Source organism: Hibiscus syriacus, unplaced genomic scaffold, assembly GCF_006381635.1.
Source record: "Hibiscus syriacus cultivar Baekdansim isolate YM2019G1 unplaced genomic scaffold, ASM638163v2 tig00110610_pilon, whole genome shotgun sequence".
Classification (NCBI taxonomy): domain Eukaryota; kingdom Viridiplantae; phylum Streptophyta; class Magnoliopsida; order Malvales; family Malvaceae; genus Hibiscus; species Hibiscus syriacus.
In genome coordinates this window covers 5,652,310-5,724,398 of record NW_024062800.1, presented here as the reverse complement: position 1 = coordinate 5,724,398, position 72,089 = coordinate 5,652,310, and the positions used below count along the sequence as shown (strand labels likewise).

Below are 72,089 nucleotides of genomic sequence, written 5' to 3'. Positions count from 1 at the left end.
ATTCAACCCCAAATGCTAACCAAATGATTATAAAAAATTGATGAACCATTTTTCCTCAATCATACACACATTAAGAACATTAGAAAACAAAAATGAAACATCAAAATCTCATCCAATAACATAGTTTTCTATTTCCACAACAGAGTGAAAAGACCAAAATTAATGGAAATATTATCGAAATGACTCTCTATGCCTCCAATCCAATCGACAATCCTTCTCCTCAATATGGAATGATCAAGAAAAACTAATATCAACAACAAAAATCATATAGAAATGTTATAATTGACATCAATTAACTCTAATTCCTTGATTTTTGAAAAACACATAAATCAAGCTTATTTTAAAGTATTTCTTATTCAAATCAAATGCAATTGAAAAACTATTTTATTGTGGTAATAATACCATCATAAACATCTTAATAAAAACTATTAAAACTTGAAAAGTGACAAAAAATAACATACTAAATATCCATAAATTAAGTTTAATTCATAAACATCTCTTTAAAGAATTGATTAATTACAATCATCAAATCATTAATCCTTAAAGCAAAAAAAAAAAAAAAGAACCAAGGAAAAGAGAAATACCTTGATGGAAAAAAAATTGAAAATATAAAGAGATCAACAATGACAACTCCAAGAAACAAAGGAGAAAATGGCAAGAAGAAAAGAAATTGAATCAACCTTGATTAAAGAGAGAAAATCAAAATGAAAGGAATAAGAATCAATCAACAAAGGAACACGAAGTGAAGAAAAAGAATTTTTGGCCATGAGATCTTTTTGCGAGAATTTAGGAGAGAATTAATAAAGTGTTTGGATGAGAGAATGAAGAAAATAGTTAATAAAAATTAGGAATGAAAATGAGAAATAACTAAGATAATGAATCTGGATAAAAAAATTGAGAAAAAGGAGATTGTTGAACTATGTTTTGATATAACAATTTAAGGCAAAATGGTTTTTGGACTTGAATTGAATTTACAAAATGTTTTTGGACTTAATTAAATTTATTCAAAGTTTTAAAAGGTTTCAAAAATAATTCAAAATCCATTAGAATTCGAATTTGAGCAAATATGCTATAGGGTACCGATACCCCCTGCAGGGGTAACCATACCCCATGAAGGCTCAAATTCCAGATTGCTCAGAGGGTATCTATACCCCCAGGGGTATCCATACCCCGGGTATCAATACCTCACCCAGGAGTATCTATACCCCCTGGATGCAACGACTAGTTTAATTTGAATTTTATGAAGTAGTACCGATACCCTATAAAGGGGTACCGATACCCCATATCGTAAGTAGCCTTTTTGAGCAGAAAAATCATCCCCAAACGGATCCAAAACATCCCCAACGACTATATACGACTTTAAACTCATTCCAAGCTATAAATACAAGCTAAGGACACTTGAAGAAGCAAGAGAACAACTATCCAAGCAATCAAACACAAGAGAAGAGTTTTTCATTCCTATTTCATCTTTCTCTTGTAAATATTTTGTTCTTATGAGCTCAATCTTGTAAACACCTACCTTAGAGAGGTTTTCTTGTTTACATCTTTTATCCTTTTGTAAAGGGGAAAGGTTCTAGCTTATCCCTTGTAAAAGCTAGGGAAAGGTTCTAGTTTAGCCCGGAAAAACTAGGGAGTTGTAAGGTTATCTCTTTGTCCTCAAAAGAAAGAACAAATTAGTGAATTTGTTGGAAAATCCTTGGTGAGGAGCTAAGGTAGTGGACGTAGACTTTGGTTGAGAAAGTCAAACCACTATAAATCACTGTGCAATTTTCTATCTTTCAATCTTCTTACTCTTTAAACACAAAAACCATTCCGACCCCTCTTTGCAAACCGTTTCGACCCCCCTTTGCAAACCGTTCCGATTGTCAATTCAAGCTTCCAAAATCCTAACAATTGGTATCAGAGCCTAACTCGTTAAGAAGGTTTAACCACCTTGAGACAATCCTCGAAGAAGCTCTACCAATTCTCGACACAACCGAGAAGATGGCTTCCACTTCCGGCTCGTTCCACATGGAAGACTCCCTACCAACCGACAAGCCTCCATACTTCAATGGAGTGAGCTATCGTCATTGGAAGAAATTAATGAAGTTATTTATCCAAGCCAATGATCTTGATGCATGGGAGATGATCGAAGAGTGGGTACTCTTCTTCAAAAAAGAAGGAGAAGAAGTGGAGTGACCTAGAACGGAAGAAATCTCAACAAAATGCCAAGGCCATGCACATATTATTTTTTACATTTGGTATAAATATCTATGAAGGAGTTTCTTCTCGTTCAAATGCCAAGGAGCTTTGAAATAAGCTCGAGGAAATCCATGGAAACAAGAAAGAAGAACCAACAAAGGTGGTGTCTTTAATGGCTCTTGAAGAGCCGAGGTATCTTTTAGCTCAAATGAATTAAATTCTTATTCTTTTGATGAGTTACAAGATGCTTATAAGAAGTTGTATTTGGGATTTGAGACCTTGAATTCCAAATATAAGAAAATGTTTTCAAAATTTAAAATCGAAAACGATTTTCTCTTGAAAACAAAAATAGATTTTGAAAGCCAAAATGAAATTTTGAAAAAGGATTTAGAGCTTTCAAAAATAAAAATTGAAAGTTTTGTAAAAGAAAATCTTGATTTAAAAGTTAAGCTTGAATGCTTAACAAAAGAAAAAGAAATCATTTTAAATAATTCATTTAGTTCAATAATGACAATATACTGACATTGTCATTATCATGGTCATAAGGAACATACTTGTCCTTTGAACAAAGGAAAATGTTTTAAAATTAGATAAGTATGAGTTCCAAAAGGAACAAGGGGCATTGAAACTAACGTCCAAGGATCCAAAGTAATTTGGATACCAAAATCTACTTAAATGTCTCTTGTAGGTGTGTGGGAGCAATGGTGATGAAAATGATGATATTCAAGATGAACTAGCCACATATGAAAAAGGAATGGGTAACCTCTAAGCTTAATACTTTTAATTTTGGTTATTTGGTTGCTCATTTGATTTTAAGCATGCATGAGTTTTGGTTTTAAATGATTATGCATCATTGTTTTAATCTCATGTATGTTGAAAAGATGATTATGATGAACATTTTAAAGATATATTAATTCTTTTTTAATTTTTAGTTCATCATAATAAAATTTTGGTCAAATTGGTTTTAAATGCAAATGATATCTCTCTAACAATTGATATCAACCTTTCAAATACTTTGATTTTACAAATTTTAAATTTTTGACCTAAATTTGAATGTTTATGCATGTGGATTAAATGAAAATGATATCTCTCTAACAATTGATATCAAAATTTTTCAAATGCATAACATTTTTAGAAAACTTTATGCATATACTCTTAATTTTAACAATCAACATCAAATTTCAGCAATTGGTATTGCATAAAGTATGGATACATTGAATTTCATGTACTACTAACATATGTGTTATTCTTTGTTGAAATTCAATTTTGTTTAAGTGTCATGTTCCTAAAAGCTTAATTTTGTTTAAAATGCATTTATTGAGGGGGAGCTTTGATTTTTTCGTTCTTTGTGTTATTCTTTCGTTCTTTGTCACTCTTCTTCTTCTCCTTCTTCTTTGGAGAAGAGTAGCCATTCTCGATTATCTCCCATGCATCAAGATCATTGGATTGGATGAATACCTTCATTAATTTCTTCCAATGAAGATAGTTGACTCCATTGAAGTATGGAGGCTTGTCCGTTGGTAGGGAGTCTTCCATGTGGAACGAGCCAGAGGTGGAAGCCATCTTCTCGGTTGTGTTGGGAATTGGTAGAGCTTCTTCTAGGACCGTCTCAAGGTGGTTAAACCTTCTTAACGAGTAAGGCTCTGATACCAATTGTTGGGATTTTCGGAAGCTCGAATCGACAATCGGAACAGTTTGTAAAGAGGGGTCGGAACGGTTTTGTGTTTAGGGAGTAAGGAGATTGAAAGATAGAGAATTGCACAGCGATTTATAGTGGTTCGACTTTCTCAACCAAAGTCTACGTCCACTACCTTAGCTCCTCACCAAGGATTTTCCAACAAATTCACTAATTTGTTCTTTCTTTTGAGGACAAAAAGATAACCTTACAACTCCCTAGTTTTTCCGGGCTAAACTAGAACCTTTCCCTAGCTTTTACACGGGCTAAGCTAGAACCTTTCCATTTACAAAAGGATAAAATAAGTAAACAAGAAAACCTCTCTAAGGTAGGTGTTTACAAGATTGAGCTCTCAAGAACAAAATATTTACAAGAGAAAGATGAAATAAGAATGAAAAACTCTTCTCTTGTGTTTGATTGCTTGGATAGTTGTTCTCTTACTTCTTCAAGTGTCCTCAACTTGTATTTATAGCTTGTAATGTGTTTGATGTTGTATATAGCCGTTGGGGATGTTTTGGAGTCGTTTGGGGATGATTTTTCTACTCAAAAAGGCTGACCATAACATGATGCATCGATGCATGATCAAGGTGCATCGATACCCCTTCATTAAATTCAAATAAACTAGCCGTTGCAGCCTTGATGCATGGATGCATGGCATGATGCATCGATGCATGGATGCATGGAAAGGATGCATCGATGCACTAATTGCATTCGATGTTTGGATGCATGGATGCATTGCCTGATGCATCGATGCATTAGTGCAGATGCATCGATGCACTGCAGGGATGCATGGATGCACTGCAAGGATGCATGGATGCACTTTGACACCCTTTAGCATTTTTGCTCAAATCCGAATTTAATAGACTTTGAATTATTTTTGAAACCTTTTGAAAACTTTGAATAAATTCAATTCAAATCCAAAAACATTTTGCAAATTCAATTCAAGTCCAAAAACATTTTTGCCTTAAATTGTTATATCAAAACATAGTTCAACAGTTACCTTTGCTTCCCCCATATCATTGAGCCACTGAAGTTTGCAAGGATGAGGATGCTTGGAAGTCTTTAGACCAGACTTTTCCACAATGTGAGTACTTGCTACGTTTGTACATCTTCCTCCATCAATGATCACCACACAAACTTTATCTCCCATGTGACATTTTGTATGGAAAATATTCTCTCTTTGTTCATCTTCTTGACTTTGAATGTTCAAAGTCCTTTTAACTATAAAGATGTTGGATGGAAGAGACATGTTAGAAAATAATAAAAAAAGGAAATGTGTATAGGTTCTTACCCATAATGCTCTCACAGAGCCTCATGAGTTCACTCCAAGGAAACTTGAATGTCACTCAATCCACTCGTGTTTGCACTCTAGGACTTCAAGACTTTTACTAGTCCTCTTCTGATCTCACACGCTCAAGCCTTTTTCCTCTCAATCTCTTTATCTCAAGTTCTAAGTAACTTTACTCAAAACTATACCGAATAAAGTTTACTTGTTGTGCGTCGGCTGCAAAAGGGTTAATAGGAATGGAAAACAAAATATAATGAAAGGGGCTTAGAAATACAAAGAAAAGAATAAAGGGGTTACTTACACAAAGTCACTTCACAACCCTTCTATCACCACAATCAATTTTAAAGGCTTACTTAAATGGCTTGGTGATGAGAATTGTTGTTGTGTGTTTTTCAGCTTTTCTTTTCTTTTTTTCTTTTTGTTTTCTTCTTTTGAGTGCTAGCAATTTTCTTTGCTGATTTTTTATTTCTTTCACTTGCACTTTTATTTTATTTTTGTTGTTGTTGTTGCACGTTGCTTCTTCCACCAAAGCTCTGAATACCACTTGATGTAAGGTACTCCTCCCTTTTAATTGATTATGGATCTAGGAAGGAAGCAAAACAACCTGCATAAGTAAATGGCTCAAATAGATGGTTTGGTGGTAGATGTAAAGTTGAAATGGTAGGCTATTTATGTTATGAGAAATGGTAGCGGAAGTATGTTGTTATGGCTATGGTATGGGTAATAAAACAATGGAAGGTTGGTGAGGATAGTATCTTAGAAATTAGCAAGGAAGAACGAGTACTATAGAGAGCAAAGACCGAACCTTACAAATTTTTTCTAAGGGGTGGTAACAAGGACTTGGACCCATTATCTATAGGGAGATAGGAACCAAAAGTATCAATGACAAAGGGGTTAACGCCACAAGTAATTAAATTACTTGATAAGTCGATAAACGTCACAAGGACTTGAGAAAAGAGAATAATCTCACTTATATTAAATGAAAGGTCCATGGACTAGCCTATTTATAGTTTTCAAAGGGTTTAGACCGAATAGATACATGATGGTTCGGCTAAGGTTGAAACCCATTTGAAAATACATGATTTTTTAATGAAAATACATGATTTTAATTAAAGTACATGCTTTTGGCCGAATGATAAGGTGTTGGTTCGGACCTAGATGTATTTTGAATGCATTTGGAAGTTACTTGGCACCAAAATGAAGATGAATGAGTCTTTGACCAAATAGAAAGAATCCCTTGGTGTTTTAGCGCCTATTTGATGTCACATGGAGTACACATGCTTGAATGATACACATGGCAGCCTACTTGAATGCATATGAGTCTTCTTGCAATGCTTTGGTGAGGTGCCACCATAGGATAATGTCTTGAAGTCTTTTGGCATCCTAGAGATGAACTAGCTTCAAGGTAAGTTAGGTGAGTGTCTTGGTAGCTAACTAGGTGAGTTATAGCTTGATGAAATCAAGCTAGTTAGCTTTGGTCTTCTTAGATCCTCAACTACTCCCCCAGCTAGTTCTAGCTACCTTTAGTCCACTTTTTAGTAATTTGGTCCAAAACTCTCCTCCAGCTAAGTTCAGCTACATGCTAGCTCCTCCAACTAAATTGAAGTTCCTTAAGTGATTAAATGAGCTTCCATAACATTCATGAGCTAGTGTGAGCTTTTATGCTTGTCCTATTAGCTAACCAAGCTACCATAATATGCTTTGCTTTGTGTTTCACCTATATGAATCAATAAACAAACAAATTAACCAATGTGTGAGCTCATTTAAGGTAAATTGTATGCTGTCATGAGGTGTTTGAGTGATACAAGCTATGAATGCATGTAATGAGCTAAGTACATAATGATATAACATATGTAAGCTAATGTATAATACCTAGGAGCTAAAATGAATGCATATGAGCTAACAAATGAATGAATAAGCATGTTGCCATTTCATGAATGTAATAAATCATGCTTAAATGGATGCAAGATTAATCTAACATACTTATAACATTGTGTATCAATCAGAAAGATGTGGGTATAAGTTGTATGCATGAATATCATATAACATGGTATTCATAATAAATGATAAATGGAAACATTTAATAATAATATCCTAAGAAATGATATGTAATCATAGCATATATTTGAATGATATGAAAGACATGATCAACTAAGCATATGATGGAAATAATAATATGATAATTTATACTAACATGTGAATGCATGCTTGTGATAGAATAAAATGTATAAATGATATAATATAATATAGGGTAATGAAGAACTCCCTTAGAAACAGTAGTGAAAAACGTCCATGGAATAATCAACTTATGGAGAATGTTGGGCATGATCATGCATGTATCACATACGAATAACTTTATGCTTTAGACTTGCTTGATCACACTAATGCCAAGCTCCTCACCTCCAAACTCGACTCTAATCTTTTGAAAAATGTTAACGAGTGTGATATTGTAAAGCATAGTAAATGACTAACATTCAAAGAAATTCACATAACCAAGATAAAGATCAATCTTATATGTTCATACTTGTTATTTACTCTACACATATAATTCAACATCTCATGCTTGAATGATCAGCTAATGTTTTCCGAATCACTTGATTACCAAATTAAACAATCAACGACCATATAAACAAACAAGCACAATTACCTTCCTTGGCAAATCAAACAATCACACAAATTTTTCCTTTTTAAGATCAATGACTTTTGTTCAAAAAACAACTCTGTCATTGGATAAACGGACTACATACAACTCCCGTTTTTCTTACAGAATCACATAGGTCCAAAACCATGAATTAAGGAGCAAACTCAACGCCAAACCTTACCCTGTATCTTCTCAGAGAAAAGCTCAACGTACCATCCGAACCTCGTATAATACCCAATCACACACTAATACAAAACACATATAATACTCTTTCCTAGGCATGCTTTCATATCCAAAGGTCTGATTAAGAACAATAGCCAATTAATCCAATTCACCAAGAGCAAATATCAATGATGCATATTTTTCACATATTGATTCAAAAAGATTTTGAAACACATTACGTATTATTGTAATGATCAACCTACATATTTGGACAGTGACAAAGTTCAGCTCATCCAATTCATATTCAGAATATATATAGATTTTAAACTATTTACAAAATCATATGCATATTTTGCAACACATCACATTCTCATTTCTGACACATGTGGCATCATATGTAAATCAACATAATTCATATTCCATCATCATAATTAATCAAATAAAACAATATATCAGAATTACAAATGCAACACTACATAAACCTCAACCTAGAATCATGTTCATTTCCTAAGAATGAGAGCCACTCAGTTTGTTGTTCGAAAATTGAAAACACTTCCAAACACTACCTCAACGTTCACCAAACTCAAAGCACCAAGTTTCCTCAACTAACAACACAATAAGAACATTGCAAAGCAAATTAACACATCAGAATGTAATATAAAACAAAGCAGAATCCTCTGTTTCTAAAATAGACCGCAAACGTTGAAGACATCAAAAACCTTACCAAAACGTCACTCTGGAAGCTCTAAACCGAAATGCACGAATCTCCACACTAAGAGCTGATAAACAACAACTATAATCAACATATAACTTAGCTAGAACCACACAAATTAACATCTACAAACCTAAATTCCAGATTCCCAAAATACCAAAAATTGACATTATTTTCAAGAAATCAATATCCAAATCATTTGCAATCAAAAATTGATTTAATATGATTATAATCACTACAAAAACAACTCAAGTTCATTAAGAAAACCTGAAAACCAATTCATTAAATCAACAATTCAATAGAAACATTAACTCTTAGTCACTTGCACTTGAAGCTTGAAAGAAAACCAAGGAAAAGACTATACCTTGATGGAAATATATTGAAATTGAGATCTTCAATGGAACTCCACTATGATCAAGCTTTAAAAACAATAAGAAAAGAGAAGAGAAACTTGAGAAGTAAAATCAAGATTGAGATGAGTGAATTTAGAAATCAAGAATAAAAAGAGAGAAAATTCATCAGCTTGTTTGAGAGAAAACGAGAGAAAATTGAGGAAGTTAAGAGAAGTTACTAAAATGTAAAATAAGAAGGAAATGAAAAGCTCATGAATAAAAAAAAGCAAATAAGGAAATGGAATTTTAGATTAAAATCAATCTAGATGGAAAAATGGTAAAAATAAAAAATTAAAACATTTTAATTTAGAAGGAAAAACTCTAAACATAAGCCTTGGTGTAATTACTTCATAGACTTTGGACATTGTGAAAATTTACAAAATGATCACCAAAATTATAATTTCCAATTCTTTCAATTCATTCACCAAATCATTTAATTAAACTTCCATAATTAAAATTAATCATATAAAAGCACTTAAAACCTTTCCAAAATATTTTTAAAACAAAAATATGAATTTTAGAAAATTTTCTTCCTTTTTATCAAAAATCCAGAAATTGACCCGAAACTGACCCAAACTACCAGACTCGACTTTAGGACGTTACAACTCTCTCCCCAAAAAGAATTTCATCCCCGAAATTACCTTAGCTAAACAACTGCAGAAATTGAGCTCTCATCAACTCTTCTGTCTCCCAAGTCGCCTCCTCAGTATTATGGTTACGCCATAACACTTTTACCAACGGAACGACCTTGTTCCGAAGAACTTTCACATCCCTAGCCAAAATCTTAACAGGTTCTTCCTCATTAGAAAGATCCTCATGAACCTCAACTTCATCAAACAAAATAACATGAGAAGGATTCGACCTATATTTATGCAACATCAACACATGAAACATGTCTTGAAAACGCTCAAGCTCAGGCGACAACCTCAAATAATACGCAACTGGCCCAATAGGCTCTAACACCTCAAACTATCCTATAAACCTTAGACTAAGATTTCCCTTACGTCCAAAACTTAACACCTTCTTCCAAGGTGAAACCTTAAGAAACACCAAGTCATCCACATCGTACTCAGCCTCTCGACGCTTCAAATCGACATATGATTTTTACCTATCAAAAGCATCCTTCAACCGATCCTTAATCAACTTAACTTTATCCTCAGTCTCTTGAATCAATTCTGGACCAACAACACATTTCTCACTCAACTCAGTCCACCACAAAGTAGTACGATACTTACGCCCATACAACGCCTCAAACAGAGCCATTTGAATACTAGCCTAAAAAATGTTATTATAAGAAAACTCTACCATTGGCAAATAACGCTCCCAAGAACCAACAAAAATCAATCACGCATGCCCAAAGTATATCCTCTAAAACCTTTATTACACGTTCAAACTGTCCATCTGTCTGCGGATAATAAGAAGTGCACAAACTAAGCTTTGAACCCAAAGCCTTATGCAAACTTCGCCAAAACCTCAACATAAACCACTGATCACGATTCGAAATAATCGAAAGAGAAACTCCATGCAACCGCACTATCTCAGCTATGAACATCTCAGTTAACCTCTGTAATGAACATCTAGTATGAACTGACAGAAAATACGTACACTTAGTAAACCGATCAACTATAACCCAAATTGAATCTCTTTTTGATGATGTTAATGAAAAAACCACCACAAAATCCATCGTAATACGTTTCCACTTCCACTTAGGAATACTAATCTGTTGTAACAAACTCGAAGGACACTAATGTTCAACTTTAACACGTTAACAAACCAAACATCGTCTGAAAAATTCAACATCAGTACACTTCAACCCAGGCCACCAAAACAACTCACACAAGTCCCAAAACATCTCTGTACTACCAGGTTGCATCGCAAACTATCCACTATGTGCCTTTACGAGAATCTCACACCTCAGACCCTCATCCCTCTGCACACACGTAACCTACCTCAAAAGCACAAAATACCCTCAGAGTTAAACGAGAAGTTACCCAAACACCATCACACACTAGCTGAAACTTTTCTTACGTAGACTTAACTTGTAAATCAGCTACTAACGCTCCACCCTCAGCCAAACTCAAAAGAGAAAACAAAGCACATAACTCATCCATCGACTTATGACTCAAGGCGTCTGCAACCATGTTAGCCTTACTTGGATGGTTGCCAATCACGCAGTCGTAGTATTTCAACAACTAAACCCAACGCTTTTACCTTAAATTGAACTACTTCTGAATGAGGAGGTATTTGAGACTCTTGTGATTAGTGTAAAGAATACACTTCTCACCAAACAATTAGTGTCACTAAATCTTCAATGCAATCACTACTGCGACCAACTCCAAATCATGCGTATGATAGTTACGCTCATGCGACTTCAACTGCTTCGACGCATAAGCAACTACATTTCCATCTTGCATCAGTATACACCTAAGACCCATAATTGACGCATCACTGTAAACTTTAAAATCCCTTCCTGACACCGATTGAACCAATACTGGAGCCTCTATCGAAGCTGACTTTAACAACTCAAAACTACTCTACCTTTCAATCATCCACTCAAACTAAACATCATTTTCAAACAACTTAGTTAACAGAGAATCTACCAACGAAATACCTTCAACAAACTGTCTATAGTACCCCGCTAACCCAAGAAAATTGTGAACCTTATCAACACTCCTAGGCGACTTCCACTCAAGTATTGCCTTAACCTTACTCGGATGAACCTGAATACCCACGAAAAAACAATATAACCAAGAAACGCCACTTCTTCTAACCAAAACTAGGACTTAGGAAACTTAGCATGCAACTTCTTTTCCCTCAATACTTGCAAAACAACTCGGAGATACGAATCATGATCCTCCTCAGAAGTTGAGTACACCAAGATATCATCAATGAATACCACTACAAAATGATCGAGACAAGGATGAAACAAATGGTTCATCAAATCCATAAAAGTAGCCGAAGCATTAGTTAAACCAAACTGCATCACCAAGAACTCGTAATGACCATAACGCGTCTGAAAAGTTGTCTTTACATCCTGTTCACTAACCATTAACTGATAGTACCCAGAATGCAAGTCGATATTCGAAAACACCTTGGCACCCCTAAACTAGTAAACCAAGTCATCAATCCTTGACAAAGGATATCGGTTCTCGATCACCAGCTTATTCAACTGACGATAATCAATGCACATTTGCATTGTATTATCCTTCTTCTTTACAAACAAAAATGGATAACCCTACGAAGAAACAGTCAGACAGATTAAACCTCGATCCAACAACTCTTGCAACTGCATTTTCAACTCCTTAGCTTCTATGCGATAAAGTGCAATAGACACACGGTTGAATCGATATAAGTCTCTAAACGAAACTCAACCTCACGTCCCGGTGGCAAACCCAAAAGCTCTTCTGGAAACATATTTGAAAAGTCCCGAACCATAAGAATATTCTATACACATAACTCCCGACCACCCAAATTAAGTACGTAAACCAAGTACACCTCATAGCCACAACCCAACATCCTACTTGTATCCAAAGCCGACACAACATTAGAAAGAAACTCCGGCCACTCACTCACAACCACTAACTCAATATCGCACGCCATCTTTAGAATTACCTAGGAAAACTCAAAATCTAAGTGTACACGATGCTCGCGTAACAAATATGTACCCATAATGATGTTAAAACCATGGAATGATAACTCCATCAAATCGGTTGGAAAAACCTCACCCTGAACAACCAAAGGACACCTACGATACACACGATCCACAAGTGCCCTCTCACCCAAAACTCCAGTTACAACCAAACCTACACTCTTAATACAAACAGGAACACTCAACTAACTAGCCAAAATACCAAGGATATAAGAGAGTGTAGAACCATAATTATCAAGGCAAGCAAAGGAAAACACTCTAGTAGAAAAGTATATGTGATCACTTCCGTCGGAACATGATTCTGAGGCTCACAAATTACATACACTCTAGCAGGTCCACTACTCTTAGCTGCCCCAATACGACCACGACCTCTACCACGAGCTTGACCTATCAAACCACCCGTACCAACTCGACCACCTCTTATGGAATGAACATTTCACCATCTCTAGAATCAGCTCTCCTCGGGCAATCTTGTAAGCGATGACCCTTATCGCCACAATGAAAACAAACTCTAGTAGGACGACAACACTCGTCCGAATGACTCTCACCACAAGACGAACAAAGTGCAAACTGTTACCAACCTCCAAATAATCCAACAACTCTACCAGACTGACCCTTATGAGAATCACGCTGATTTGATCCTCACCCCCTCTTAGTCGAACGACTTTGAAAATTAACGTCACTGAACCTCTTTTCAAAGAACTCCCCTAACTGGTCCACCCAAAGTACTAACGATATCCCTCGCCTGGTCTACCAGAATGTCAAACACCTCTGAAGACCCGATAACTAAGGAGGCACAAATCTCTTTCTTCAAACCATCTTTATCGCAAGCTCAGTTGACACAATCTCTCTGAAATACTCACTAATTCGAATAAACTCAGCCTCATACTCATATACCGATGAACGACCCTGAACCAAAACAAAAAACTCTTTCTTTCTCACGTCCATATACTGTGTTCCCAAAAACTTATACCTAAACACCTCTAGAAAGTACGACCACATCAGTCTATCCTCACTAGCAATCCTCCGAGTCATGACCCACCAACAATGAGCGTCACCCTGAAGTAAGGACATAATAAAACCCAGCCTCTTAGCGTCGGTACAACCCATATGATCCAAAACCCAAATAACACTTTTCAACCACTCCTATGCCACTGTTGGCTCAGTACGACGAACACCACTAAATGTTATGGCTCTAAAGCCCTCAGGCACTCTAGCGACAATCCTCTAGCAGTTGGTACCAGCATAGGAGTAGGTACTTCAATTGGAATAGCTCGACATTAGCTTCTAGAAGCGCCTCAGTCAACACATCCATGAGATAATTTAGTTGTGGAACTACTGTGGGTGTCTATTAGCAGCACGCTTGACCTCGGTCGCATTTGCCCTAGTAGTAGGAGAACTTGAACCTGAAGCCCCCAACATAGCATGACATTACGGTGTCGTTGCTCTAATGAGACATATACAAACTAACATCAGAGTGAGAAGTGCACCAGTGATCAAGGCAAGACCTGCAAAAACATTTCAAAACTATGTGGCAATTTGGTTCTCGTTTCCTACCCTATCCTACAATAGAATACACATCATTAATCAACACAATATTTGCATAACTTGGCTCTGATACTAAGAAATGTAACACCCCATACCTGATCAAGGAGTTCGATCAAGATATCTGAGTGTATATTAGGTTCCATCATGTTGGACAGATCAGGATCCACATTACCCATATTTCGCAGAAGCAAACAAATTAATTTTTTTAATATTCATCACACACATCATTCAATGTAGCTAACATGCAATTGAATCTCAATTAAACATGCAAACATGACATTTAAACGTTTAGGGGTATTTTGGTTATTTCACATCACATAATAAATCAAGAAGTCAAATCACTAAATTAAGGTTACCACATATTAAACATTGCCATAAGAAAGCATCAAGTAAAATTTTATACCAATCGGACATCAGATAATCACTTAATCGATCATACAAGATTAGGGACCTAATCATAAATATGCAAAACTGGTAGTCATATTTAGAAAGTTTAGGAATTTAGGGACCAAACCCATAATTTGCCCATTTTTAGTGAAAATTTTAAACACCATTCCCAATCAGTCTAGTTTGCCCCCAAAATTAACCCAAAATCCATCTCCCTGTTTGACCACCGTTCATCGTTCCGACGCCACCTATAGACTCATCGTCGAACAATGATCAAAACACGACCCCTAGCATGTTCTGAATCGGTGTCGTTCGCTATATATCACACCGGGAAATTTTATCGAAAACCCCCCGATTACCGCTCTTTTTCGACGTTTTCAACCGCCAATGGAGTTATCTCATCTCACCGCCTGTACCATTGGGTTCACCGTCACTGTACGCTCCAAACCCAGCCCGTGGGTCACCGTATCATCACCATTTCTTTGGTGATTGTCGTTGGGTAAGTCTGGTTTTATTTCGATCATTTGGTTGGGTTGATTTCCATTTTAAGTGAAATTGATGGTTGCAATTAATGTTGGATAAGCTAGGGAGTAATTGGCCGCCAACCAGCCATCTTATTACCGGCTCATGCGCCCTCACGTTCCGCCGGGTGCATGTGGGTCTTGTTCACGCTACAAGGAAGTATCTAGAACTGGTCAACCCGGTTCAACCGAACTGAGTCAACCTGCCTACCCGATCCGTCTTCTTGATCCAAACCGTTGACTTTGACCGGTATGACCGTTAACTTTGACCAAAAAAGTCATATTTTCTGAAAAGTCTTATTTTATGTTTTTCGACATCCTGAGTCCGAATATGCAGTCTGTTTTGCCAAATTCGTACCTTTCAAGTTGGTTTCTAAATTAAGTTCATATTCTAATGTAAACTTAGTTGCTTTGGAATCGAGGGATTATTGAACGTTGAATTCAAGTTCAATAGTGATCGAATGGAGTTTGAAAGGTCGATCAATATGGCATGGAAATTGATGTAATACTCTACTATTCGTTTTATGCTTTTCAGAACCCATTGGTAATTGGTACATGCATGAATAGAAATGATTGGCCCATTAGATGTAATTAATTATCATTTGACTCAAAAATAAATTGGATTAAGGATAAACCAATGTAAAAGCCTCAGACGACTCGAAAAAGAAATACATAGAATCATTGAGAATAAACCTCAATTCAATGATTTAATCACTAAATCAATAAACCTCAAAAAGCATAAATTCTAATTAATCTCGTTAAAGGTTAATGTTAAAAATATTTGGATATGAAATCATCGAAAAGAATACCATGGATAAATTACGAAAATACTTTTGTACTGAAAAAGGACCAAGACTTTCCCTAGTGGTGAAATTAACCTCTAGTGAGCAAATGAGCAAAGTAATCTGAGCTTTAATAGAATTGGAATACTTTCAAGCCTAATTTACCTGAAGTAATGCCACTGACGGAATTGAATAAAATTACGATAATACCCTTAAAGAGTATAACAAAATATGGATAACAATGATAATGGAGATGATATGAGAACTCAAACCTTGATTCACTAGAACCTTGGAATCATCAAATTAAATTTTGGATCTATATATGGATAAATGAACTAAGTAACCTCAATGACTGAGGATTATGTAAGTGATTTTGATAAGTATTGAAACTCTGATGAACTTACATGATATACCATCTCTATGGGTTATGAACTAAAAAATCAAGTACGTCAGCATTTCCTGATATCGTTGAAATGAGGAAATGAAATAAAGACCATTGGATTATATGTTCGTCTCCTTTAGATATATTCAGATATGATTCTGAAAGTGATAAATGGACAAGAATTTTTTGTATTAAAGAGTGAATACACTGGAAGGTAAACAAATTTACCGGTCAACATGAAATAGTTCTGGGAGTTGTTCAGCTTGAGTCAACTTGATAATCCGATAGATTGACACAAATCGTAAGTGCCCTGAATCTTCGCTTCTCCCTTATCAGCTCAAATCACTTAAATCCTCCAAGAATCTAATACCCAAAATGCTTCTGATTTTCCTGGATAATGGAAACACTCTGGTCATATTTGAAAACCCAACTAACTCAGATGCAAAGGATTCTGAATACCTTTTTGATTATTTAGTGCCTCCGAAAAATGTCCCAAAGCTATATGAGCCTGATAAATCACATTCTGAATAACTGATAATCCCGTCAATTAATGAACTCTTTTAATAGTGATTTTAATTTCCACCAATATATCGTTATACTGAATAACCGTATTTCACTACCCGATAAGATTATCAAATATATCGGAATAATTTTTGGAACCTCTAGTTTGTTCCCTGATCACATGGTTATTTTCTCTGATTTCTATTTTGATCCCTGGTCTGACTTTTGATATCTCTGTTTACTAAATGAAAATGTTTTATTTGGGGGTACTCTTGGATCTGGTATGAAGACTATGGCAGGTTTAGTCGTTGCAGTAATTCCTTGTATAGGTTCTACACCGACTGGTAATTCCTATCTCTGGCAGGTTCAGTCGCTATTGCTAACTCCTTTCATAGGTTCAGTACTGACTGGTAATTCCTTATGGACCTAAGGCGACCCTTGGGTAGGATCTAAGGCCCCGAGAATCATTCTTGGGTAGGCTCTCAGGCCCCATGGTCCTCCCTTAGGTTATGCAATTATGGGGAGTTGCATATGTCATTCGGTTGGAGGGACTACTATGCTTTTGAAAACATGTTTTAAATGGTTATTATTTTAAAAAATATGTATTTTTTCATTGGTTTTGTGGGAACAAACTATACACTCTATTCTGATATCCTGAAACAAAACATCCAAAATATTTTCCTCTGAAATAAAAGCTTAATGTCTTTTACTACCTGAGATATCACTGGGACCTCATCTCAGCATAAAAATATGTATATGTCAGAATCAATATGGAAACATATGCTTAAATGTTATATGCATGTTATGTAGCATCAATTGGTAGAACTGTATTACTGAGCTTTCCAAAGCTTACCCTGTTACTCAATATTTCAGGTTAAAAAGATTCAACCAGTGTAACTATCGACATAAGTAAGGGAGTTCCACCGGCGTTGCTTGCGAAGTACGGTGTATGTGTTTAGGGAGCATGTAGGTTGTATTTTGTTTTTTATATATGAGTCTGTAAATCTATTTTATTTCTTAATATTGGTAAATTTTTCTTTTGTATTTATAAATGATTTTATGACTTTACGTGTTTTAACAGAAATTTTAATTTTTCTATGATTTTTACGGTGGGTTGCTCCGCTGGCATTAATGTGATACCCTAGATCGGATCGGGTCACTGTATCGGTCTTAGGGGGTTACATTTAGTGGTATCAGAGTCTAAGTTGAGTCAAATATTTCTAAATATACCGGAGGGTCGAATGTCAAAAGATGTCTGGTCAGTACAAGCCCCAGACTATAACTGTACTTTTATAAGCTGGAACTCCAAGGCCGAGTATATATCTGAAACGAGCTAACCTAAATTTTCTATCCGTTAGGGCTCGTCCTATGCATAAAGGGATACAGTAACATTTTTCCAAATTATGTAAAGTGCCTCTCGAGTAATGTGAGAATTACTCATCCGAGAAATTTTGACCCCGACTTTAGAAATGAAAATGAATATGTTACCGCTTAGCCAAGGTCGAATTGATTCCACATGGATAATTTTGTTTAACTTCTTTTATTGGAATGGTGGTAAAATTTGATGAGAATGTATACTCAGCTGGTTAAGGGTTAGTAGAGGACTTGTATTTTGTACAAGCTACTGGAAGATATAGAAGAACTGATAAAAGCCTTATTTCTGCATTCCTGTGACTTGAATGAATTTTAAGGATGATATTCTTTTAAGGAGGGGAGAATTGTAACACCCCAATTTAGGGGTTAAATTATATGTTTCTGAAACTGATAGTCAGTTTTAGAAAGTGCAAGAATTTGGGGACCAAACCCATAATTTGCCTATTTTTCAATCAAAATTTTAAACCCTTTCCCCGATCAGTCTGATTTCCCCCAAAATAAACCACAAATCTATCTCCCCACCGACCCTCATTTGCCACCACATTTCATCACCGTTCGACCACCGTTTGTTTCTTTGACGCCACCTATAGACTCACCTGTCAAATGGTGATTAAAACCCAACCTCTAGCCCGTTCTGAATCGACGTCGTTCGTTGAATACCATGCCGGTGTTATCTCATATTATTGCCTACACCATTGGGTTCACTGTCGTTGTGCGCTCTAAACCCAGCTAGTGGGTCACTGTATCATTGTCGTTTCTTCAATCGATCGTCGTTAGGTAAGTTCGATTCTATTTTCGGTTATTTGGTTTGGTTGATTTTGGTTTTAAGTGAAATTGATGGTTACAATCGATGTTTGATAAGCTAGAGAGTAATCGGCCGCCGACCAGCCATCTTATTACCGGTTCACGCTTCCTCACGCGCCGTTGGGTGCGCGAGGGCTTGTCTACGCTCCAAGGAAGTCTCCAGAACCGGTCCAGCTGGTTTGGACCGACCCAAACCGATCAACTCGGTTTGAACCAAACTGATTCAACCCGCCTTCTCGACCCATCTGCTCGACCCGAACCGTTAATTTTGACCGGTCTGATCGTTGACTTTGACCAAAAGAGTCAAAATTTTTAAAAACCCATATTTTAGGTTTTTCGACATCCTGAGTCCGAATCCTAAGTCCGAATCTGTAGTCTGTTTTTCCAAATTCGCACCTGCTAAGCCGTTTTTCAATGTTTTATCTTCGGATTCAAGTTGGTTTCTAAATTAAGTTCAGTTTCTAACGTAAATTTGGTTGCTTTGGATTCGAGGGATTATTGAACATTGAATTCAAGTTCGAGAGTGATCGAATAGAGTTTAAAAGGTCGATCGATATGGCATGTAAATCGGGGTAATACTCTACTACCCTTTGTATGCTTTTCATAACCCCTTGGTAATTGGTACGTGCATGAATAGAAATGATTGGTCCATTAGATGTAATTAATTATCATTGGACTCTGATGTAAATCTGATTAGGGACAGAACAATGCAAAAACCTCAGACGACTCGAAAAAGAAATAGGTAGAATGATTAAGAATAAACCTCAATTTAATGATTTAATTAGTAAATCAATAAACCTCGGAACTGGTAAATTCTAATTAATCTCATTAAAGGTTAAATGTTGGAAATATTTGGATATGAAATTACCGAAAAAGAAAACCATGGATAAATTACAAAAATGCATTTGTACTGAAAAAAGACCTAGACTTCCCCTAGTGGTGAAATTAATCTCCAGTGAGCAAATGAGCAAAGTACTTTGAGCTTTAATAGAATTGGAATACTTTCAAGCCTAATTTACCCAAAGTAATGTCACTAACGGAATTGAATAAAATTATGATAATACCCTTAAAGAGTAAAACAAAATAAGGATGACTATGATAATGGAGATTACCTAAGAACTCATACCTTGATTCACTAAAACCTTGAAATCATTAAATTAAATTCTGGATCTATAATGGAATTATAGAATTACCCATAAAGTGTAAAATGACCAAAATGCCACTAAAGTGTAAAATAACCTAAAGTACCTCTAAACCCTGGAATAACTAATACTATCATCTCTGAAATGAACAAATCAACCTCAAATACCAATATGACCTTATTTTTATGACCAAATTGAATTGAAAGGAAGTACTATATGTACCCAAATTTTAAAAACGTCTGAATTGCTATGGAAAACTCCGAAGTGACCGGGATAGACTTTACTAATAAATGAACTAAGTAACCTCAATGACTGAGGTTTAAGTGAATGATTTGGATAAGTCTAGAAACTCTGATGAACTTACATGATGTACCATCTCTATGGGTTATGAACCACAAATCAAGTACGTCGACATTTCTTGATATCGTTGAAACGTGAAAATAAAGTAAAGACCATTGGATTATCTATTCGTCTCCTTAAGATATATTCAACTATGATTCGGAAAGCGATCAATGGATAAGAATTTTTGGTATTAAAGAGTGAATACCCTGGAAGGGTAACAAATTGATCGATCAACATGTATTAGTTATGGGAGTTGTTCAGCTTGAGTTAACTCGATATTCCGATAGATCGACATAAATTGTAAGTTCTCTGAATCTTCGTTTCTCCCTTATCAACTCAAATCACTTGAATCCTCCAAGAATCTAATACCCAAAATGCTTCTGATTTTCTTGAGTAATGTAATCACTCTGGTCATATATGAAAACACAAGTAACTTAGATGCAAAGGATTCTGAATACCTTTTTGATTATTTAGTGCCTCTGAGAAATGTCCTAAAACTATATGAGCCTAATAAATCACATTCTGAATAACTGATGATCCCGTCAGATAATGAACTCTTTCAATAGTGATTTTAATTTCCACCATTCTATCTGTATACTGAATATCTATGTTTCTCTGCCCGATAAGATTATCAAGTATTTACGAATGATATCTGGAACGTCTAGTGTGTTCCCTGGTCACATGGTTGTTTTCTCTGATTTCTGTTCTGATCTTCGCTTTGATTTTTGATATCTCTGTTTACTAACTAAAAATGTTTTATTTGAGTGTACTCTGGGAACTGGTATGAAGACTCTGGCAGGTTTAGTCGATGCGGTAATTCCTTGTATAGGTTCTACACCGACTGGTAATTCCTATCTCTGGCAGGATCAGTCGTTGTTGCTAATTCATTTTATAGGTTCATCACTGACTGGTAATTTCTTATGGACCTAAGGCGATCCTTGGGTAGGCTCTGAGGCCCCGAGAATCATTCTTGGGTAGGCTCTCAGGTCCCATGGTGCTCCCTTAGGTTATACAGTTATGGGGAACTGCATATGGCATTCGGTTGGAAGGACTACTATGGTTTTGAAAACTTGTATTAAATGGTTATTTTTTAAAAAAAGATCTATATATTTTCACTAGTTTTGTGGGAGCACACTAAAAACCCTATTCTGATCTCCTGAAACGAAACATCTGAAATGTTTCCCTCTGAACTGAAAACTTAATGTCTTTTACTAACTGAGATATCATTGGGACCTCATCTCAGCATAAAAATATGTATATATCATAATCAATAAGGAAACATATGCTTATCTCTTATATCCATTTTTTATAGCATCAATAGTATTTTATCACTGAGCTTTCCAAAGCTCACCCTCTTACTCACCAATTCAGGTTAAAAGGATTGAACCAATGCAACTATTGACACAGGTAAGGGAGTTTGGTGTATGTGTTTAGGGGGCATGTATGTTCTATTTTGTTTTCTTATATCTAATTATCTAAATCTATTTTATTACTGAATGTTAGAAAATTTTACTTTTGTATTTATAAATGAATTTTATGACTTTACGTGTTTTAACAGAAATTTTAATTTTTCTGTGATTTTTACGGTGGGTCACTTTAGTGGCCCTAATGTGACACCTGAATCGGATCGCGTCACCCGCATTGGTCTGAGGGGGTTATAAGTTACATATAATTGATGTTTCCATTATGCAATTAAGTGTGTTTAAGATGTGATTACTGAAATGTCATCAAATTTCCAATTTAATAGTTTAAGTAATTAAACAAATCAATTTCTATGTTAAATGGAACTCACAAAATCATTCAGGGGTCAAATTAGAATTTAAGAATACTTCAGATCTTTAATCAATGCAATTTCACCTTTTTCCATTTAGCAAAACAACGAAGGGATCTATCCTTTTTCATGGGGGATCGATCCTTTTGAAAAGGGATTGATTCTTTGCAAAACAGAAACTTTGGGATTAATCCTTTTTCTAAAAAACTACAGATTTATTAAGATCATGCATATCTGGTAAATAATCACCCACATAAAAGTAATCATGGACTAGGAACATGCTTGGACACTATTCAACCACTTCATACATGTCAAAACAAAGTTATAACATGTTTTATAACACAAGTAAACCCATTAATCAAGGATTTGACACCAAAAGTCAACAATTGCATAAAAGTTCCTTTCAAGCACAAGTCACCTACTCATTTTTAGCATTTAAGGTCGTTTCATGCAACCTAAGAGTCTAACACGTTTAGTTTACCAAGTTACACTTAGCTAAACACTCCTAACACTTCTTTAAGGACTAAACCAATATTTGAGTAATCTCATGATTCAAGCAACAAGTTCATACTTATAAATCCAAATTCAACAAATCAAACCAACATCAAATCCCAAACATAAATCCACTTATTACAAACCAAAATCCAGAATTATAAGTCCAACAAAGTGAATAATAGGTCAAAGTCCCAAACGCCCCCAAATTGCTACACAAAGTTTTCAAAAACCATATATGTATAGCTTTATGCCTTAGCTTTGCTTGATTGCACTAATACCAATCTCCTCACCTCCAAACTCGACTATAATCCTTTTAAAAATGTTAACAACGAGTGTGTTCTTGTAAAGCCTAATGAACGACTAATATTCAAAGAAATGCACATAACCAGAATAAAGATCAATCATATTTGATCATACGTAACTTTCTCTTTACTCTACACATATAATTAACATCTCATTCTTGAATGATCAACTAATGTTTTCCAAATCACTTGATTTCCAGATTAAACAAACATCAAGGACCATATAGTTCAAAAGCAATCACAAGCACAATTACCTTTCTTGGGAAATCACACAATAACACATATTTTTTCATTTTAAGATCAACAACTTTTGTTTGAAATAGAACTCACTCATTGGATAAATGGACTCCATACAACTCTCATTTTGCTTACGGACTCACAGAGGTCCAAAATAATGAATTATAGAGCAAACTCAACACCCAACCTTACCCCGTATATTCTCAAAGAAAAGCTTCACGTACCATTCGAACCTCGTATAATCTCCAATCACACACTAATTGATGAGTGTTCAGAATCGTTAATCTTTGTTCGTTATTTCTTCGATTTTATGGAGTTATTACTGCTGATTTGGTTGTGTTATGCCTATTTTCGTGCAAGTCCTTACTTTCCAGAATTAGTGATAAAACGGGCAAATTCTGCATTTTTTTTATTATTTGGTCACGGCTGGAGACGTGGGCACGACTCTGGCCATGACACGGTCTGACGTGGCAGTTTCTAGAAGGTCCAGTCAGCGGCGGTTTCTAGAAGACTTCATCCGCACGCCTTCTAGAAGATTGACGAGTAGAGTTGCATTAGGAGACTAGTTTAAGTTTGAATTTAAATTTAAAATCAATTATCTTTTGTATTATTTAATTATTTTCTTTGCTTATCCTTTAGGATTTGAGAGCTATAAATACCCACTTGGGTAAGCCTAAACTCATCATTCGGAATACATTCTTCTTTTTCTCTAATTTATAAAAGTTTTTTCTTTTTCCTTTTCAAGTTCTTTTTTTTTTTCTTTATTTTCAAACTTGTTTTAATATTCTAAGTATGACTTTTGTCATGCTTAGCTAAACTTTCATAAGCCGAGAGCTGTCGCGATGACTCAATTCTAACGGAAATTGAAACAGGTCCCTAATATTCAAAACTCTCTCAATCTCTGTGCTTGTTCTTTTTCAAAATCAAAACAGTTTTCAAAATCAAAGATTGACTTTGGTCAAGAGTTTGTTGCGATTAAATGTGTGGGAGGAAGATTCAGTTTTTAGAAAGCAATTCGACTTCCTGGGAACACACTTGACGAGATAGCTTCGCCAAGAGGGATATGAGATCGAAATTGACGGTTATAAAAGCAACAATCCGAGTCGGTCTCCACAAACTTAAACGGTAATTGGTCTACGACAATAGATGTTGATAGAATCAATTCCCGAAGCCGGAATCAAAGATTGCATTGGGTATTCGGTATACAAGATAGAGTCACGGGGATAGCCCTCATAGACAAAGTAACCGACGTGAATCCCGAAGAGAAAATCTTATTCAATGATCTAAAGGAAATTGAGTCAAAGCAAGGCTTGAGGCTATTTTTACCGTATTTATTCACAACCTTTATTCTCTTATTTTTTTACTTTAATCGCTTTTATTTGTTTAATCATTTTTATTACTACTTAAATCTCATTCTACCAATACCCTCCATTTTACTATCTTTCACGCCTGACATAGACCAATCAAACATAAATTAAGAATTTTCCAAGTCCCTGTGGAATCGACCCTACTTCTCTACGCTACGAATTTTCCTTTATTTATTATCCGATAAGAAGGAAATTATTTTGACATCGAAACGACAGTTGTCAAATTGGCGCCGTTGCCGGGGACTTCGCCAAAGTTACTAATTTTTGTTTGCTTTTGATTTATGACCAGGTCTAATCCGGGAGCATTAGTGGAGTACGACTCAGAGATTGAAGCTAAAGCTAGGAGACTACACTCACAGACACTTCGGGAAAGAAAGAGACAACAAACAAATCCAGAAGAATAATCAAATTCAGGTAATACAATTCCGATGGCCGAACCTACTATTTGGGAGTTAGCCGCGGCACCCACTGAACAAGGACCTAGGTGCATTTATTTTCCCCAAGGCGAAACTCCGTACCAATTGAAAACCAACCTTATTCATCTCCTCCCTACATTTCATGGATTGCCAAATGAGGATCTGCACAAACATCTCAAGGAATTTCACATGGTCTGCTCCAGCATGACACCACAGGGAGTAACCGAGGACCAATCGGCTAGGTAGTGGTTATTTTATCTTTCTCCTAATTCTATTACTACGTGGGCTCACATGACTCGTCTTTTTCTTGACAGGTTTTCCTTGTGGAAAAAGTAAGTGAACTACGAAGAAGAATACTCGGAATCAAACAATTTTATGGAGAGTCACTTTATGACTACTGGGAGCGGTTTAAGAAGTTATGTTCTAGTTTCCCACAACATGGGTTAAGCGAACAAACACTGCTTCAATATTTTTATGAAGGATTATCTCCCCTGGAAATGAAGATGATCGATGCTGCCAGCGGTGGAGCCTCGGTGAATATGACTCATACTGAGGCTAGAGACTTAATATCGACGATGGCTGCAAATTCCCAGTAATTTTGCACAAATGATGAACCTTCTCGAAGGGTTCATGAGATAAGTTCATCTTCCTTGGAAAATAAAATAGATAAATTAACTGAAATCTTAAACTCTCTTGTTGCAGGAAAGATAGGGCAAAATCGAGTATGTGGAATATGTGCGTCGCCTGATCATCTAACAGACGGTTGTCCACTGATTCAAGACGATGCATCAGTTCAAGTTAACACAGTCGGAAACTTTCTGGGACCTCCCCAAAGAGCTTATAATCCTTACGGTAATACATACAACCCAGGATGGAGGGATCATCCGAACTTCAGTTACGCTCAGAACCCAAGACCGAATCAAGGCTATCAAGCGAAACCTCAACTACCGCAACAACCGCAGAAGTCATCATTAGAATCGATTGTCGAGAGGTTAGCACTTTCCTAGGAAAAATTCCAGACTAGAACTGAAGCACACTTCCAAGAGATGGACAAACAGATAAGCCAACTGGCGCAAACCTTAGGCCGTTTAGAATAACAACGTAAGCTTCCGTCTCAAACTGAAGTAAACCTGAGGGAAAACGTCAGCGCCATCACTCTTCGGAGTGGTACAGTAGTGGCTTCGCTTGTTCCATCAGACCAGACAGTCTAAAAAGAGAAGGAGATCAATGACGCAGGACCCTAGGAGGAGAATAACGAAGAACAAATAGACGACCCAACGCCATCTCCCTATGACGTGCCACCGCCTTTTCCGTCGAGGCTAGTCAAAAGAGATAAAAAAAACCGAGGAAAAGGAAATATTAGACGTACTTCGGAAGGTGGAAGTTAATATAGCTCTCCTTGAGGTTATCCGGAAGGTTCCAAGGTATGCCCGATTTTTAAAGGATCTCTGTACAACAAAAAGAAAGCTTACCAGAGTCGAGAAAGTAAGCCTAGGAGGAAACGTCTCAGCCGTTTTCCAACAAAAGTTACCACCTAAACTGAAGGACCAAGGTATGTTTGCAATCCCTTGTAAAATTGGTAAGGTTGAGATTAAACGAGCTATGTGTGATCTTGGTGCATCAATTAATGTAATGCCTCTATCTGTCTATAAAATGGTCACTAACGATCCTTTGAAGGACACAAAGATTTCGATACAGCTTACCGACAGGTCAGTAATCTATCCTGAAGGACTCTTAGAGAATGTATTGGTGGAGGTAAATGACTTGATATTTACCGCCGATTTTTATATAATCGACATGGAGAATGATCGCACGAGAGCACATCGTCTGATGTTCTTTTGGGGCGCCCTTTTCTGAGCATTGCACACACAAAAATTGACGTGAGGAGCGGAATTTTAACTATGGAGTTCGACGGTGAGATCGTTAAATTTGACGTATATAAGGCAATGAGATATCCTGATAAAGTGGAAAGTTTAAATTCTGTCGATTTAATCTATCCTTTGGCTGATGAATTTTTAAAGACTAATTTTTCCTTTGATATATGCAGGGAGTTGGAGGGTCATGATGAAAACATGAATTATGATCATACAGAATTGAATTTGATTTCTTCTAAGCCTAAAGTCTTACCTTCTGTTCTACAAGCACCCGAAGTTGAACTTAAACAGTTGCTTGATCACTTGAAATACACCTTCCTCGGACCAAACAACACTCTGCCAGTAATCATATCAAAAGGGTTATCCGAGGAGGAGGAAAAAGACTTGATCACGGTTTTGCGCCAATACAAGGAGGCTATAGGATGGACCATCACTGACATAAAAGGTTTGAGTCCATCTACTTGTATGCATAAAATTAAAACCGAAGAAGGCGCAAAACCAACACGTGAGGGTCAACGCCGATTGAATCCACCAATGATGGAAGTGGTAAAAAAGGATATACAAAAACTCCTAGATGCAGATATTATATATCCAATTTTGGATAGCAAATGGGTAAGTCCGGTACATGTAGTTCCTAAAAAAATAGGAGTTACTGCAGTTGAAAATTCTGAAGGAGAACTTGTACCAACATGAGTTCAGAATGGATGGAGAGTCTGCATCGATTACAGGAAGTTGAATTCTTTAACTCGGAAAGACCATTTTCCTCTTCCATTTATAGATCAAATGATAGAACGATTAGCCGGTAAATCTCATTATTGTTGTCTTGATGGATTTTTAGGTTTCTTCCAGATTCTAGTAGCACCTGAAGATCAAGAAAAGACGACATTCACATGCCCCTTCGGTACCTTCGCTTACCGACATATGCCTTTCGGACTTTGCAATGCACCTGCCACATTCCAAAGGTGTATGATTAATATTTTTTCTGATTTTATTGAGAAAGGTATTGAAGTCTTCATGGACGACTTCACTGTTTACGGTAACTCATTCAAGGAATGTCTATTAAATTTGAAAAATGTGTTGCGTCGGTGCCTAGAATTTAACCTTGTTTTGAATTATGAAAAGTGTCACTTTATGGTTGATAAAGGTTTGATTCTAGGATATATTGTTTCATCTAAAGGAATTGCGGTAGATAAGGCAAAAAATGATATAATACATTCACTTCCTTACTCCACTTCGGTGAGGGAAATTCGTTCTTTCCTTGGTCATGCAGGCTTTTACCGTAGATTCTTTAAGGATTTATCTAAAGTGGCGCAACCATTGTGCGAGCTATTATAGAAAGATAAATCTTCGATTTCGACAAAAAATGCCAACAATCATTCGACGTATTGAAGGAAAAGTTAGTTTCAGCATCTATAGTCCAACCGCCAAATTGAGACTTTCCCTTCGAAGTTATGTGTGATGCTTCGGATGGAAGTGTTGGGGCTGTGCTCAGACAAAAGATCGGGAAAAAACCTCACGTTATCGCTTATGCATCTCGTACCTTGGATTCCGCACAACGAAATTATTCAACAACCGAAAAAGAATTATTCGCTATTATTTTTGCATTAGATAAATTTAGATCATATATTCTTGGAACTAAAGTTATTGTTTTCTCTGATCATGCAGCCTTGAAGTACTTGCTCAGTAAAAAAGAGGCGAAACCACGACTAATCCGTTGGATCTTACTCCTCCAAGAGTTTGATTTGGAAATCAAGGACAAGAAAGGATGTGAGAACTTAGTGGCCGATCACTTAAGCCGGCTTCCAATCACTACAGTTGATCCTCCCATTCGTGAAGAATTCCCGGAGGAAAGCTTAATGATGGCACAGAAGTCAACACCTTGGTTCGCAGATATAGTTAATTACTTAGCTACAGGTAAATTACCATTTGATTTAATGAGAGCCGAAGTAAACTACATCAAGAGAGAATCTCGTTTCTTCATTTGGGATGATCCATATCTCTGGAAGCATTATTCAGACCAGGTAATTCGATGGTGTGTTCCTGAAAGCGAGGTAAGCTCAATTTTAAATTTTTGTCATTCCTATTCGTGTGGCAGACACTTTGGACCGAAATAAACTGCTCATAAAATTTTGGAATGCGGATTTTTTTGGCCTCATATTTTTCGTGATGCTTACTTTGGTTTGCAAGTCGTGTGAAAATTGTCAACGTACAGGTAATTTGAGTCGAAGAAACGAAAAGTCCCTTAATCCTATACATATATGCGAAATATTTGATGTTTGGGGACTTGATTATATGGGTCCATTTGTTTCTTCTTTTGGCAACTGTTATATAATCCTTGCGGTTGATTATGTTTCAAAGTGGGTAGAAGCTAAAGCCACTCGAAACAACGATGCTAAAACTACTGTTCAATTTCTAAAGAATTGTATTTTTTCCAGGTTTGGCACACTGAGAGCGATAATAAGCGACCGCGGCACACACTTCATCAACCGGGTGATTGATGTGCTTATGAAAAAGCATGGAGTGAATCATAGAATTGCCAAGGCCTATCATCTGCAAATGAACGGACAAACGAAAGTTTCAAACTGAGAAATAAAGATGATTCTTGAGAAAATAGTTAAGCCAAATCGCAAGGATTGGAGCTTGAAATTAATTGACGCTTTGTGGGCTTATTGGACTGCATATAAAGGACCTATCGGCATGTCGTCATATCACCTTGTGTTCGGTAAGCCGTGCTATTTACCTGTCGAGCTAGAACACAAGGCATATTGGGCCGTAAAATAGTGCAATATGGAGTTAGAAGCTGTTGGCGAAACATGAAAGCTACATATACAAGAGCTTAAAGAAATCCGGAGAGATGCTTACGGCAACGCCAAGATATATAAGGAAAAAACTAAAGAATTTCATGATCGGAAGATTGTTTCTAAATCTTATTCTATCGGACAAAAAATTCTTCTTTTTAACTCAAAATTGAAACTTTTTGCAGGTAAACTTCGATCAAAATGGAACGGACCTTATACGGTAAATGGAATATTTCCTCATAGCACAGTCGAAATTGAAGACAATTTGGGCACTCGGTTTAAAGTAAATGGACATAGGATTAAACTGTATTATGCGAATAGCGAAGTTTGCTTGGTTGAAGATCTCAACTTAGAAGAACCTGTAGTCTGAACCAGGTCGTCGAGCTAAAGACGTTAAACAAAAGTGTTTCATGGGAGGTAACCCATTGTTTTTAATTCTATTACATTTTATTTTCTTTTCGATCTAGCATGTTTTATTTTATTTTATTTTTATTTTGCAGGAATCGAATTTTTTTTATTCAAACTTGAATGATGAAGATTTACGAAATTATGATTCGAACAGTGTTAATTTTGGAGACTACTGAGCAGTGAACAGTCGAACAAAGCAGAAAAAAATAATGCCCCAGCCGTGCGCACCGTTTAATTAAACGACGCACGTTAGCAAAACCAACATGAAATCCGGGGAGTTCTTTATTCCTTCTCTTGCACTTTAGTTTTCGTTTTGAGGAAAAATGCTTTAAGTGAGGGGGAGTAGAGTGTAGGATTGAATTTCCCTTTGATTATCTTTATGTTTCGATGCTAGTATGTGTTGGTTGGATTTGTCGAAAATTTCATTGATTGTCTTTGTCTTGTTGAAAATTTTTGGAACGCTATGCTTGTTTGGGAACACATGATATTTAAGTTAGGATGTTAGCGAATAGCATGAATTATGATAAGTTGGTGTTTTAGTGATATTCCATGACTTCGTTGGTTGAAATGTGATTAGCTCAATGCATGCAACAATTTGGTGAGATTTGAGCCTTTACGAGCATATCATTTTCGCTCTCATTTTGTTTGATTGAGTGTGTCGAATTTGACATTGGTATTCTAGAACCTTCATGTTAAATACTGTCAAGATTACACATGAACATGATGCTTAAAGATGATTTGGGCACCTTAGGATTAACCATTCCGTTTCCCGACTAAAAAGCCTACCTATGCATTTTCCCCTTAGCTAACCACTTTTGAGCCTATTCTCGTTTCTTTGTTTTCACCATATTTATAAACCGAGCCTTTTTATTTAACCCTATTTTCTACCTTTTTTAGGGCAAGTGAATAATTGTACCGTTGTATTCTATATCGAAAAAAAATGTTGAATGAAATAAAGAAGAAAAAAAAGTGCAGTTCGAAAAAAAAACTGTTCGAAAGAAAAAGAGAGAAAAAAGACATGAAAGAAGAAAATGGAAAAAAAAATGTATTTCGACAAGAAAGTTGTTTGATATGTTTTCTTTTTATCTTGTTGTGCTTAATGTTTTGATGGAGTTGAAATTATTATTTGTTAGTTCCTTGCATTGAATTTTTAGCCATATTTTTAGCCTTTTCCCCACCTTTACCTAAACCCCGTTACAACCAATAAAAGACCCTTTGATTTATGCATTTTGTTCTTATTAGTAGTGGAGATTTGATTTACTTGTAGGCTTATGGTAATACCGTGTAAATTCTGACATTGACCGTTACTTTACCCCAAACACATTGAGTGATTTGAGTGAATCCCGGTAAGGTGTTGAGTTATGAGCATTTAGATTAATGAATGAATGGATATTACAATTGCACTTGACTTGTTCCAATTGGTGATGTTCAATTGATTGATTTCTTGACTTGAATAGTTATTGTGGTCTCTACCTTGCTTCCTTGAATGTGAAACTTTACAAAGAACGTTTAATGAAGTGTTTGACTGATTTGGTTAATCATACTTGAGGAAAAGCATGAGATAAGTAAGGGGGAATTTTATGAGTGTTCAGAATCGTTAATCTTTGTTCGTTATTTCTTCGATTTTGTGGAGTTATTGCTGCTGATTTGGCTGTGTTATGCCTATTTTCGTGCAGGTCCTTACTTTCCAGAATTAGTGATAAAACGGGCGAATTCTGCATTTTTTTTATTATTTGGTCATGGCTGGAGACATGGGCACGACTCTAGGCACGACGTGGTCTGATGTGGTAGTTTCTAGAAGGTCCAATCAGCGGTGGTTTCTAGAAGACTTCATCCACACGCCTTCTGGAAGATTGACGAGTAGAGTTGCATTAGGAGACTAGTTTAAGTTTGAATTTAAATTTAAAAACAATTATCTTTTGTATTATTTAATTATTTTCTTTTCTTATCCTTTAGGCTTTGAGAGGCTATAAATACCCACTTGGGGTAAGCCTAAACTCATCATTCGGAATACATTCTTCTTTTCTCTCTAGTTTTTATAAAAGTTTTCTCCTTTTCCTTTTCAAGTTCTTTTATTTTTCTTTATTTTCAAACTTGTTTTTAATATGCTAAGTATGACTTTTGTCATGCTTAGCTAAACTTTTCATAAGCCGAGAGCTGTCGCGATGACTCAATTCTAACGGGAGAATTGAAACAGGTCCCAAATATCTTCGAAAATCTCTCTCAATCTCTGTGCTTATTCATTTTCAAAATCAAAATAGTTTTCAAAATCAAAGATTGACTTTGGTCAAGAGTTTGTTGCGATTAAATGTGTGGGAGGAAGATTCAGCTTATAGAAAGCAATTCAAATTCCTAGGAACACACTTGGCAAGATAGCTTCGCCAAGAGGGATATGAGATCGTAATTGATGGTTATAGAAGCAACAATCCGAGTCGGTCTCCACGAACTTAAATGGTAATTGGTCTACGATAATAGATGTTGATAGAATCAATTCCCAAAGCCGGAATCAAAGATTGCCTTGGGTATTCGGTATACAAGATAGAGTCACGGGGATAGCCCACGTAGACAAAGTAACCGACGTGAATCCCGAAGAGAAAATCTTATTCAATGATCTAAAGGAAATTGAGTCAAAATAAGGCTTGAGGCTATTTTTACCGTATTTATTCACAACCTTTATTCTCTTATTTTTTTACTTTAACCATTTTTATTTATTTAATCGTTTTTATTACTACTTAAATCTCATTCTACCAAAACCCCCCCATTTTACTATCTTTCACGCCTGACATAGACCAATCAAACATAAATTAAGAATTTTCCAAGTCCCTGTGGAATCGACCCTACTTCTCTACGCTACGAATTTTCCTTTATTTATTATCCGAGAAGAAGGAAATTATTTTGACATCGAAACGACAGTTGTCACTAATACAAAAAACATAGAGTACTCTTTCCTAGGAATGCCTTTCATATACAAAGGTCCTATTAAGAACAATAGCAAATTAATCAAATTCACTAAGAGCGGTTGTCAATGATGTGTATTTTTCACATATTGATTCAAATACATTTCGAAACATATTACAATGATCAACCCACATATTTGAACAGTGAGAAAGTTCAGCTCATTCAATTCACATTTGAGAATATATATAGATTTTCACAAACTATTTACAAAATCCTATGCATCATTTGCAACGCATCACATTCATAATTCACATTCTCATTTCTGAAACAATTGACATCTTATGTAAATCAACATAATTCATATTCCATCATCATAATTAACCAAATAACACAATATATCAGAATTATAAATGCAAAACTACACAAACCTAAACTTATATATATGCATTATATGATAATATAAACATGTTTTTGCATATTAAACTATACTTGAATTATCACATTTTATCATTCATTTGCATGAATTTATTTTTCATGAATTTCCATGAGTATTAATAGTTTGTAAATCATAAATTTGCATGAATAAATAAGCATGCTACGTCATTCAAAGCATGTAATTCATTTAGCATTTATTTCATTAAAAACCGTAGTTCATTTTAAACAAGATAAATAATTTAAGTATGTTGGATCATTTGAGAAAGCTAGTTCATTAATTAAGCTAATTTATTCCTTTAAAATGGTTCATTAATTATACTATATAGTTTAAAATTTGCATGCCATTTTTATTTCTTAATTTTACTCAAGCATGAACATTTACCACTATTGTGTCAAGGTGCATTAAGGGAGATGAATAGTCACATCAAATACATGAATATCAGCTAGTTTGTCTTCCATTTTTAGATACAATATAGACGTGTTTGGGGAAATTAGTTGGATATTATTCCTCTATCTATTAGTTTTCCAACACCTATTGAATCACATCAATATGATATCGGGAGCTTGAGATATGATCATTTTTACCGAAGACAGTGCAAACTGGAATTTAATTACGGGAAAGGCATGCAATGAAGGATTAAACATTCAAAGGATTCTCCAAATTCATTCTCACAAGGTATAGATGTCCAACATACATTCATAAGCTTCATTAAGAGCAATTAAGTCATTTTTATCATCATTTTGAGAACCTATTCAAATTCTACGAGGGAGACAAGCATTCAAGTCATTCTTTATCACATTCTTTATCATCCTTTGTGAGAGACCCTTCAAATTCTTCAAGGAGACATACATTGAAGGCTTACATTATTCTTATCATGAAGGAATTCAAGAAGGATAATTACATGAAGATAGGCATGGAATTTCAAGAGACACTTCCTTTGTGGACAAATGAATGTCTACATTTATTCAAGGGTTTCCACATTCATCCTACACTTTCTCATAGATAATCAAGCTTTGGAAGATCAAGGGTTTCCTTCATGCGAAAAAATGAGTGTCTACATTCTACCTATAATTTTTCATATTCATCCTAAATTTTTATCAAGTCTATTCAACAACTAAGGAAAAAGAAAGGACACAACCTATTATGGAGTCTTCATTACCATAAAGATAGATACTTAATTATTTGTTGGGACTTCTAAACTCTAACTTATTAACATATAAATAGGGATCATATCTCAATTGTAAAAACATAACTTTGATATATAAAATTCCTCTTTGAGAGTTGATTTCATTCTAGTTCTTAAGAAGAACTTTATCGACTTTAAGTTTGTTCTTGTGGTCTTAATCTATTTCATTTGTTTATAATGTTGTTTCCTATCTCTTTTATAGCTAGAGGGTCACGTTCTATCCCCTACCATTTCAATCTATCATTTTATATTGTTGGTTCCTAGCTCTATATAACTATTGGGTCACAATCCACATTTCTTTCATTTCTACAAAATCCACGCCGATATCACCATTATATACTTCACTTTTCCATTTTCCATAAATTACAAATCCATCATTTACCATACTTAAACTTTCACTTTTATATTATTAATCCTTATAATTTCCAGTAATCTAACATATTCATATCAAGCATCAATTTTCACTATTATATCTACTTGTCATTTTTTTCAAGTGTCATTTTCAGAAATTCAAGTTATAAGTTCAGTCGCTTACTAGAATCACGATTGTGTAACGTTACATATGATTCAAAACATCATATGAGGATCATATCATTTGGTATAAGAGCTACAACGATTTAGTAAGTTTAAGTTTTCTCTTTCACAAGTCAGTACAAAAAAGGAGAAAAAATTTGAAAAAAAATAAAAATACAAAAACAATCTTAAAGACGGAGGGAATTATTCTTTTCATCTTTAAAAAATTCAAGAAGTTCAACCATTTCCTATTTCTTTACTCATTCTCACATTTTCTTTGTTTTTTATAGCCACCCTTTCCATACACATATCTTTCTATTTCTTAACCATTTGTTTTAGCCCAAATTCCACAAGTCATCTTATCAAGCATTGAGGAAGTTCCATTAGAACCTGAAAAGCTAGAAAGATTCGTAAAAGGCAAGAGAGCAAATCAAGGGTAAAATCCATAACTCGAGTGAAAAACGAGTAGGAGTTAATTTTTCTTTAGAGTGAATTGGTGAGGCTTTGTGTTGGTAAGGTTACTATTCACTTTTATTATTAATCATGTCTCGTACTTTTAGAGGAAATTCTTATATTTCATGAGAAGGTGACACCCAAAGTGATGGTGGTTCACCGAACTTGCAAATGTAAGCCATGACACGAGAGATTAGGAATTTGCTAAAAAAATATCTCGACCAAATCTCATAGAAATTAGAGCGAATGATAGAAAGACATTTTTTGTTCACAAACGTCTCCACCTAAGGTTATAATGCAAGTAAAGAGGAGTGATGACACTCGAACTTTTTCTAATTCTACATCCAATTGGAGTGGACGATTTTACTAGTAGGATTCAAATTTCTAAATAAGAAGCAATGTCAGAAGTTCATGCAGAGTGAGCCAAGCATTTTTGCATCTTTCAACCCATAAAGTCTAGTTCATCTTCAATAGTGTTTTGACATTCTTCTCAAAGAAACACAATTACTAGGACAAATTTAAGAATAAAATACTTGCAAAAAAAGAAAAATAAATGAAAGTTTAGAAAGACATTGAAGTAATGAAGGAAAAAGAGAAATCTAAATAAGGTCATGTTAAAGAAGAACAAACAAATGGAGTTAAGATTGAATAGATTGAAGTGAGGTTTTGGAAGAAAAAACAAGTTAGAGTTGAAAAGATCAAGAATGTGAGTGGAAGAAAAATAAATTGGAGTTAAAAAGTTAGAGAGTGTGGTTGAAAAACTTGAAAGTGAAAAGAATAACTATGGAGAAGAAAAACATGATTTATTTTTCACTAACAATTCTATTCTTCCTAGTCTTGATCTAACTTTGTTGCACAATGAAGAAATACGCATTCCAAGTGCATTTCAAATCATCAATAATTTTCCATGTTTTGATGATCCTTTAGATAGAGAAATTTCAAATAATGAAACAATGCAATTAGCCATGAAGATCATCAAGTGTCAACTTCAATTTATAAGCATTGATAGGTTTGTTTCCTCTATCTCTTTAACTCGGATTTGTTTCTACTAATCTAGTTTCCATTGTACAAATCAAAAGGAGACATGATTTTGAGAAGGAACTACACCAGAAGATGCAAGAAAACAAGGAGGATTTTTGAACACTTGAATTCTTGAAGTTGGCTAAGTCATACAATAATGCATTGACTCCAGATCATTATTAAAGATGATTTGGAAAGAAGATGAATAAAAGATCATACCTAACTCAGCTATGGTTATTCAAATCAAGGAAATAGAACGAGGAATTTTCATTCATTTAAAGGCCATCTTTCGAGAAGATAAGAAGGAAATGAGGTAAAGCACTCCTGAAGAGGTTGTGAATATTTTTAAACATTTTGAACACACCATCCCTAAATTTGTAAGAGAATGAATTTCAAAACAAGAGATCAATATGGGAGAAAAGTTCATAAACAATATCTTGATTTCGGAGAATGATTCTGGTGCAAGACGAAAATGAAGGAGTTCCTTGCCTAAAAGAAATCAAAGTTGTTCCCTTTTTGTAGCAAATATCGATTTAGGGATAAATAACTTTAAAAAAAGAGAGGGATGATGTGATCCTAATCAGTTCAAACCTTTTCCATGACGTGACACACCATGGATGAAATAAGCATTATATGATGATATAAGCATGCGTTTGCATATTAAATTATACTTGAATTATCATATGTTATCATTAATTTACATGATTTTATTTTTCATGAATTTTTATGAGCATTAATAGTTTATATATCATAAATTTTCATGAATAAATAAGCATTCTACATCATTCAAAGCATGTACTTCATGTAGCATTTAGTTCATTAAAGTACATAGTTAATTTTAAGGAAGATAATTCATTTAAGTATGTTGTATCATTCAATAAAGCTAGTTCATTAATTAAGCTAGTTCATTCATTTAAATTGGTTCATTAATTAAAATATCTACTTTAAATTTTGCATGAAATTTTTATTTCTTAATTTTATTCAAACATGACCATTTGCTATTAATGTGTCTAGGTGCATGAAGGGAGATGAATAGTCACATCAAATGCAATAATATCAGTTAATTGTTCTTCCATTTTTGGATGAGATACACACGTTTTTGGTTCTTAAAATCAATTGGATATTATTCTTATATCTCTTAGCTTTCCAACACCTTTTTAATCACATAAACTTGATATCGGGAGCTTAAGATATGATCATTTTTACTGAAGACATTGTAGACTGGAATTTCGTTATGAGAAATACATGCAAGGAAGGGTTAAACATGCAAAGGAATCTCCGAATTCATTCTTACAAGTGCATGGATGTCCAACATACATTCATGGGCTGCATTAAAAGAAATTAAGTCCTTATTTATCATCATATTTGAGAGCCTATTAAAAATCTACAATGGAAACAAGCATTCAAGCCATTCTTTATCACCTTCTTTATTATCCTTTGTGAGAGACCCTTCATAATTCTTCAAGGAGACATACATTGAAGGCCTACTTTATTCTTATCATCATGACATTCATGAAGGATAATTACATGGAGTTGAGCATTGGATTTCAAGAGACACTTCCCTTATTGACAGATGGATGTCTACATTCATTCAAGGGTGTCCACATTCATCATACACTTCTTCATAAATAATCAAGCTTTGGAACATCAAGGGTTTCTTTCATGTGGACAAATGGGTGTCTAAATTCAACCTAGAATTGTCCACATTCATCCTAAAGTTTCATAGAGTCTATTCAATAACCAAGGAAGAAGAAAGGACACAAGTTATTATGGATTCTTCATTACCATAAAGATTAATACTTAATTATTTGTTGTGAAATTTAAACTCTAGCATATGAACAATATAAATAGGCATCATATCTCCATTATAAAAACTCAACTTTGATATATAAAATTCCTCTTTGGGAGTTTCTTTCTTTCTAGTTCTTTTAAAGAACTTTATTGGCTTCAAATTTGCTCTTAAGGTATTCATCAATTTCATTTATTAAGAACATTGGTTCCTAGATCTTTTATAGCTAGAGGCCCACGTTCCATCCCCTACCATTTCAACCCATCATTTTATATTGTTGGTTCCTAGCTCCATATAGCTAGTGGGTCACAATGCACCTTCTTTCCATTCCTACAAAATCTACCACAATATCATCATTATCTACTTCACTTTTCCATTTTCCATAAACTACAAACCCATCATTTACCATAGTACAACCTTCACCACCTTTACTTTCATAACATCCATCCTTATCATTTTCATTACTTTAACTTATTCATATTAAGCATCAACTTTCACTCTTATATCTACTTATATTTTCTTTGAAGTGTCATTTTCAGAAATTAAAGTTATAAGTTTAATTACTTACTAGAATCATGATCGGGTAACATCACATATGATTCAGAACATCACAATCGAGATCATTTCTGGTTTATGGTAGTGATATTATCCAGAGTATTGATATTAAATTTGGCTTTGATGTTTTGGAAAATAACGCAATACCGATACTCCTACAGGGAGTATCGATACTCAAGCCTTAATATCAATAGTCCTATGAGTACCGATACCAAAATTGCCTACTAGATTCTATTAAGTGTGTTTGATATCGATACCAACATGTGGTTATCAAAACTCGTCCCATATTAGCGATACTCTTTGGATAAGTATCGATACTTCCTTATTAAAACTTCCTTATTCTAGGTTAGTTGATGAAGAGTATCGATATTGTTCTTTAATACCGAAAATCAAACCCATAATGCCCTATTTTGGGTCCAAAAATACCTCACTAACTCTCCTAAGAGTCCTACTAAAGTTCTCAAACATTATTTTTTATGTATGATTTTAGGGGTTATAATAGGTCCATAAACATGTTCAAAAACACAAAATGCTAATATCTACTATGAACATGCTTCATGACTCAAGTAAGCTAACAAACACACCTAGTGACCTAAATATGGTAGAGTTGAGTTAGGAGTGTGTTACCTTGATTTCCTAAGTTGTTGGAACTCCTTCAACTCAACTAAGGGTCAACTTCTCCTTTCTTTTTGCCTTGGAGCTTTCTCCAACTTCTCTCACTAGACAAGGAATCAAACACAAGAGTTACTAATGTTGTTGGGAAGCTAAAGAAAGAGTTTAGGACATCTCTTGAGGCTCAAATCCCTCAAAAAATGAGCTAGTTACACTTAGGTTAACCCCTGCTAAACCCATTTTTGGTTACCATAGCCAAAACTTGTAAAGGATCGCTTGAAATGAAGCTTAGAAGAAGGAGATTAAGGTTCTTACCTTGATATATTTGGGCAAGGTTTGCAATGGAATAAAGGTTTCACTTTTTCTCAAGATAAAATGGTGAATGAGAAAATTTGAAAAAGAGAAAAAGACAAGGTAATGAAAAAGTGATATGAGAGGAGAATCATACGTTATATAATCAAACCTTAATGGTTTTCAGCCTTTAAACTAAAAATGATGAAATTTTCCCTTGGTCTTTTTAGTTTTGATTACAACTTAGAAACACCCCTTTTATCAACTATTGGGCTCAAACCAAAGCTCACTTGGTTCATAACTTCCTAAGATGATAATGGATTTATCTGAAACCACTCGGGTTAACCCAAAACTACTATCTTGAGATTCAAGGTTTACAAGTGAGATAAAATTTTGTTTCGAGGGAAACTGTCTTGAGTGGGACAAAATTTATTTCAAAATAAATTATCTCAAGTGATATAAAATTTGTTTTAAATAAAACTATTTGTAGTGAGATTAAATTTTGTTTTGAGGAAAACTTTCTCGAGTGACATGAATTTTTTTTTAAGAGAAACTATCTTAAGTGAGATAAAATGTTGTTTGAGAAAACTATCTCGAGTTAGATGAATTTTTTTTTCAAGTGAAATTAAAATTTGTTCTTTTGAGGATGTCAAATCCGAGGACGAAATTGTTCCTTTGAATAATTTGCTCCTTCATTTGTAGATGTCAAATTTCTCTTTTCTGAATATCATGTTGTTTCTTCAGGCTATGTCTCACGTGTTGATTAGGCTCCTCCATCTTTGAAGTTTTGCCACTATAACACAATACTTCGAGAGAAGTTCTAAGGGTACCATCATGATAGGGGAATCAAAGATATTTCAATATCATGTGATGATGAGTGTTTGATGCAAAGATGTAAATTTATATAACATATGCGTCAATGATGTTGATCTATATTTTCTTAATCAAGGATGATGAAAATATGCACATGAAGTCTTCATTCTCCCTTTAATTTGATTGTATTCATTCTTTTTCACTAAAGTTTCTTTCTGTAATTTCTTTTTGGTTCACAATAATCTAGTCTTATTGCCTTAGCAAATTTTGCCTCTAAGGTCTTCTTTCTTTACCCCTTTTAGGCTCACAATTGAAGAAAATTGTAAAACATGAGTTTATTGAATATGAAAACAATCAAATGTCATTTTAATTTTTCAAAGTTATAGTTTCTTGACAAGTATCAAGACTAATAGTAAGGATTAATTTGGGAAGTGTTTATATTGGTTTCTTTTGTCGAGGGTTTGATGACCATGTACATCGATTCAGAGTATTCACACATACCTTTATGATGCCCATAATCTTCAATTGGCCAATACCGACTACTAATGATCATTAAAATTCCCATGTGATCGTATTTCGTATTGTAGTGCTAGACCTTTAGACGCCATTCATATTTCAATTCTTTGAAATATTCCATTTGTTATGGTTTCGTATACTCCTTAGCAAAGGTAGTGCATAAAATATTACCTTAAAGGTGAAATTCCAAAGTGTTCGCTTGCGGTTAACTAAAACAAGTGTTTCTCAACTCCCTTAGTATGTATTCCACCAAAGCTCATTCTCAATTTAAACCTTAGGCTTCACTGCAGTTCTTAAATTATACATTTACTTTGGCGATCTCACATTTACTTTAGTTTTATTGGGAGATTCATCTCGTTACAGGATCTTTAACTCGATAATTATTGGGTGAATCATTTTTGTCATGATTTGAATGTAATTCCTATTTACAAAGTTACAGAACTCGAAATTACCTCTTTGACCTATTAATATAGCAGAATAGCTCTAACAAGAGAATGCAAGTGTTAGAAAGTCTTCGATTTGATAGCTTGAATGGAACTTACTTTGTAAAGCTTGGACTCACTAAAAAAAGCATCAAAATTTCCAAATAAAAATACTCTAATCTCAAATAAATAATGAAAGTAGTATAAAGAAATAGAGATCGATCCACAGGGACTAAAGAAGTCTGAATAATTTTCTTGTTTCAATCCTTGGGTTTTAATTGCAAAAGTAAAAACGAGGGCCTTAAAAATATGAAATAATAAAATAATAAAAATAAATAATGATCGGAAAATGGTGAGAAAATAAATAAAGTAGATAAGGTAGAAGAATTCAATAGAGATGATATAGCCTTAAGCTTTGCTTAGCCTCAAGTTCAGTTGATCATCGAAATCGAATTTTTCCTTCGTGGTCTACTCCAGTTACAGTTAACAGATCCCAAACCCTATAGCTAACTGTTCTTTCCAACTAATCAAAATTTCTAAGTCTATCTCCAAAATTTGGTCCTTGTTGGTCTAACCATTCTATCGTTGTTAGATCCAAAATAACGTTTATGTTTTTGAAAAGCTTGACTCGAGTTATAGCGTCTCACTAGAATCAAACTTGATTTTGATTCTACTTAGTAGACCACCACTAAGTTTGTTCACGGGAAGTTGAATTACGACTAACCAATTTGACTTCCAAACTTCAAGCAAAAACAGACTTGAATTCAACGTGCACTTTTTGAGTTAAAGATGTAGTGACTTTTAAGGGAATGAACGATTGTCATTCCTAGTTTCCAAAGAATCAAAGAATATAATATGAAGGTGAAGACCCAATTCTCACGATTAGAATTGAGATTCCCAATAAGCCTTTGGCTAAGTGAAAGTTTAGCTAATCATGAATTGGATCATGCTTAGCATTGTGGAAAGAAAATAATGATAGAAAATTGAAGATGAAAGAAAAACATAACTTCATTAATTAACTAAGGAAAAATAAATTTCAATCTGTCTTCCAACTATTAAACCTAAGGGGTATTTATAACCCGAGTTTTCTAAGTAAACAAAATAAATAATTCCTATATAAAATATTATAATAAAGATAAAAATAATCAAATTAAAAATCCTATCGAGACTATTAAATAAAATAACTAATTCCTAAATAAAATATAATAATAAAATAATCAAATTAAAAATCCTAAATTATAAAGGTTTATCACAAAAGATGAAAATAAATATTTGAGTTTTGTAGTTCTAGTTGAATTTGCTTCATTTTCTAGATAAACTTATCCCAGGTAAATTCCAAATTAAATATTCAAGAGGATTTCGCTTGTCTTCTAGAAGATGCTGACTGGACTGTAAAAATCAGTTGAATTTTTAGACTAATTAATATCCAAAAATTTCCAAGCGATAAATGAGGAGTAAATAATAGTAAAAATATGCAATTTTAAAAATTTATCAAAATTCCCTTACTTATTCATTGCTTGTCCTCAATCATACTTCAATTCAACACACTAAGTTTTTCATTTACCTTCCATCATCTCATTTCACATCTCAAAATACCAAAAAAGTCAAGTACACATCAAATATTCGAACCAAAATAACAATCAAGTAGAAAAGCATGAATATGATAAACTTATAGAAAAATCAAAACATCCCATTAATCCATTAATTTCAAATGCAACAAGAATTAACACCCTCGCATGGATTCACTCAATGCTCTCAAAATGTTTAGGGTGTAATCAACTGTCAAACTTAGAATATAACAAAATATTATCATAGGCCTAAGGCTATGGTAAAGATTAGTAAAGAGGATCGAAAAAAATTAAGGCTTAAACTTACAATTTTATCTTAAAAAGACAACCGATACTCGATTATGGCTTGACTCTCTAAGTTCTAGTGGTGTCCGCCAAGCTGTCGCAACGGGACTTCGGGTGGACCGGGATCGAATCTCGACTTAAAATGAATGATTTAACTTTTTGGAGTTGTCATCAACCTTTTTGGGTAGGTAAGTTCAAATACATTAAATTACATTTCTTACTAGATATACGTCTTATCAGAGATTTATGTGGAAGGATTCAGAAGTCGATTACGTGTGCGGAAGGATGAGAACCCCAATATCGTCCTTTCGGTATCACCACCGTTACAAGTTGTCTTAATAGTAAAAAACTAAAAAAAAAATTAGACCAAAATTTAAAGAAATTATCCATATTACTTACCTTTTAAGAGTTTATTACTGAAAAAATAAATAAATTAGAGATTTAAAAATAAGATTAGGTCTAATCTATAAACATAAGGTAAAAAAAAGTCACAGTTACCGATATAAAAGAAGCATACATAAAAATAGAACTAATACTAAAAATATGAATATACAAACCTTAAAAGTCACATACAATAAATATGAAAAAATAAATATAAATAAGATAATTTAAAAATAAATTAAAAATAAACTTTTATTATATTAAAATAAAATGAAAATAAAATAAAATATAAAATATATTAAATGTAATAAAGAAAAATCAAAAGTTGAAACAATTCGGGAAAAAAAGGAACATGACCGAAACAAATTAAAAATATAAATCAAAATAAAATGGAAACAAATCCAAATCAATTAAGAAAACAACTGCATCAAATCAAAATAGAAATCAATGAAAAGAGAAAATATAATAAATTAAAGAGGCAAACGAAGTTTTGAGCAAATTAAAAAAAATTAATTTGTAATTAAAATTGAGGTTATTAATAAAAGTAAAAAAACCTTAAAATAAAATTAAAAAAAGTAAATCTATATTGAAATAAATACCGATCTACGATTTTTATTGAAAAACCTTCAAGAAAACTAGATATAAAAAATACTATTTGATAGTCCTTTCTTGTTCACCAATTTTCTCTCATCCAATAAATTTTTAATTAAGATAGGGTCAAAGTCAACCGAAATAACACAAATTTAGGCAAAATAAAAAAATACCATCCGGCAAAATTTATTTTTTATGACTCCTCTATTTTATGTTCTTTTTTTTCCCGCTCTCTCACCAAAAATTAAGATAGGATGGCGTACGTTAAGTCTTCTCTCTCGGTGCATGTTAGCAAGACTAACAGCGATTGAAGACGAGTCATCCTTTCCTTCTGATTTCTCGACTAGATTGAATTTCTTTTGATTCTGCTTGCGATTTGGGGGTTTTGTTGGCGATGCCTACGGGATCTGCAACTGATTGGAGAAAATTGTTTGCGGCGGGCAATGAGCAAGAATTAGATTTCTTCCCTCCAACGGAGATTGAGGGTTCGCTTATTGTGAAACCTCCGAAGCACATATTCGAGGAGGGGATCTTAGAATGGAGGTATGCTCTTGTTGGGCAATTTATAGGCTCAACTCCCAATTTTGGGTTGTTGCAGAAGACGATTGACCTGATGTGGAACAAGGCTGCTCCGGTGAAGGTGAGCATTGCGGGATCCAATCTTTTTGTTTTTTCTTTTACTGGTTCGTATGCCAGGGACTGGGTTTTAGAGAATGGTCCCTGGCATATTCAACACAAGCCTCTTTTCCTTAAGAAGTAGGAGCCGAATTTGAAGGAGTTGCACTTCTATTTGGATCGCATGCTAATTTGGTTTCAGCTCTTCAATGTCCCCTTGGATTTATTTTCAAAGAGCGGTTTAAGCTACATTGCAAGTGCAATTGGTAAGCCTCTTCACATGGACTCTATTACAGCTTCTAGGGAGAGATAGGAGTTTGCTAGGGTTTGTATAGAAATTTTTGTAAATTCTAAGATTCCAGATTACATAGATGTGTTACTTTGCGATGATTCTATTTCCCGAATTAAGGTTGTTGTTCCTTGGAGGCCTTCATCTTGTGTGGAGTGTAAGAGATTTGGGCATTCTGTTAAATTCTGCCCTCTGGGGAAGAAGAAATAATGGAGGGTAAAGCAAATAGTACATGAAGCTAAACTAGATGATACTGTAAATACTAGTATAGTTGAGGCTGAGAAGCAAAATCCTATAGTAGATCCTGGAGGTAGCATTTAGACTGAGCAGATTGATCCATGTAATTCTAAAGGTGTTGTTGATACTTGTTTAGACAAGGCTCAAGCTGCTTCAGGGGATGGAGCTAAAGATGGCACTAAACAGATCACTCAGGAGGGTCCTCCTGGTAGCAACCCCCCATTGAAGCGTGGAAGAGGTAGGCCAGGTAAAACTACTATGGGGGGCTCCAAGAATAAATTTGAGATTCTGGCCTCCATTGATCCTGAACATTTGCAGCCGGTTGAGGACTCGGGTAAGAAGCAACGAGCAGCTTCGCTTGGGGTGGCTAAACTGGTCCAGGATTTGAAATTAAAGAAGAAGGAGCAGGTTGACAAAGTTATGAAGCTGGAGGATAGAGGTTGTGCCTCTTCTTCCCTAAATCCCTTATGTTAATTTACTACTGGAATGTTCGAGGATTTAATAATCCTCGCAAGCAAGGTAAAGTGATGAGGTGGGCTGCGAATTGCCAAATTGATGTTCTCTTCTTATTGGAAACTCGAAATAAGTTTGATAGCTCTTTGGCTATTCTAAGTCAAAATTTTAGTGATTGGGAAGCTTGCTGTAATTATAATCATGCTGCCAACGGTCGAATTTGGGTTCTCTGGCGCAGATGTATGGATTGCTCAGTTGTTTCTGTTTTTGACCAATGTATTTCTGTTAGATGTGCTATTGGGGGTAACACTTTTATTCTTATTGCTGTTTATGGTTTGAATGAGGGAAATGGTAGGAGGCAGTTATGGAGTCAACTCAACTCTCTGGAATGTACTGTGGGAGATCTTCCATGGCTTATAGGTGGTGACTTCAACATCATCTTGAATGTCGAGGAAAGCTCGGTTTATGTTAGTTCCTCGACTTTGGTTGACAGTTCTGAATTCCAGAATTGTGTGGATAATTTGGGGATTTTTGATCACCCCTACAATGGTCCTTGCTTCACTTGGTCAAATAAACAGCAGGATACTTATTTAGCTCGTAAGCTTGATCGTGTCATGATAAACCCAAGGTGGATCGATGTTTTCCCAGATTCTGCAGTGGAGTTTCAGGCCCCTGGGGACTCGGATCACTGCCCTGCCTTTGTGTGGCTCCACAAGGCAGCCCCTAGTGCAAGGCCAAAGCCGTTCAAATTTTTCAACTTTTGGGCCTTGCACCCGGGGTTTTTAAACATTGTGAGAGATTCTTGGCAGCAACCAATGGCTGGAAATCCAGCTCAGGTTTTGTTCCAAAAATTGAAGAGGTTGAAGTGCTCTCTCAAGGCTTTAAATAAAGCTCATTTCAATGACATTTCAAATAATGTGAAACAGAAGCGAGAGGAACTCCTTAGTATTCAGCTTGCTAATCTTTAATGGGGTTCTGCTGGCAGCAGCATTGAGAATGAACTTCAAGTAGAAAGGGAGCTAAAAAATCTTGAAGAGGCTGAGTTACTATTTTACAAACAAAAAGCTAAAGCCAATTGGATCAAGGAGGGTGACCAAGGGACGAAATTCTTCCACTCAGTAGTGGCTAGCAGAAGAAAGAGTAATACAATCAGAGTTCTCTATGACCAAGCGGGGAATAGATTGGACTCTTTTGATGGTATTTCGGCTGAGGTGATTAAATTTTTCCAGAATCAGCTGGGTTTGGTAGATGATAATGTCCTGGGCAGCACTGTTTCTACTATTAGGGGTCTTCTTAATTTCTCACTCCCTACAGGCGCTGACGGTGAACTGTGAAGAGATGTTTCTGATGCTGAAATTAAAGAAGCCATTTGGGGGCAAGGCAATGATAAATCTCTTGGGCCCGATGACTTTAATCCCTTCTTCTTCAAGAAAGCTTGGTCCATAGTGGGTGTGGATTTTGTTGCTGCTATCAGGTATTGCTTTGACATATCTTTTATTCTCCCTGCCTTTAATGCCACTGCTGTAGTCTTGGTTCCTAAAGTGCCAAATCCTAGCCTTGTCAAGGACTTCAGGCCTATATCATACTGCACAGTGATATATAAGACCATTACAAGGATTTTAGTGAGACGATTGTCTACTGTGTTCCCTAGCATGGTTTTAAAGAATCAAACTGCTTTTGTTAAAGGTAGGAGTATAGTGGATAATACCCTCCTTGCCCAAGAGGTTGTTAGGGGCTATAGTAGAAAGAACATTTCCCCTAGATGTGCCTTGAAGTTGGATCTATAAAAAGCGTTTGATTCTCTCAATTGGGATTTCTTAGTTGTTGTTCTCACTGCTCTTGGCCTTCCTGCTAGATTTATTAGCTGGATTTCTGCTTGTTTTACCAAGCCTAGCTATTCGATTGTAATAAATGGCAGTTTAGTTGGTTATTTTAGGGGGGATCGTGGTGTTAGGCAAGGTGACCCCCTTTCACCTTATCTCTTTGTGCTTTCCATGAATGTATTATCAAATCTATTGAACCTGGCTGCTCTTAAGGGGATTTTCAATTATCATCCCAAGTGTAAAAGGATTGGTTTAACCCATCTTTGCTTTGCGGATGATCTCCTCATCTTTTGCGAGCCCTCTGTTGACTCTATTAGTGGTGTCAAAGCTGTTCTGGAAGTTTTCAATCTCATGTCTGGGTTGAAGCTCAATATTAACAAAAGTGAGATTTTTGTAGCGGGGTTAACTGCTGCTCAATGCACTGCCATCAGTGAGGGCACTGGTTTTAAATTAGGCAAACTCCCTGTTCGCTACTTAGGAATTCCTTTGGTGACTAAGAAGCTCATGGAGAGAGACTGCCTTAGTCTCATTGATAAAATCAGAGCTAGGTTGACCTTGTGGGAAAATAAACATTTGAGTTTTGCTGGTAGGCTCCAGTTAGTGCGTTCTGTTTTGTTCAGCCTAACTAATTATTGGTGTAGGCAAGTTATGCTTCCTCGGGGGGTAATCAAGAAAGTTGAGCAGTTATGCTCTCGGTATTTCTGGAAGGGTGCTGATCTTTCTGCTAGGGTGAGCTGGAGAAAGATCTGTCTTCCAAAGTCTGAAGGGGGCCTTGGTGTTATTGATATACAAGGATGGAATAGGGCTTGTTCTGTGAGGTTGATTCGAAACTTATTGGCTGATGAGGGTTCCTTGTGGGTGGCTTGGACTCGGTCTTATGTTATTAAAAATGCAAATTTTTGGCATATGGTTCCTCCTACTGATGCTAGCTGGAATTTCAAAAAGCTGTTAAAGATGAGGCATTCAGTTAATCATCTCTTTGTTAACCGTGATTGTGCCCTCAGTACTAGGCAGATATGGGAGGACTTGCGCATCGTGGCTCCAAAGGTTGCTTGGCATCATCTGGTTTGGTTTTCCGGGCGCATCCCTAAGCACAACATAATTCTGTGGATGGCCATTTTGGATAGGCTTCCCACCCGGGTTAGACTGATGCGAATGGGACTAGTAATAGAGAATGATCGATGTCTCTTCTGTGATTTGGTGCCTGAGACTAGAAATCACATTTTCTTTGAATGTGATTATGCTAAAAGCCTGTGGAAGGCCATCCTTCTGCTCTGTGGAGTTAACCGAAGAGTAAGCCACTGGGAAGGCGAGCTTTCATGGGCTGCTCACTTCCTTAAAGGAAAGTCCCTCCTCACGAGAGTGTTTAAGCTTCCTTTGACAAGCTATGTGTATGTCATATGGAGAGAAAGGAACAACAGACTGTATGGTGGATTACTTAGGCTGATGAGTGATATCCTGCTGAGCATTAAAACTGATATCCAGATTCGACTCGATGGTTGGCCAATTAACAGAAGTGACTCTAGGAACATTGCCCTTTGTGTTAGCTGGGGTATTTCATAATTGTGATGTTGTTTTCTCTATTCCTTGTTAGCCTTTGTTTAGCCTTTGTTTTGCATCTGTTCTCTTTGGTAATGCTTTGCTATTAGATGGATGATGTGTTGTAATGAGTTGGTTTTTTTTTGTAGCAGAATTCTGCTTTCTTGGGTAATGAAATTGATTATCCAAAAAAAAAAATTACATAAGGAGAGTACTTATTTGTAGGCCTTAAAAAATTTAATATATTTTCATTAATGCTAGATACATCAATTAAAAGAAAAGAAAAATAATAAAAAATCTTAAATTACTTAAAATAAATAATGGAAATTTTAAAGCTCAATTTAATTGCAAATAATCAGTAGAATAATTGTAATTTGTAATAAATTACAATTCATATATTAGGCCAGTCTTCAATTTTTTGCACACGTAGTCTTCGCTAAAATAAGTATATCTAGAGTTCTCGATTTCCGATTGAAGCATTTCAAAATGTGTTGGAAAGCTAACTAAAATTTGATTATATTTCAAGAAGACATCATGCCTTGAAAATGTTCGAATTGCATCCAAAAATTCGTTGTAAGTCAACTGATGTATTGAGCTTTAAAATTTACTTCAATTAAAATATTTGAGTCATAAAAATGATAGACCACACAAAAATTGGATAATACAAGTGTTATTTATACTTTACTTTTATTTTATTTTATTATAATTGGGTATATTACGGTTTAATACCTAAATTATCATTTTTGATTTATTTTAGTATTTAAAATTTCATTTTTTCAAAAGCATACCTAAAGTTTAGTTTTTCTTTTATTTTAGTATGATGTCGTTAAAAACTTTAGTTTTTGTTTCATTTTAGTACCCCCTTTCAAAATTTAACATTAAATTTTGAAGAAAAAAATAGTAAGTTTAGGTACTAAAATGAACCAAAATTGATAGTTTAGGTACTAAACGCGTTAAGTTTTTAACAACATGGTACTAAAATGAAATGAAAACTAAATGTTAGGTATGATTTAAAAAAATGAAAGTTCAAGTACTAAAACGGATCAAAACTGATAGTTTAAGTACTAAATGCGTAAATTACCTTAAAATCACATAAATGAATAGCATAAAAAGACATTAATGTCATGGATAAAAAACATAAAAATTGAATCAACATTAAATAATTTAATTAAAGTGAAATTGATAAGATTGAACGAATTAAGTTTCCTCAGTAGTTGAGGGTTGATTGTTATCTCTAAATGTTTTTGGTTTGAACAACAACCATTACAGGGTATTTAAGTGTTCAGAGTCTCTAGAACAAATTACGTGATAATATATTTATATCTTTAGAATTCAATGTAGAGACACTAATTTTTGATGTTTTAAAATTATATTTGTTAAGACAATCTCAATATAAACTATTTCGTATTGAAAATATATTTATATATATTTTTCTGTACATGTCCCATAATAATTTCGAATTCAGTAGTAGATAGCTTGATAGGGTCGTTTACGCTACTACGAAGTTGCTTTGCGGTGATAGTATTGTCATAAATCAATAGAAATTTGCATATCAAATATGTGTATGCTTTAAAAGAGAGGAAAGAAGGCAAGGCAAGGCAAGACATGCTTGATTGCTTCACATGTAAAGGTAAAAACCCGAGTCGAGGTTTTCACTTTCCCCCCTTTATCAAACTACAATGTACTTTGCCGTATAATTGGTGTCGTCCCTTTTGTTCAAACATAAATCAAAATGAAAAATTGCGATTATTCTTCTCTTTCTTATCATTTGCAGGATGGGTTGGTACGAGCTACTATGGATAGGAAGGCTGCTTCTTCTTATGCAATTGGTTCATGGTTGGGGAAAACTTGGTCATTATGCTGTTTGCAAGATTGCTGAGGTATGATTATGCAATTGCTTCTTCTTTAGTCAAAAGCTGCTGACCATTTCATCTGATTATGCGTTTCTTGATCCTTCAGGGGCATCTTACTGAAGATGCCACGGCTACTGTCAAACAACTGCTCCCAGATTCTGCTAAAGGTGAGCTTGCTTCTGTATGTTCATGGCCTGATCACATCAAATATTACTACAACTGGCAGTGGACAACCTCCTTACACTATGTTGACACCCCAAATTTCAAGTGCAACTACAAATACATCCGTAAGTGTTTCGGTTCTACTGTCCATCATAAATATTTTAAGAGATATGAAGGGTCGTGGTAACCTTTCTTGTAGGAGACTGCTATGATTCTGCTGGGCACAAAAATAATTGTGTGACAGGAGCAATTTTGAACTATACAAAGCAACTCCTTACATCATATCAGAGATATAATCCCATGTTGAAATGTAAGCACTGTTCATGCATATACTCCTGGAGTTGCACTAGAAATAATAATACAAGGTTTATTTATATATGCTCTCCTTTTTGTTTGTGACAGACAATTTGACAGAGTCACTCTTGTTCTTAGCTCATTATATGGCGGATGTGCATCAGGTTTTTACTCATATCACATACATGGGAAAATCTAGAAAGCATTAATCATATAAATATTAGATATATATTTATATTAAATACATATATATATGTTATTTTTTTTATTACAGCCATTACATGTTGGCTTCACAGGAGATTTAGGTGGGACTAGTATTAAAGTTCGTTGGTATCGTAGGAAGACAACTCTGCACCATGTGAGGTCTTCGTTACCCCCTTTCCATTTTTCACATCGATAAGTAGTTAGATGTTGTTAAAGAAGATCAATGGTTAAACAATGATTTAATCTTTCTTCTACGTTCAAATTCGAGATTTAGTCCTTATATTTTACTTTAAACTATTTTGGTCTTTTTAAATATGATACGTGTGAGAGTATTTGAATCTAGTAAACAAGTTCCTTGTCCAATGTTACATATCCTTTGTACCAACAGTTGGTCTAGTGAGATGATACACTAGATCCCTTAGACAAAGCCGGAAGTTTAATTGCAAATGGAGAAAATTGGGTTGGGGGAGAGTCACCCTCGCCTATGCAATATCCGATCCAAATTAGTTGATTGATAGATTGAGTATCGGTATTTGGGTACTCAATGTTACATATTCGTTTTTAACAAGATGGCCAAAGAATGGATTTGGGTAAAAAAGGTGCTAATGAACTTGTGTGTGAGAGTGTTTAAATTCATGTGTTTTTGTGTTACTGCATCCATATACGCAATATTATTATGTACTATGGTTATTCCAGGTATGGGATACCATGATTATTGATACTGCAGTGAAGACATTCTACGGCTCGAATCTTTTAATTTTTCCAGGTGTGTGAGAGTGTTTAAATTCTTTTTCACCGCTTTGGGTTTTAAATGTGATAGTTGATTGGTGCCTGTACTTCTTATTTCATCCATAGGATGATGCTTGGACCAATGAAAAATCATCATGGAAATACTGCATACATAACAACACAGTTTGTCCTAACATGAAAGTGTATGCCACAGTTTATTCTTTATCATATAAAGTATGGTATTCATGATTATACTCGTATCTAACACATACCCGAATCTGAATAACATCGCATTATTCTTAAATTGCTTCGATATACAGATATGCTTCTGAAAGTGTTAGGTTAGCATGTAAGTATGCATATAAGAATGCCACACCTGGAAGCACCTTAGAAGGTATTTGTTATTTCCTCTTTCTACTGTTTTCTTGTTCGATAATTAAAGGCACTTATGAAACTTGATCTATGTATCAAAATAAAACAATGAAAATGAATGCAAGCATTCGTGGTTCGCTTTGGTCCATGGAATTAGTATAGAATTATAATTCGTTAATTTTATCGTTTGTGATTCGTTGGAAGTGATTTTCTTTGGATCAAATTTTTAGAATATGAATCGTAATGCTTTTTTTTTATTTGCTGATAAATTTATTTTTATAATTTTCCATATATTAAACGGTGAAAGTATATAATTTTTTTAATAATTATTTGAATTATTATAAAATTAAAGGATTAAATTTATAATTAAAATAAATATCTTTAACAGCGAGAGTACAATTGTGACATCTTAGCTTTACTTTTCTGTTTCTCTTGATATACTTCTGCTCTTTCCTTATCTTCCTTTCTGTTCATTCCCCGGAATATCAATCAAAAGAAATTGTCGATTCCACCGCTAAGGCTTGGAAAGATCGACCCTTACACGTCTTTCCACCTCTTCTCCCACTGAACTCTTCCCCTACTTTTGTTTCCTTTTCTTTTGCTGTGCTAAGTATGCGAACGAACTTCGAATTGGAATAAACGAATTTAAACGAGATTCGTGGGGTGAGGGGCGAAATAGGTAACATTGGATCCAAGTCCAAAATTGTTGCAGATAAATAGCCGAGTTGCTCTTGGCTCTATCAGCTGGCTTAAACATGACCGAATTACTGACCTTTATTCCTTCTACTATATCAACTCTAGTTCACTATTTGATACCATTTCTTATATTATTATGCAATCTGCCATGGTTGGCAATGGCTGAGATAAGGCTATATGAAACCAGATTAGCTAATCTTAACAGAAATTCTGCATGGTATTCTTTTAACACAAACTTCATAATTTTGCTCCATAGATGATTATTTCCTCTCTCGGTTGCCCGTCGTGGAGAAAGGGCTAGCTCAAGGTGGGATTCGCCTCGCCTCTGTGCTCAACCGGCTGTTTAATTTCCGAGTGAAAATGGGTCGATCTTCAAGATAAAAGACCAGAGATGCATCTTTAAATGCCGTAAGCTCCATTGTAATACACACTTATTGCTCATACAGCCACTGCTTTATATATGCCAAACCTATGTATCGTTCATCCCTTTGTCAACTTGTTCAAGAATACATAATTAACTGTACACACTATGCAAAAGATGAAAACATGAGTAAATAGGGATATAATAAAAATTATTAAATAATCATGTGCATCAATTGAAATAAGTTTTACAGTAATTATTAAATAACTGTACACTCTATGCAAAAGTCATATAAATTTAAATTGAAAGACAATTAATACAAAACTAGAAAATATGATAATAAGAAGTAAATATGCATAATAAGTTTCACACCAAAACCATTAAGGAGGCCTACAAATACATATGCCACTAGAAGTATTAAATTATTGTATTATGATTAAACGTCGTTAGAACATCCTTGAAGATGTCGCCACCCTGACTCAAACTCAGATCTAAAATATGACCGCGAAAAATAATTCAAAACGTTTAACTTAACAAAATTCAGCGGTATATACATTTTATTATACTTCATGAAGTTCATAAATGTAAGGCATGTAAGCCACAATACAAACAATAAATAATTAGAAAGTTTATCATATATTATAAATCAGTTAATCCTTTACTTAGCTATACATAAGAACATACACACGTACGATTTCCAACATTTATACACAAAATGTATTTATACCGTAATTATCATTTCTAATGTATCTGTCACTTGTTCATCAAGTGTACCATAATATAATAGTGCATGTATGTCATGATTAATAATCGGGTATCATGTAGTCCGGCGCCACTAAGGCTAAACATATAATATCAAGTGCTCCAATCAGTACACTCGCGCCACTAAGGCTAATATATAATATCAAGTCCTCCGATTAGTAAACTCGCACCACTAAGGAGGCATAGTAAATTAGTTCCCTTAAAGTTATGTATCATAGTAATGTTACCATTAAGGCCATTCATCATAACATCACCGCTCAGATTACGAGAATGATTACACATTAGCAAATCAATGGTGGAATATTTTGAACGAGATTGACAGGCAATCTCACACATTCTCTTTGGTGCAATTCATGTATGTGCAAAGAGAGCGAAACAGAATGGTGAATTATCTAGCAAAACAAGGACTATCTCGTCAAGCTCTGTTAAAAGTATTGAGTTGTCATAATGTAATCCAATGGAATACCAATATTTTTGATATTTTTTGTCTATGATTTAATGGAATTCAGGGGAACGTTAACCTAGTTGAGGAGTTCTCCTTTTCTCCATTAGATTTAGGGAGTTTTTTGTTCAATTGAAATAAGGCCTAGAAAGACTAAACTAATGAAGGTTTCCTTGTGTCTAACTTTATCAAATGTTCAATGCCAAATGGGGGAGTATCAAAGTAACATATTTTGGACAATCTTGAAGGAGCCAACTTAGCAACACCATCTACGATAGAATTTTCAGAATGTGGAACCCAACGTAAGCGAGTCTCCCATGCATAGCAACGCAAGGCTGCTATAGTTCTGGATAGCGAAAGAGGACTATTCGCTACATCTTTTTCATTAACCAGCTTTATTGTTTGAGCACAATTCGATTGTATCTCCCATCTTGAAACTCGTTGGTCTCATGTCATGTGATGACCTTCATATACCCCACATAACTCCTCATGAAGAATTGAAGATATATTGAGGTTTTTGCTGAAACCTAGTATCCAAGTACTATTCAGATCATGTAAAGGCCCACCAGCTGTGCCCACCTGACTCAATGATTCAATGCCTCCATCACAGTTCAAACAAAACCACCCATTGAGGGGTCTAGATCATCTACACCTTCCACGTGGAACAACAGCAACACTAGCTACATTTGGAGGCTGGTATTCAAAGTAATGTGCCCAGCTATATACGCATTGGAAGATCACAAATAGCAGCTGAGTTACTCCACTGAAAATTTCATCATTTCGACGCTTCCAAATCTGCCAAAGAAGCGATGGAAAAAGAAGAAACTAGGATAACTCAAAACCTTGTGGGGCAATTGTTTTCGCAAGATTTGTAATTAGACAAGGCACAAGATCAAAAGAGAAAAAGTTGGTAGCACTCTGAGGGGGTAAAATACCTTGCCAAAACAATCGCACCTCTGTGCAGTCATGCAAGACGTGTAGGGCTGTTTCATGGGGAGAATCATAAGAGAGACAAGAAGGATTCGATGCTATTTTTCTACGAGTTCATTCACTGTTCATCATGAGCTTTTGCTTAATCGAGATCCAAAGAAAAAGGCGAAGACGTTGCAGTACTGGAAGTGTCCAGATGAACTTCCATATGCTATTGGGATCACACCAGCAACCTTCTGATAATTTGCAATAAGCTTAATTAATACTGAAGGCATTTGTATCAGTCCATCGCCACTCGAAGGAATCACCTATATCCGTAGGATGAAGGGGTTCGGATACTTGGAATATGAGCTAGTGCCATTGGGGGTAACAAGTGAGGATAAAGAGTTCATATCCCAATGGCCATCAGGAGTTGCAAGAGTCTGTACTAACAAATCTTCACTGACCAAGGAGGAGTCAAGGGCATGGTCGCGCAATGGCCTTAGAGAAGGCACCCATTTGTCCTCCGAAAAGCAGTAAGAAGACCCATTCCTGACGGACCATTCTAGGCGTGGCAGGAAAGAGCTCCAAGCTTTTGTTGATCTACGCCAAAGAGGAGAACAAATCGATTGAAAAATAAAAGACGAACAAGGTTCAGAGACCTTGTACTTTTGCTAGAGTATTTGAACCCAATAGGCATACTTGTTTGTGAGAATATCAAACCAAGCTTCATCGTAAACACAACATTCTTCTCATGAATACGAGTGACACCAAGGCCACCCCTTTCTCTCGGTTGGCACACAACTTCCAAATTAATGAGTGAAGCTTTCAGGGTTGAGTTGGAAAAATCCCATAAGAATTTTCGAATACACATCTCAATGTCCATGCAAACCTATTTCGGGAGAGACATGGTTTGCATGAAGTAAATAAGGATTGCACCTAGCATTGATTGAGTGAGGGTGAGACGATCGACTAAAGATGGCGTTTGAGCAGCCCAACCTGAAAGTTTACCACGAATCATGTCTACAATAAAGGAGTAGTCTGCAGTTGTTGATTGCTTGTGGAGCATTCGCACTCCTAAGTACTTGCCCAGAGAATCAACATCTCAAAATCCACTCTTAGCCACAATTGCAGTTCCAGTAGCAATATTAGTAGCAGGAGAGAAGTAGATATGTGTCTTTTCCATACATAACATTAGAAAAAAAGGTGATTATCCGTAAATATCCGTAAGGTTGAAAGACTTTCATGATAAAGAAAAGTTTCCTAAACAAAGAAGAAAATCATGCGGATGTGCGAAATTGGTCTAAAGCAAAGAAAAAAGAGTAAGGGGATATTCTACCAAGGCACTATGTGTCAGAACTGTCTAATTACACACTGTTGGGACCGTCGGCGCACCCCATGACACAAAGGAAACAAAACTCGATGGTCTCACCAGCGATCCAAGTACGAAAAACTGAAATCGGGAGGAAGGGATGCGAATACTTACAGCGGGTTCCTTGAAAAACAGCAAGGACAACAATGAATACTGGCGATATAGATCGGTTCGAATCGTAAGCCTCCACGAAATCACGTCTTGGCCTCTACTCAGCTCACCCGATTGAGAGCAATATTTTTCTTCCCCAAAACAGTTTTGAGAGAAAAACGGCTGAAGGTTTTGTCTGTGTGTTCTAAAACGGCTGCTAGACCTAACATACCCTTTTATAGCCAAGTTATCCTAATAATATTAGGGTTTTATTATTTAAGATTAATTAAATATATATTTAATTAATTAGAATTTAATAATCCTTTTATATCCAAGTTACCCTAATCATATTAGGGATTTTATTATTTCAAATTAATTGAAATTAAATATTCAGAATTATTAAAACATATATTTAATTAACTCTAGATATATATTTTAGTAACATACAACAAATTGTACATCTTTGCTCGTTTCAATCATAAGGTGTGACCTTGTAGGTTCTTGTAACGTTAGTAGTGATTATTAGAACAATTCTAATATTACATACAATGAGTGACATCTAGCAATATATCATTGTCACCTAAGTTACAAGAAAATATGATTCGACATATCATCTTAGTGATTAACTATTTTATATATTACATCCTTATGTCCTTTATATCTAGAATAGGCACAAGTCTTGGAATAGTCACACTTGTATAGCCCATCTATTGTTTCTTGATATCTAGAATAGACTGTAATTAACGAATAGTTTATGATATCTCATATCAACTTATTCGACCATGGCCATGCGTTTCTAGTCTTACTCAATCAAGTGGTTTGTGATATATTTTCTATTATGTAGGAAGGAAAAATCCTATCTTAATCATACACACCCACTACATATATTGAGATATATTCAATAACAGTCTTTATAGAGCAACCAGTTACGGAGCTTGTTTAGCTGCATCAAAACATACAACAATATATGTTGGGATAGTATTGATCTCAAGTCTGAGGATCAGACATATAGTCATCACCATGAGCAATGTTATGACTGTCACATAATAATCCAAGACATATGCTCATGGTCAGTCAATCCAATACATTGTTCTCTAACAATATAATCATGTATCAATTCTGACATCTCTATGTTAATGACAACTCGTTATCATTAATCAATAACTTGTTAGTCTTAAACGTATTATTATTGTCCATGCCCATAATAATACTTGACTAGAGATCTTTTAATAATAACAATTATGTCATTATATGGACTTTATTATCTTCCAGTTTATGTTAAACACATATATATATAAATGAAAATAATAGCGGCAATGCCTTTATTCAATAAAATCGATAAATAAAAGTATTATTACAATCATCATATGATTGGACATTGGGTATACTCTAACAATCTCCCACTAGCACTAAGACCAATCACTCACATATCTAATACCGAGTGACTCAGTTTGACGATCATACCTCTGCTGTGTAAGAGGTTTCGTCAAGGGATCAACAATGTTGTCATCCGTGTGTAATCTACATATTTCCACATCTCCTCGATCAATGATCTCTCGAATGAGATGAAAGCGCCTAAGAATATGTTTGGATCGTTGATGAGATCTGGGTTTCTTTGCTTGTGCAATGGCTCCATTATTGTCACAAAGGGGTTCTACATCATCTGATATGCTAGGAACAACCCCTAATTCCGATATAAACTTCTTGATCCAAACAACCTCTTTTGCTGCTTCACTGGCTGCAATGTATTCAGCCTCTGTTGTAGAATCAACTACTGTGTCTTACTTCAAACTTTTCCAGCTCACAGCACCTCTATTAAGACAAAACACAAAATAATATTGCGATCGTGAGTCATCCTTGTTAGTTTGGAAGCTGACATAAGTATAACCTTTTATACTAAGCTCTTCTTTCCCTCCATAGAAAAGAAATTTATCCTTAGTTCTTCTTAAGTACTTAAGGATATTTTTAATTGCAACCCAGTGATTTTCACAAGGGTTTGCTTGATACCGACTCTTCATGCTTAGAGAATACGATACATCTGGTTGAGTACATATCATGGCATATATTATAGAACCAATAGCCGAAGCATATGGAATCTTATTCATCCGTTCTCTTTCTAGTGGAGTTGAAGGACACATTTCCTTAGAAAGAGAAATGCCATGTCTCATAGGCAAAAATCCTTTCTTGGATTCTTCCATATCGAACCTTTTCGGAACTTTGTCTATTATGTACTTTGACTCAGACCTAGAAGTCGTCTTGATCTATCTCTATAGATCTTAACTCCTAAGATATACGCTGCTTCACCCAAATCTTTAATAGAAAAACAACTACTTAACCAAGTCTTAACAGACTGTAAAGTAGACATATCATTTCCTATGATGAGTATGTCGTCTACATACAAGATTAGGAAAGAAACAATGCTCCCACTAGCCTTCTTATAAACACAAGGCTCATCTTCATTTCTAATAAAACCAAAATCTTTGATTGCATCATTGAAATGAAGATTCCAGCTTCGAGAAGCCTTCTTTAGTCCATAAATAGACCTCTGTAGCTTACAAACCTTTCCAGTATTTCCTGAAAAGATAAAACCTTCTGGTTGTGTCATATACACATCCTCTTCAAGTTTTCCATTAAGAAAGGTGGTTTTGGCGTCCATTTTCCAGATTTCATAATCATAGAATGTAGCTATTGCGAACAGGATCTGGATGGACTTAAACATAGCTACAAGGGAGAATGTTTCGTCATAGTCTACACCATGAACTTGTCGAAAACCTTTAGTAACTAATCACCCCTTGTATATTTGTACATTACCATCTATGTCTATTTTCTTCTTGAAAACCAATTTACACCCTATAGGTTTGACCCCTTCATGTGGTTCAACCAAAGCCATATTTGGTTTACTGACATGGAATCCATCTCAGATCTCATGGCTTCAAGCCATTTCTCAGATTCTGGGATAGACATTACCTCTTGATAAGTCCTGGGCTCATCTTGATCCATAAGAAGAACATCTCCATGTGTCGTAACGAGAAATCCAAATCTCTTAGGTGCACGATGTTCTCTCGTGGATCTATACAGTGATTGTGTTTCTAAATCTGTTGAATGCTCCTCAACAACTTGTGAAACATGCTCAACTTCAGGTTTATTTATTTGTTGCTCTTGAACTTCTCCAAGTTCAATATTTCTACCCTTCCCTTTCTTTGAGAGAAATTATCTTTCGAGAAAAACTCTTATTCGAGCAACAAACACTTTGTTCTCGTTAGTATCCCTTAGTTTCTTTAGGATATCCAACAAATATACACTTATGAGATTTAGGTTCGAGCTTTGTAGACATCTGATATTTTATATAAGCTTACCCTAAATCTTCATAAAAGACATACTGAGACGTTTTCCAGTCCATATCTCTTATGATGTCTTTTGAACCGATTTAGATGGAACACGATTTAGTGTGAAAGCGGTTGTTTCAAGTGCATGTCCCGAAAAAGAAGTCAAAATATCACTATGACTCATCATCGATCGAACCATGTCCAACAATATTTGATTCCTTATTTCAGAAACTCCATTCCACTATGGTGTACCAACTGGTGTAAGTTGTGAGACAATCCCACATTCTTTTAGGAGTTCATCAAACTCTATGCTTAAGTATTCTCCACCTCGATCTGATCGAAGTGCCTTAATACTCTTTCCTAGTTGATTTTGTACTTCATTTTTAAATTACTTAAACTTTTCAAGGGCTTCAGATTTATGGCGCATAAGATAAATATACCCATACCGACTGAAGTCATCGGTAAAAGTAATGAAGTAATGGAAGCCACCTCTGGCTTGTGTATTCATCGGTCCACATACATCACTATGTATTAACCCCAATAAATCACTTGCTTGCTCCCCTTTACTATTAAAAGGAGCTTTAGTCATTTTTCCGAACAAGCAAGATTCACATACATCATATTGTTCGAAAACAAATGAATCTAAGAATCCATCTTTATGGAGTTTTGATATGTGTTTCTCACTTATATGACCTAAATGGCAATGCCAAATATAAGTTTGATTTGAGTCATTTGTTTTTGATCTCTTATTATTTATGTTATAAATGGTTTTATCTTGATCCAAAATATAGAGACCATTAACCAATTGTGCCGAACCATAAAAAACACTATCGAGATAAAAAGAACAACAATTATTCTTAATAATAATCTCAAAGTCAATCTTGTCCAAACAAGAAATAGAAATAATGTTCTTAGTCAAACTAGGCACATAATAACAATCCTCTAAATTTAAATCAAGTCAACTAGGCAAAGATAAAACATATGTCCCTATAGATAATGCAACAACTCTTGATCCATTTCCCACTCGTAGGTCCACGTCTCCTTTAGCCAGATTCCTTCTGTTTTGCAGTCCCTGTTCAAAAGTAAAAATATGAGAACCACAACCGGTATCTAATACTAAAGAAGTAGATGTTGACAAATTAACATCAATAACATAAATACCTGAAACAAACATTCCGTTTGCTTTTGCCTTCTTGACCTCTTCAAGGTAAACATGGCAGTTTCTTTTCCAGTGTCTGGTCTTATCGCAATGGAAACATTTTCATTCTTTGCTAACTCCCCCTTTGGGTTTCAATGCATTTTTCCCTTTTGGTTTGGTCTTACCATTGCCCTTAGACTTTTCCACTACATTTTTCTTTCCCTTTCCTTTGTCCTTGTGGACCATCAGAATGGGCTTAGGTCTAACCTTTTTCATGTTACTTTCAGCAATTCGTAACATGCCAAGTAACTATGGCAAAGTCTTGTTAATTTCATTCATGTTGAAATTAAGGACAAGTTGGCTAAAGTTATCTAGCAACGATTGCAGGATAACATCGGTAGCCAATTTATCTTTGAGAGGAAATCCCAGCCTTTCTAACGTTTGGATGTAGCCCATCATCTTGATAACATGAGCTCCTACAGGAGTTCCTTCTGCCATTTTGCATTGAAATAGAGCTTTAAAGGTCTCATATCTCTCTTGACATGCTTGCCCTTCATATATTTCTTTGAGATTTTGAATCATCTCATATGCAACCATGTCCTCATGTTACTTCTGAAGCTCAAAAGTCATGGTGGCAAGCATTAGACATCCAACATATAACATATCATCCATATGTTTCTTGAATTTGTCTTTGTCAGCTTTTGAAGCATTAGCTGCCGGTTCATCAGGAACAAGTTCCTCAATGACATATTCCTTCATTTTCTGTTTGAGAACAATTATCAAATTACGAAACCAATCAAGGAAGTTTATGCCATTAAGTTTATCCTTCTCAAGGAGTGATCGCAGTGATAAAGTGTTGTTTGCCATTAAATCTACAACAATGGAAATATTAAAGTAAGTAAATTTACCGAATTAAAATTTATAAATAGGACTTTATTTACAAATTACTGCCACTATTTTATTCAAAATTAAAAACCCCTCTTTGTTTTAATTTCGAAAAAATTCAACGAAAAGTTTTCTAGTGGGTGAGGATCCATAATACATCAATTTGCTAAATTAGCTTTGTCTTTTCTTTTAGGATAGTGATTATTTAGGTAATTAACACTTTACTAGTTATATCTCATGTAACTCCTCATTTTGGTGAACAACTTTTGTTCAAGTCATCTCATGACTTATCCAAATATTTAACCTCTAGGTTTCTAATCCTATTAGAATAACTTGCTAAGTTATTACCAATATTTCAATCGGTAAAAATCACTTTCTTATTTTCGTGTTTAACCAAGATAGATTTATGTACCAATGCTTTGGCAAAGCCCACACAATATCGATCAAAGCCTTAACGAGAGTAAATATTGGATGGTTAAGTTAACTTAGATTATAAAGAGGGATTTGCGTAATTATCTCATCATCATTCGTTTTATTAGTAGGCCCTTATTGATCTCATCAATATTTATTCTTATTTTATCATTTGATGCATTGCATACAAAACAGATATAGCAATAAATAAGATGGAATGGTTATAGCCCAAAATAATGACTAAGGTGGCCCATCCCAAGCCAATGGGAGAACCAATAACCCTAAAGCCTAAAACTATTGTCTAGGCATATTCTCGCCATTCTTCTGCTCCTTGTGAATCTTCATAGGTTTACAATTTTAAAAGAAACTCGATTTACATACAAAGGAGTAAGATGAGAAGAGAAATACAACATAATTATAGAAAGGCGCGGCTCGCAGACTGTATTTCAAAATAAATCATTGTAAATTTAATAAGGGCTATAACCATGCATATCAAACACCGTGCAAAACAAACATGTCATATATATATATAATACTTCTATTTCCATCAAAAAACTTCACAATTTGATAACAATTATCAACAGAATCATGTTTTTGGGATTTTCAATCCCGAAGGTTTTCTGCATCGGAACAACCATTGTTCCACTTCCAAACGTGATCTACTATTGCACTCCCACTTATCATCCAACAACAAATTGATTGAAAAATATATTAACAAATTGACATATTAATCTTTGTGGTTATCGATTCGAACAATAATATCATCATATTTATCGAAATCAATAAAACTAAAACATGCATCTCATACATATCACATCAACAAAAAAATTAACCGAAATTCAGATCGTACAAGTGGCTCTGATACCACAGTTGGGACCGTCGGCGCACCACATGGCGCATCGGAAACAAAACTCGATGGTCTAACCAGCGATCCAAGTACGAAAAACTAAAATCGGGAGGAAGAGATATGAATACTTACAGCGGGTTCCTTGAAAAACAGCAAGGACAACAGTGAATACTGGTGGTGTAGATCGGTTCGAATCGTAAGCCTCAACAAAATCACATCTTAGCCTCTGCTTAGTTCACCCGATTGAGAGAAATATTTTTCTTCCCCAAAATAGTTTTGAGAGAAAAACGACTGAAGGTTTTGTGTGTGTGTTCTAAAACGGCTGCTAGACCTAACAAACCCTTTTAAAGCCAAGTTACCATAATCATATTAGGGTTTTATTATTTCAAATTAATTAAATCTATATTTAATTAATTAAAATTTAATAATCCAATTATATCCAAGTTACCATAATCATATTAGGGATTTTATTATTTCAAATTAATTAAATCTATATTTAATTAATTAAAATTAAATATCCGGGATTATTAAAACATATATTTAATTAACTCTAGCTATATATTTTAGTAACGTACAACAAATTGTACATCTTTGTTCGTTTCAATCTTAGGGTGTGACCTTGTAGGTTCTTGTAACGTTAGTAGTGATTATTAGAACAATTCTAATATTACATACAATGAGTGACATCTAGAATATATCATTGTCACCTAAGTTACAAGAAAATATGATTCGACATATCATCTTGGTGATTAACTCTTTTATGTATTACATCTTTATGTCCTTTATATCTAGAATAGGCACAAGTCTTGGAATAGTCACACTTGTATAGCCCATCTATTGTTTCTTGATATCTAGAATAGACTGTAATTAATGAATAGTTTATGATATCTCATATCAACTTATTGTAGCATGGCCATGCGTTTCTAGTCTTACTCAATCAAGTGGTCTGTGATATATTTCCTATTATGTAGGAATGACAAATCTTATCTTAATCATACACACCCACTACATATATTGAGATATATTCAATAACAGTATTTATAGAGCAACCAATTACGGAGCATTTTTAGCTGCATCAAAACATACAACAATACATGTTGGGATAGTATTGATCTCAAGTATGAGGATCATACATATAGTCATCACCATGAGCAATGTTATGACTGTCACATAATAATCCAAGACTTATGCTCATGGTCGGTAAATCCAATACATTGTTCTCTAACAATATAATCATGTATCAATTCTGAAATCTCTATGTCAATGGTAACTCGTTGTCATCAATCAATAACATGTTAGTCTTAAGCGTATTATTATTGTCCATGCCCATAATAATACTTGACTAGGGATCTTTTAATAACAACAATTATGTCATTATATGGACTTTATTATCTTCCAATTTATGTTAAACACATATATATAAATGAAAATAATATAAAAGTATTATTACAATCATCATATGATTGGTGTTTGGGCATACTCTAACACGCATTGGCCTCCATCAAGCAAAATGAGCTTTAGGGGTTGAAAAAGATCTGGAAAAGTTCAAATTTTAATGAGAAGCAAGCATTTCAACAAGGTTGTGGATATATACTTCATCTAATGTATGTCACTATAGACCCGATCCTGATTCGAAGCATGATAAAATTTTGGAATCTAGCCTATAGTTACTTAATATTCAATTGGGAGGACATGACTCCGAAACTAGAAGAATACCATTTTTTGTTGAATTTGCCGAAAGTTAAAGTGGACAAGATCTATTCTCAGTCAATAAAAGGACCATCCTTTAACTCAAAACTCACAAAGATCTCGGGCACAAGTGACAAGTGGGTGACTGATCACCTGCAGTGAAAAGGAGAGAGTGAATGAGTGTCGTGGTTCCACCTACAAAAGATAACTGAAGCACATGTGGATGAAAATATAAGAAGTGATGTGTTTTCCTTGGGGATCTATGTCTTGGTAATTTTTCCTAAATATTTGGGTATCATCGAGTTAGATGTGGTTGACTTATTTGAAAAACTAAAGAGATAGTTGAATCAAGTTCTTGCAATCATGGCTAAATCATTCAGATCTTTGAACATTTGTAGGAGATTGGTAGGAGGATGCTTTATGGGTTGTGATCAACTGCTTACTGTTTGGATCAAAAGTCATTTCTGAAAAGAATAAAAAGTCAACTGCAATCGTTTCCTAAGGATTATTCTCATATTACAGAGTATATTACAAAAGAATGGCATGAGTAGTCATATAATGACCAATGGATTGATTTCTTCAGGAACCTTCAAGGTCAAAATATAGCATGGTGAGCCTTATGGATGATGCACACTCAAATCTTGTTCAGGTGTGGAGACTCTGATTAGATTACACTTCTAGGACTATGGGGAGGAATTGGATAACTTCTTTGTTAATTATGAAACAATATGGTGCTAGACAGTTCGTCCTAGTGACCTATGGGCTAGCTAGCTCTGAGTTTGACTACAAATAAGTCAATTATAAGAAGAAGGTCAAATATGTGGTTGATTAATTGATGTTGACTTTTAGGACCAAGGTAGTTGGACCTAATGTCATGTTAACACCTGATTATTAAGCCTGGAGAATTTAGATGGTAAATGAAAAAATTCCTTTAGCTTCTGCAGAATGATCAATGCCGATGGAAGAATAATTCAGGAAAGTTCCTTCGAGCCTAGAATTACATAGGAAAGAATTTGAGGTGGAAAGACCCAAAGATACCAAGAGAATTGAAGAAATGGAAAGAGAAAACTTCATGCTAACTCTTGATGCTGAATTTCATGCCAAACAGTTCGAAATGATGAGAAAAAGAAAAGAAGTGGTGGAAGATGACCTAGAAGACCTAAAAATGATTATCAAAGGTTACAACAAGCCAGAAAGGGGTTGGGTCAAGTAAAGCACCTCATCAGTGGGCTAGAAAGTTGGTAGCTGTAAAGTGTCGAATTAAGAGTCTTGAGGTTGAGAACAAGTGTCAGTTTAAGAAGTTACAAGTTAAGAAGGCAAAAATAGGGGAATTAAAAGCCATCAAGAAAGAGTCGGTAAAGCAATATAAGGCTGAGAATCGTAAAGTTTATAAATTCAAGAAAGAGAATGAGGCAGTTTGAAAGAATTAGAAGATGAGAAAAATTGAGTCCAGGGTTGGAAAATGAGATAAATATCACATTCGAAGTTTTTGAAGCTAGATATTGAAGAATGCAAGAGCTTGAAGAGGAAAGAGAGCAAAAGAAGGATGAAATGTGGTTTGAAAAACAAAGTTTGAACTATATCCTCGATAGAAAACAGGCAGAGATCGGGTCGTGGATGCAAATATTTTCCACAAAGAGTCAGGGAGAGGATGAGCTTACTAGGGAAATGGGATAATTTCAGATAAAGTTTGAAGAAGAGTTGAACCAATCTCAAGCCATGAATGACCAGCTTAAAAGTCACATCTCACATCTTAAACAATCTCTGATTCAAGTACAAGTCTTGCCTGCATCAATAGACTTAAGAGTTTCTCTTGAAGAAAATAAGGCTTTAAGAAAATAAATCATAGGGTTGAAGGGAGAGCTCCAGAAGTATCGAATTCAAATTATTAAACTAGAAAAATAAGATCAACCACATCAATGTTGGGTGGCAGGACATATACGAAATGTTACACTCTCTAGTAGGAGAACGAGAATGTGTGATGGGCGAAACCATTGCACAAATGGGTGAAGTAGCTCGATATAAAAATGAATTGGCTAATAGGGTTGAGATTATCCAACTTTTCACTAGTTCAATCTCCAAATACACAAGCGAGATTACTTTAATCATGAATGAATTTGTAGAGTTGAGTTTGAGGGCTAGACCCTATCTGTAATTAAAACTCCTTTATAATGAGCAAAACTTTTCATCCATGAGTTATTCCAGAAAATTGTTGTTAGGATCAATGTCTTTTATTTGCATTTGCACTTACATTATTTATTTTGCAAAAACATTCATTTCATTATTGATAATATGTCACCAATAACATGTATTCATATTTAAGAGAACAATAAAATTAATTCATGGAGGGTTATGAGGCAGAAGATACTGGCAGTCAAAAATTCAAACACTCACCGCACCTGAAGTAAAACTATGGATGCTAATCTCGAACAACTAAAATAGGAAATACATGAGGATTTGTTGAAGATACAATAAGAATGGGAAGTAGAAATTGAACAATCGCATAAATCAATCACAAATCGTATCTTGCAAAGCCAAACTAGCATGGTAAATGATATCGTGGCCAGAATGTCTGGGTTGCATGCTGAAACATCAAAAGAGCCAAGTGCTACATTGGTTGAAGCTTTTAAACATACCGCAACAGAATCTACCCTGAAATTGGTTATCTCGCCTGAAAAAGCTTACTGAGTATCATGTGAAATCTTCTAGCGCGAAAGCTCAAATGGCTGTAACAAATCCCCAGACTAACCTGCATGAATACACTGGTCTGGATCTTGAGAAAATTGATAAATCCAAGATTGAGGTACCAAAACATTTGAAAGATTGGTGAAAATACTTTTTCAAAGGATTGGTAATGCAAAGCTCCCAGGATGAAATGGATGCAGTGGAGTTGAGCCTGCTGCTTGATCTAATTTTACCCCCAAAGTTTAAAATGCCTGAATTTGAGATATATGAGGGGAAGACTTGTCCCGTCACATATTGAACCATGTTTTGTAGGAGAATGATTGATTTTATAAAAGATGATAGATTATTGATTCATTACTTTCAAGTGAGCTTGACAGGATCAACTACAAGGTGGTATAATCAGTTGACCCGTGCCAACATAGGGTCATGAAAGGATTTGGAAAATGATTTTAAATAACAATACCAACATGTTACTGACATGATGCTCAATGCTGGAGAGATATCGCTGCCCAAGTGCATCCCCATTAGTTGAAAGAGAGTTCATAAAGATGTTCATTGACACACTAAAATCTCCTTACATAGATCGAATGTTAGGGGTAGCAACCAAAAGTTTCTCTAAGATTGTGATGTGTGGAGAAATGATTGAGAGAGCTTTAAAGAAAGGGTAAATAGTTGGTGGCCAAACTCTACAAAAAACCCTTTATGAAAAATAAAGAGGGAGAAGTAAACAATGTGAATTTCTCTATAAGTAAACAATGTGAATTTCTCTATAAGCAAAACAAAGGCTATAAATTCTTCATCTAAAGGGGAAGCAAAGCGTAAGAATAATGTTGAAATGGCGTCGTTTACTCCAATTCTTATGACCTAAAGTGAATTGTTCCAAAGATTATTCAAAGAACACGTAGTATCACCAAAATTAATGGATGTGATTAAAGCATCCTTTTCGAAATGGTACAATGAAAATGAGACCTGTGAAATTTATGCAAATATTCGAAGGCACACCATTGAAAAATGTCTTACTTTTAAAAGGGTTGTAGAGGATCTGATCAAGAGAAAAGTGGTGTCATTTGGTATCATTAAATGACTTATAGGAATTATGTATTGCTGCACCAAACCACCAAAACCAAGGAGTTAATGTTGTTGAGGAAAACCAAAGAATTAAGAGAATGATCGAAGAAGTAAGAACACCACTGAAATGGGTATATGAATAAATAAAGAAAAGAGGGATGTTGGGTCCCATAAAGAAGTTTGTAGCTAAGAAATCAAATAGGTTTTGTGAATACCATTGCAAAGATGGTCATCAAATCCAAAATTGTCAAGATTTTAAGTAGAGGTCCAAAAGTAGATGGACAAACAAGAATTGCAATTCTTCAGAAAATGGACAATAAAGAATGAAGGAGATATTTGTGCTTCTGAAGAAAGTTAAAAAGAGGTCGAAAGAAATTTAAGGAAACCAATTTTGGTTATATCAAAACCAAACTACGAGGCAAGCAAATGAAGTACCACATCCAAAGTGGTGATCAAGTCACTGACGCCTTTTGCCTACAAATGTGATAAAAGTGTCCCTTTGAATTATACATGCCAAATTAACACTCATTTGAACCAGGATGGAGAAATTGATGAAATTGGAGGCTTCACCAGTAGTGGGAGATGCTACGCCCTGGTAGAACTGAAAAAGCAAGAGCTGTTGTAATCGACGAGCTTGAGGACAGGGTGAATGAACCTGTCAAGATTGAGGAAGCTCAAGAATTTCTAAAATTTTTGAAACATAGTGAGTCCAATATTTTATAAAAACTTCATAAGACTTCGGCACAGATATCTTCTGTTACATTCTGAGGTATAACAAAATACACTGATAAAGACATACCAATGGAACGTGTCGATAGAATGGTAAATCATAACAATGCAAATAATTTTATCTATTTTTATGATGATGAGATACCAGAGAAAGATAAAGGTAGATGCAAGGCATTACACATTCCTGCCCATTGTACAGGAGTCATCATTTATGGGGTATTAATTGATAATGAATCAACCCTAAATGTCATGCCATTTGCCACACCAAATAGACTCCACTGGATATCTCCAAAATAAGGGTTTATGGTAATATCATACGAGCATTTGATGGGAGTGAGCGAAAAATAATGGGGAAAATGATGATACCTCTCAAAATTGGCCATGTAATGTTCGAGGTTGATTTAATTGTCATGGACATCCATCTGAGCTACAATTGCTTGCTAGGTAGGCCGTGGATTCACATGGTTGGGGCAGTTCCTTATTCCTTTCACCAAAAGCTTCAATTTACCACTGATGGAACTATAGTGACCAACAATGCAGAAGAATATATTATTGCTTATATCACTACTGATGCACCACGTATAGGGGTAGATGAGAATACACAAGAGTCATCATTCCAGTCATTTGAATTCGTAACACCACTTTTATCCCTGAAGACAAAAGAATTCCCTTTCCCCAACTGTGAAAAACACAAAAATACAATTGAAGGAAAAGTTATCTCGATGAGCAAAAAATGTGAAAGGTTTAGGCAAGAGACTGTAAGGTGTCACTGAAGGGTTGGCCTCAGCTCCCAAGAGGAATTACTTTGGTATAAAATATAGGCTGACCTATCACAATAGATTCAGTGATGCATAAAAACTCAGGGAAAGAAAAAAAATAATCGCAAAAGGAGAAGATGTTGTCTGGGGGCCTATAGTCATACCGCCTTTCTCTAAGACTTTTGTATATGAAGGATTTGTCACTGACATACTAAAGCAACCGTGGGATGGAGAAGAAACGACAGTAATTGAAGCTTTAATGGGAAGCTTGAGAATTAATGCCATCACAGATGATTCTACTGAAGAATGCTTATTGGTATCGATTCACATATGCCCTCCTGGTTACATTTTGAACAACTACATTGTTGAAGAACTCCCCATATTCTATAACCACTCTTCAAAGTCTTCAGATATCAATTATTTGGATAATGATATTCTTGAACCATAAATTGATTTTGAAAATGACATGTGTTTGGAAGAATCCAAGGGTTATACGGATGATAAAGAATGTGAATTAAACCCCAAACTTATTAGAATGATAGAATAGAAAAACAAACATATTTTGCCCCATAAAGAGAAAACTGAGATAGTATATTTGGAGACAGGTGAGGATAAAAAAGAGGTCAAGATCGGAACATCGCTCTCATAAAAAACAAGACAGGATCTTAAAAAACTTTTTACAGGAATACAAAGATGTATTTCCTTGGTCTTATCAAGAAATGCCATGGTTGGACACTTATATTTTGGTACACAAGCTGCCAATAAAGCCAGAATGCAATTTTGTGCAAAAAGAGCTTCAAAGAATAAGACCAGATATGTTGTTAAAAATAAAGGAAGATGTCAAGAAATAGTTTGATGCTAGTTTCCCATA

At 35.0% G+C, this 72,089-nt stretch overlaps 1 protein-coding gene across 1 annotated transcript; it reads left to right on the top strand.

Annotated features, from left to right (window-relative positions):
* The first annotated feature begins 46,148 nt into the window (after window positions 1-46,148).
* LOC120135683 lies at window positions 46,149-54,127 on the top strand. Its single transcript, XM_039151914.1, has 14 exons — window positions 46,149-46,939; window positions 47,060-47,404; window positions 47,549-47,760; window positions 47,896-49,439; window positions 49,547-49,560; window positions 51,211-51,316; window positions 51,396-51,576; window positions 51,651-51,761; window positions 51,854-51,909; window positions 52,020-52,103; window positions 52,646-52,717; window positions 52,805-52,881; window positions 52,999-53,072; window positions 54,003-54,127. Exons 1-14 carry the CDS (start codon window positions 46,149-46,151, stop codon window positions 54,125-54,127), a joined length of 3,792 nt encoding a protein of 1,263 aa, XP_039007845.1.
* The last annotated feature ends 17,962 nt before the right edge of the window (window positions 54,128-72,089 follow it).

Excerpts from the sequence above, each read along its gene's own strand:
- LOC120135683 (XM_039151914.1), top strand. The coding sequence starts at position 46,149 with ATGAGGTGGGCTGCGAATTGCCAAATTGATGTTCTCTTCTTATTGGAA. Across the intron at positions 52,718-52,804 it reads ATCTTTTAATTTTTCCAGGT|GATGATGCTTGGACCAATGA; the intron begins GTGTGAGAGTGT and ends TTTCATCCATAG. Across the intron at positions 53,073-54,002 it reads ACCTGGAAGCACCTTAGAAG|ATGATTATTTCCTCTCTCGG; the intron begins GTATTTGTTATT and ends TTTGCTCCATAG.